The sequence below is a fragment of the Aquarana catesbeiana genome, linkage group LG08, assembly GCF_042186555.1.
Source record: "Aquarana catesbeiana isolate 2022-GZ linkage group LG08, ASM4218655v1, whole genome shotgun sequence".
NCBI lineage: Eukaryota > Metazoa > Chordata > Amphibia > Anura > Ranidae > Aquarana > Aquarana catesbeiana.
The window spans coordinates 174,484,116-174,556,204 of record NC_133331.1 but is presented as its reverse complement, the minus strand read 5'-3'; positions in this window follow the sequence as shown (position 1 = coordinate 174,556,204).

Below are 72,089 nucleotides of genomic sequence, written 5' to 3'. Positions count from 1 at the left end.
GAATGAGGAATCCTTGGAAGAAAATAGTCTGCGGGAGGAAAGCAGAGGAGGAGCAACAGTCTGCATGGAGATGCATGAGGAGATTTATATTTAATGTTCATGCACATCTAATCTTCTGGCTCTAACATTGTGCTTTTGTGCTTAAATTATAAATATGATGGCAATCATAAATCCTATGGGCATCCCATATTCCAATCTCTATCCAAACAACAAAAACAAAACTCGCAAAAGAATGTTCATTGTTTCTAGAAGTGATGTATGAAGTCTGGCAGTGGGGTGATTTGGCGGATTGTTTGTTAATAGCTGCAACACCATGGCTACAGCAGTATATCTTATTTTATAGATTAAACATTCATGAGTTATATTATGAAGTGCTTTAGCAAAATCTAGGCAACCTACACTATATTGTCAAAAGTATTAGGGTGCCTGCCTTTACACGCACATGAAATTTAATGGCATCCCATTCTTAGTTCATATGGTTCAATACTGAGTTGGCCCACCCTTTGCAGCTATAACAGCTTCAACTCTTCTGGGAGGGCTGTCCACAAGGTTTAGGAGTGTGTCTGTGGGAATGTTTGACCATTCTTCCAGAAGCACATGGTGCGCAGTCATGTTGGAACAGGAAGGAGCCATCCCTAAATTGTTCCCACAAAGTTGGAAGCATGAGATCATCCAAAATGTCTTGGTATGCTGACATCTTAAGAGTTCCCTTCATTGGAACTAAGGGGCCAAGCCCAACCCCTGAAAAACAACCCCACACCATAATACCCCCCTCCACCAAATGGTTTGGACCAGTTCACAAAGCAAGGGCCATAAAGACATGGATGAGTGAGTTTGGGGTGAAGGAACTTGACTGGCCTGCACAGAATCCTGACCTGAACCTGATAGAACACCTTTGGGATGAATTAGAGCAGAGACTGTGAGCCAGGCCTTCTCGTCCAACATTAGTGCCTGACCTCAATGTGCATCTGAAAGCATGGTCAAACATTTACATGGACATACTCCTAAACCTTGTGAACCACATTCCCAGAAGAGTTGAAACTGTTATAGCTGCAAAGGGTGGGCCAACTTAACATTGAGACTGGAATACCATTAAAGTTTATGTAAGTGCAAAGGCAGCTGTCCCAATACTTTTGGCAATATAATGTATGTCCACTGGACTTAGACCATCCATTTTTTTTATTTACTTCCTTATAGAATTATAACAGGTCAGTCTGACAAGAACAGTCTTCATAAATCCATGCTGGTTGTCTGCTTTTTTTTTTTTTAACTATACATTTTTATTGCAGTTATAAAAAAGAAATATACAAATTCAGCACATGAGCAAAAATGTATACAGTGAATGTTGGTTGTCTGCTTTTATTGCAGGCAAATCTATTCTCTGTGTAGTGTTCTTTACTGTTCCCTCAAATACCTTGCATGCATTTAAATTTGGTCTGACTGGTTTGTAGTTTTATGGTATACCTTTCGATCCATTTTTGTAAGTTGGTACCACATTCACTCTACACCAATCAGTAGGTACCATTCCAGTTAGTAAAGTGTCTTTAAAAATAGGAATAACAGCTTGGCTTTGACTTACCTAAGTTCCCCTAAGATCTCACAGGTGTATGCCACTTGGGCCTGGTGATTTGTTTACATTAAGTTTCTCTAGCCTTTTATACCAGATTTTCAGCCAACCACAGAGGTACCTTCAGTGAAATATCATTAATAATACTGTTTAGACTAATGCCCTGTACACACGGTCAGATTTTCAGACGGGACAATGTGTGATAGGACCTTGTTGTCGGAAATTCCGACCGTGTGTGGGCTCCATCGCACATTTTCCATCGGAATTTCCGACACACAAAGTTTGAGAGCTTGCTATGAAATTTTCCGACAACAAAATCCGTTGTCGGAAATTCCGATCGTGTGTACACAAATCCAATGCACAAAGTGCCATGCATGCTCAGAATAAATTAAGAGACGAAAGCTATTGGCTACTGCCCTGTTTATAGTCCCGACGTACGTGTTTACGTCACCGCGTTTTCCGACAACTTTGTGTGACCGTGTGTATGCAAGACAAGTTTGAGCCAACATCCGTTGGAAAAAATCCATGGATTTTGTTGTCGGAATGTCCGATCAATGTCCGACCGTGTGTACAGGGCATAACAGGTTCATCTTTTTTATTTGTTAAAACTGAAGAGAGAAAAAAAAAACATGGTTCAATACATTTGCCTTGTCAGATATGACCAGTGTCCCATATTCTTATGATATGGTGACTATTTGTTCTCCCATAACCTTTTACTACGGATATATTTGAAAAAATAAATTATGTTTTTTGTTGTATTTGCTGTATTAATGTCTTTTTTATATTCTATTTTAGCCACCCTTATTGATTCCTTGCATTTTTTCTTGCATTCCTTGTAAATCTGGAATGCTGGGGGTAGTCCTTCTACTTTGTATTTGTTTTTTTCTCATGTACTGTTTTTTTTGCACTAGAAAATATCCACATAGGTTTTAATTTTGCTCTTTCACATATGCCAGAAAAAAAAACTTCCTCTATAGTAGAAGCACAGTTCTCCCATTCTACTGACAACACAATGATAGCATAGTAGTAGATTGATGGGTCATCATTCTGCTTTCTCCTACTGTCCACATGTTCATTGTCTGCACATGTTCACTGCTGCAGACAAAGGCCGACTTGCACTTAATGCACTTACAGAATGTTCCTTTACAGGAGATAACGGAAGGGTGATAGAAAGCCAAATTAATTTACTTACACCAGTTGCACCGTTGCATCTTCTTACTATGTAAGTACCTCATACGATCAATATATTTGCCAGTTTCCTTATTGTAAGTTAAGAAAAAGTTCAGATTTGGTGCCAGAATTCTTTATTATTTTGAAAGAAAAAAATAAAGAAAGGACAAGAAGTTGTAGGCTTTAATCACTGGAGCTCATAAGATTAGGGTAGTGGATTTGTTCATTAGAGCTTGGAAGATTAAGTGCATGCCTTTTTGAAGCACCATGATTATTGACTACATTAGCCTTGAAAATGTAGCTCCTTTTCCTTGGGTACATTCATAGTGCATCAGAAGCCCTATCATGTACAGATTATTTGGTCTCCAATAAGATAACTAAAATAAATGTCCCATATAAGTGTCCAATCAAGTAATGTAGAGATGCACTGCTCCAGGTTGGCCAAACCTTTTCAGCTCTAAATCCACATATGAATGCTGGTCCAGCTTGTGACTGCATACACAACAGGGCTTAGCTCAATGTGCATGCAGTCATGAGCTTGACCTGCTCCTATATAATTGTATCTAAATTATTATTATTATAATAGAGGATTCATGTAGCGCCAACAGTTTACGCAGCACTTTACAATAAAAAGGGGAACAGTACAATTACAATACAGTTCAATACAGAAGGAATAGGAGGGCCCTGCTTGTGGAGCTTACAATCTAAAGGAGGTGGAGGTGGTATAAAAGGTAATTGATGCAGGGGATGATCTGAGGGAGGTACAGTTCTGAGGTGGAGGTGAGGGTAGGCTTCTCTGAATAAGTGAGTTTTCAAGAATCGCCTAAAGGTGGACAGGGTAGGAGCTGACAGACATACTAGGGCAGGGGGTTCCAGAGGATGGGAGAGGCTCTGGAGAAGTCCTGTAGGCGAGCAGGAGGTAACAAGGGAGCTAGAGAACAGGAGGTCCTGGTGGGTGTGAAGAGGACGATTTGTGTGATATCTGCAGATGAGATTGGTGATGTAGCTGGGGGGCGATGTTATGGATGGCCTTGTATGTTTTGGTTAGTATTTTGAATTTTATACAGTGGGGTAGGGGAAGCCAGTGGAGAGATTGGCAGAGAGGGGAAGCAGTCACAGATCAGTTAGTAGAAGGGGGGATAACCTGTGTAAAGGTAGGCCAGTGAGGAGGGAGTTGCAGTAATCAAGATGGGAAATAACCAAGGAGTGAATAAGTTGTTTTGTGGTGTCGTTGGTTAGGAAGGGGCTGTGTGAGGATGTTGTGAAGATGTTGTGGAGGTTAAGGTGGCAAGATTTAGCCAGTTATTGGATGTGGGGCTGAAGGAGAGTTCAGAGTCTAGGTTTACACCCAGCACCCTGGCATGTGTGGAGGGACCAATAGTTGTGCCGTTGATCTTAATGGTAAAGTCATAGGGAGAGGATCAGGGAGGAGGAAATATTACAAGCTCAGTTTTAGAAATATTGAGCTTGAGGAAGTGGTGTGACATCTATACTGATATGTCTCTCAGTAAGTTTGTGATGTGTGAGGAGATGGAGGTGCTGAGTTGAGGAGTCGAGAGATAGATCTGGGTGTTGTCAGCATAGAGGTGGTATTTGAAGCCATGGGAAGTTCAACTAGTCCAGGGAAGAGGTATAGCCAGAAAAAAGGAGGGGCCAAGGACAGAGCCTTGGGGTACCCCAACATAAAGAGAGAGAGGAGTGAAGATGTTGTTGTATGTGACACTGAAAGTGCGCTGAGATTGGTAGGAGGAGAACCGGCAAAGAGCAGAGTCATGGAGGTCAAGGGAGTGAAGTTTATTGAGGAGTGAGTGGTCAACTGTGTCAAAGGTACCAGAAAGGTTATGAGTATGGCTTACTGGCCATTGGTTTTAGCAGTTAGAAGGTTGTTGAGTTTTAGTAGGGCAGTTTCAGTGGAATGTTGTGAAGCCGGACTGTAGGGGATCAAGAAGTTTGTTGTCAATGAATTAGCAACTCATACAGTTGTGGACAAGGCATTCAAGAAGCTTGGAGGCAAACAGGAGCAGGGAAATGGGTCTTAAGTTATTTAAGCAGTTTAGGTCCAGCGAGGGTTTTTTAAGTATGGGGGTAACCAATGCATGTTTGAGCGGAGAGGGAAAGGTGTCGGAACAGAGGGAAAGGTTGAAGATGTAAGTTAGAGAGTTTGGAATAGAGCAGGAAGGTGGTTGCGAGGGGACAGGTGGTGAGGTGGGCTGTGGAAAGGAGTTTGGCAACTTTATCAGAGCTAACAGGATTGAAAGAGGAAAGTGTTGAGTGTGGTGTTTGACTTGGTGTGTTGGTTGGTGGAGAAAGCTGGATGCTGGATATCTCATCACGAATTGTGTCAATTTTGTTTTTGAAGTGAACTTATAACTTAAAATTTTAGGTTATCACCAGAGCATGAATAGAGGGGAAATCTTTCAATGAGTACACGTGTTGCTGTGATAACTGTCTGAAAGGATATCTCTCAATTTTACAGATTTCTTCTAAGGTCCTGTTATGTTGTTGAGACAAACATTGAAGAGTTATTTTCCCAGTGGGGAACAGATGGCAACAAAAAACAAAATGGTTTTTACACTCCCCTGTTCTTTTCAAAACATAAAACGATTTTGACTTTTAATAAACATTAAAGCGGAGCTCCACTCAAAAGAGGAAGCTCCGCTTGTTCACACCCTCCCCCCCATCCACTGTCACATTTGGCACTTTTCTTGGGGGGTGGGTACCTGGGTTTGACCGGTACCCACTCCCACTTCCGGGTAAGATTGCTGATCTGTGATCTACAACATTTCCAGCCCCTCCTCCTTCCCTCCGTTGCCTTCTGGGATGCACACAAGTCCCAAAGGATAGTGGGACCATTCAGAAAGCACAGCGAGACCCACGCATGCGCAGTAGGAAAAAGGCTTTGAAGCCTGAAGGCTTCACTGCAGGTTTACCTTACTTACAATGCTGGCACCTGCACCCAAAGCCAATTGAGGAATTGGCTCGGGGTGCTGACATCACGGGATCCCTGGACAGGTAAGTGTCCTTATATTAGAAGTCAGAAGCTACGGTATTTGTAGCTGAAGACTTTTAATTTGTATTTTTTTACAGACTGGAGCTCCTCTTTAATATCAAATTCAAGTAGTGTGGGTGGGGGGAAAAAATGTAAGAAATCCAGGGAACATGGGTCAAATTGTACTTGCAACCCCTGTGATCCTTGTTTCATTGGCACTGACCCATCTCTGTCCTTTGTACAGTATGTTACTTTCAGCCATTCCAAACTATTAGTTTACAATAAAAACTGTGATTCTATTTACAGTTTTCATTATTTCCAGCATCTTTCTATTTTATTAAAAACTATACATAAAAAAATCTGATGGCATCTCCACAAATAAAAAACAAAAGAAAAATAAAGTTACAAAAACAAATCAAAAACAAAAGAAAAAAAAAATGCGTATGAATTAGTAACACTAAAAAAAAGCCAGAAAAATATTGTCAATTCTATGGAAATCTACATTTTAATAAGGAAGCCAAAAAAGCCATTAACCCAGAGAAAACATCTAGTCCTATAAACATCTTGTTTGGCCAAGAGAGTAAAAAAAAAATGTAATGTTATGCTTTACTTGAATAATTTTATGTCTTTGTTTTAACACAGCAACATAGCATTTCTTCCAGACATAAATGGCATTACATTTGTAGTAATGAAATAATGTACTGTAAATGGAATTGTTGAAGACAGTAGATAACATATTGGTCCCTTGAAGGACTCTTCTATCTTTTCACTTGACTGCTTTTATCATGGTCCTGAAAAGGTTGAACACTGAAATGTATATTAATAAATGCGTTATTTATAGATTTCGCACATTCAGACAGTCTGTGCTAACACATAGCTGTGCTTTGATCCAGAATTTGTACTCTATTCTTTTACTAGATGTTGTATTGTTAAAAATGTCTAAACGTATTGAATTTAATTCTCCTAAAATAAATGAATGTGAAAAGTTAATTATCTAACCATATGTGTGTCTTTTATATTTTCTTAAAATATTTTTGTTGCTGCAGGATCTATCAATCGACATATTATTGAAATCTGTGTGTAGAAACGTAATTTCTTGGAAAATAGGCAGACAATTATCTTATGCTTGTTTGATACAACATTTTTTCATTACACTGCAGCATAGTACGTAGGAAAATTGATTACAGTGGTTTCAAGTCTGACCAGACCTATGTTTATAAGAGTTCAAAGAATGAAACCTAAAATTGTTGGGATTTGAAGTCATGACAGATGTTTTGTACTTCCAGTATAATAAATCCACTTTTAGTTTTGAATAGAGTAAAAAATAAAAAATATGCTGTGTTATTTTACCCCTGCTTCCCCCCCTGTCTTGTAATATACCCCCCACCCCCTGACCAAACAGAAGATTTCATGGATAATGTTGCAGGAAAAAAATTCCAATGCCATACTAGACACATCAGAGAAATTTAAACTCACATGGGAACCCTGGGCTAAATACATAGGAATTTCTCTACTTCCCTAAGGCACAGATGCCTCCCTAAGTCCATTCGAGATTTGTGACTGGACAGTCCCCTCTCCCCTCTGCAAAGGTTCCCCTCTCCTCTTTTTTCCTTTCCCACTCCTCCTCCTTCATTCTCACTCTCTATCCCCTACTCTTCCTCTTTCTGTAACTTTGTCCTTTCTTCTTCCTGATCAGCCTTAGGCTGAATCAATCTACTACATATTCTGAACTAAGCAAATACCCCAGAATGGTTTTCCAGTTAAAAGTACTGACCCATTTGAGAATAGGGGGGACTCTGTCATACCCTCCTTGATAATCTCCATATGATCATCTTTTATCACTATTGTTACCACCAGGTTTTCTTTATGGATATGGCTCCCATGGGGTTTTATGTCTCGGTTAAGAGGGCGGCCTAGCCCTCTCCCTATAGTCTCTGGTCTCACACCCAGTTTCCCCTCGCACAGCAGGCTCCCATGGGGCGCATGGGGCGAAATGGGGTGGTTCATAAACAGAGTCTTTCAGAACTGTATTTACTATAACCCCCTGCCCATTCCTCTGTTTTGATTATTCTATGCATCTGTTAGAGATTACCTGTATTTTGTACAAACTTATCACATGTTTTTTCATCTATTTTTGTACAATTGTTATATTTTTTTGAATAAACTTTTCAAAACACAAGAAAAAAAAAAAAGCTTCCCCCAATGCAGCAAAATCCCAGCTGTGCAGCCTCCTCGGCACCGTTCACCGCCTTATCAGAAACATTTCCACTATGCCCTCTTTGCACGCCACAATCTCTGTTCAGTCCTATGGAGAGTTTGTTGTCTCACAGGCAGCTGTGCAGTTTCAAGAAGGGCGGAGAATGTAAAAGCTGAGATTAGGAACAGGTGTACACATGATGGGGAAATGTCATATTTCCTTAGTGTTATTGGCTCACAATATCGAAAAATGAATTCTAAGCCTGGTTATCTTAGCTGACTTCATACAAAAGGAAAGTCATTACAAATTGACCAAGTCCTTAATAGGTAATGTTGCTTTCAAGGGGGGTTGGTGATTTCTTTACACACTAGTCCTATATACCACAGCCAAAACTTGTAATAGTTGAGTCTCGTACAAGGGCGAGCATGCTCCTGGGTCTGATTATCTGTGCCACGCCATATTAGAGGGGGACTCCGTGGTGAAAAAAGCATCTATAGCTAAGTAGCATCATTTTTGTGATATTTTCTAATATTACATTTCTTATCTGTATTTGTCATTATTCAATTAAATGTTATACCTACAAGTGTTTATGTGAGCTCTCTGCACATCTCAGATAAAAATAAAACACAAACTATCACGTAATCGTAATTAAGCAACCCATAAAGATTTTCCCTCTATTCCCAGTGAAAACGGTAAATGACGGGGTTTCCTTTAATTTTTGTCCCAGTGACATTTATCACCCGTGGGGGCACAGAAAGTTGCATTGAGTGCTGGGGAATTTTTATATTAATCAGTTTATTTCCCTTCAGATTTGTACCTATTTTTTGCTAGTTATAATTGGCACTTTTTTAAATTTAGTGCATATGCACACTGGGATCTTTAACTGCCTTGAGTGATTTTGCGTTTCTAGTATGTTGTTGTACCTTTGAGGAGTGAGCTGCCTCCATGTAAGCCTGCTCACAATTTAGGCATTGCTTTATGCAGTATATGTTCTAATTTGGGAAAGTTACAAACCACATCTCACAGAGGTGTCAGATATACATGCATTTGCAAATTTATGCAACAAAAATTCTGTTCTTTACCTAAATGCTAAGGTAGTTTAACTGCTTGCCGATCGCTTAACTTACATATACGGCAGCAAGGCGGCTCTGCTGTGCAGGATCACGTACCTAGTATGTGATCCTGCACATCCACATGCGCACCACCTGCGATCCGCTTCAGCTGTGATTATACACAGTGGGAGCAAATCTGCGGGTAGTAGTAAAAAAAATAAAAAACAATTCCATTAAAAAATCCCATAGTTTGTAGACGCAATAACTTTTGTGCAAACCAATATATGGTTATTGTCATTTTTTTACCAAAAATATGTAGCAGAATACATATTGATGAAGAAATTTGATTTTTTTTTAATTTATTAGATATGTTTTATAGCAGAAAGTAAAACAATTTTAAAAAAGCTTTTTTTTTTCAAAACTGTCGGCCTTTTTTTGTTTATAGCGAAAAAAAGAAAAGAATGCAGAGGTGATCAAATAACACCTAAATAAAGCTCTAATTATGGGAAAGAGCGCTCAACAATAGCTGGTAATACTCAGAGCGGTAGTGTCATCCATAGGCTTTAATGTTCCCTCCGTTGTCAGTGCGCCCTTTTCTCCCCTGCAGCTGACACTGGCTGAGAACAAGGAAGCCGATCAAGTGATCGGACTGGAGTGGCGTAAAAATAGGTAAGTATATTCATCTGTCTTATACAGATTAGTAAGATTAGGAGTCAGGGGAATTCCTTTTAAGATTAGTTTTATCTCAAAATTCTACTTTAAAGCTGAACTCCAGGCAGATATTTAAAAAAAAACATATCTAAATGTATGTAATCAATAACATATAATTTGGTATCCATTTCCTGCAGTCCTTGTATAGCAGATCTGGAGTGTGGGAGAAGTAGTAGTACAAGGAGACAGAAAGTTCATGTGCTGACAACAAGCAAACTGATTGAAGAGAAAGCAACAGTAAGATAAGCTCATCACTGGGCTGCTTCTCCTTTTGTAGTCCAGTCACGGGCTGGGTTGGATCTGGGATAACCTAGGCTCAGAGGACGTAAATTGAATTATGCTAGCCATCAGACTGAAGGCATCCAAAGGCAAAAAAAAGTATTGTGAAAAAATATTTCTGGGTTGAAGTTGAATATCGCAGCAACATTTTTTTTGTATTTTATATTTGATTTGTTTTACATTACATTTTATTAATTTACAGAAATAAACATCAGAATATAACATTGCCATATGTATACAAGGTTGTAGCCAGCATTCAAAAACTCCTCCAGCAGTAATAATGTTTGGCATATTATGCCAAAATTCCTCTACAGATTCAACATGTACATATAGCAATAGCCAGTATAACCACATCAAAGGTACCACCTGCCAACCCACATGAGGGGTTGCCAGGTCTCATGAAGAAATTTGACTCATAGAAATACAGTGAAACAAGAAAAAAATAAAAAAAAAAAAAAACAAAGAAAAACAAAAAAAAGAAAGGAAAGAAACTGAAAAACTAACACCTACTGTGCAGCTATGCATTTGTATATCTGCTGCAAAAATGTGAATGGAAAGAGGTTAAGTCAAATTATACCATTTCAGATATGCAGAAGCTTTTGGATGAGTTAAACATGTTTGCTATTGCTTAAAGAATTTATCAGCTTAGAGCTCTTTGTCATCTAGCATAATTTCATATTGGCATTGGATATTCAAACAGACAATGGCCGTAGACAATTTGGGTGCCTCAGGGGATTTTCAACAATTAGTTATAATCATAAGTCTAGCTGCAAACAACATGTGGGCCACCACCACTCTGTATTGTAAAGGGTGTATATCTATCCCCAAACTCAAAATTGCCATAGCAGGTGATATTCATTCCCCGTGAGTGAGGATAAAAACGCTGAGATCAATTTCCAAAAGGTATAAACAATTTTTACAGCCCCATAGAACACAGCATAAATTACCAATCTGGTTACAATTCCTCCAACACATGGGGGAGGTTGATGGAACCACCTTAGAAAATCTGTAGGGGGTCACATACTATCTATGAAAGACTTTCTGAGAATTGACCCAATGTTCCACACAGGCTGAAGCCTTGTTGTAAACAGAGATAGCTCAATGCCATTTTTAATTTTTGCATAGCTACAGTTTTCCTATGTATAGATCCGGGCGACAGCACATTGTAGATAAAAGGATATACCCTTCACTGTTGACTTGGATGTAATAATTAACGATCACCACACAGACCCAGGGATTTAAATTGCAATGTTGGGGTTAGAGGAATGAAAATACATGATCTGGTGCATCTTAAATCTTCCCACCATAATCCTGCCTTCCTGTAGCTGATCTCTGAAAGTGTATCCTGTACATTCCACCCCTCCACTGATAAGTTTGGAATTAAATACTCATAAGCCCTCAGGGGTATGCTAACCATACATGTTTCCAGGAGGCTGTACACTGCCCGACATAGATCTCCACTCCTCCAATGAGGCAACAATAGAGGGGTATCTTGGAATGTGGGCCCTAGATGATAATAGTGTGGCTTATGCAAGAGCAACAAGATCATGGCCACAGGAGACTGAACCCATAGAAACCCATAATTTATCACTTGGAGTAGAGAACCAAGACTGTACCTGATCCAACAATGAAGCCTTGTAGTAGATTTGGATATCTGGGAGTCCCATACCTCCCTGGGCTCTCGTTGCTAGTAAGAAAGCAAACACAACTCTAGGTCTTTTACCTCGTAAAATGTACTATCGTATCACAACATTTAACTGGGAAACATTTTTTGAGGGGATTGGGATAGGGTCCTGAATTGATACAAAAGCTTAGGGAGAATTTGCATTTTAAATGCAGCAATCCTACTCATCCAAGAGAGTTGGATTTACTAATTAGTTTCAGGTCTTTGGCAATCTGGTCTAGCAATTTAGAAAAGTTAGTTATATATAACTCCCAGATACTTAATGTGGTAATTAATACAGAACCTGCATTCACTATATCTGGTCTCCCACAATACACAGAACATGCTAATGCAATTATTTTAGTAAATATAAACTGATAAATACCTTTTCTCATCAGCAGTATATAGCAGTCTTGTGACTTGTGTCAGTTCCTAGTAAAGCTTGTAGGAGGAGTTTTCATTCTCCCCTGATCCTCTGTCTGGACAGTGTTGATTGGACCTGTGCTGATCACATGCACACTCCCAAGAAAAAAAAACTCTCTAGCAATACACACCAAACTGAGCATGTGTAGCCCATCCCCTGGCTCTGTAAATATCAGGTTATTTTTTGGAGACAGTGAAAGAAGAGGAGAATCAGAGAGACAGGATCATACAGCCTTTATACACAATGCAAAGGATTAACCCCTTAGGTTCCACAGTGAGTATAACAAGCATGCTTTACTGAAAATACAGACTGATTTTACTGTTGTGGGTTTAGTAACACTTTTTAATGTATAGAGCATCCCAATTACATGGAAGTTCACTACATAACATTTTAAGTGCAGAGTCAGGAATCCCCTTGGGCAACACAAAACATTCATTGGTATTAACTTTATAGAATGAGACCTTACCAAATAAATCTATAAGGTCTTGGACATTACATAAAGAGAGAAGGGGATTAGACAAGTATATTGTAATTTCATTAGCAAACAGGCCAATTTTGTGCTCATATCCTCCAATCCGTATCTCTTTAACGGCTGGATTATATATAATAAAGATATTGGCAATATCCTGTGGATTATACTGCATATTACTTTGCAGTTGTGCTGCAGGCTAGACAGTTAGGTTGTAGGCTGACGTTGATGCAAATGTGAGGCTAATAATTTCCCTGCACTATTACCTTGTGAGTAAAAGGATAACTTAAGCCCCTTCATATATTTATCATGGTAAACCACTAAATTCACTTTCAGTTCCTCTCTACAAGCTTTAAGCTGAACCAGGTTAGAGTTGAAGGGATTACGCTTATGGTCAATCTGCAGCCTAGCTACAGTTAATCACGCAATAAGATAAAGATGCACTGCATCCTCCTATTTTTATCCCAAGTAGCAAGTGGTATCAACACTTCTCTATTATATGCCTTATGGACGCACCATAGGTTTGCCACATCTACTGACCCATCATCATCAATAAGGAAGAATTCTTTTAACATTTTCCTAACACCTCCCCGTCCAGCCTATAGCAAAATGATGGCCGGGCGGGACTTGTGGTAATGATACCATTCATCAACAAATTATTGGATATGGTTCCTTATCATTCCTTCCAATAGTTTAATTTCAGAAAAGTATTGAGGATGAAATTGAATATAAATATTATTCCTCCATAATTAAACATTATAGCATGGTTGTCCAACCATAATATCTAGTGTAATGGGTGTGTGGTTCGACCACAAGATATTACGGATATGGGCACCAACCACATGTTGCAAGAGTCTTTTACCTGTATTAAAAAAATCAATACTTGAATAGACATGTGCAGGATGAAAAAAAAATGTTTTGTTTCCTTTCGATTTGTTATTTAACTAAATTAGTTTAGTTAAATTTGTTGCATTCATTATATTCATTTTTAGGATTCGTTTAGTTTCCCAATTTGAAAAATTTGACCGCATTCGAAAAAAATCTACCGCATTTGAAAAAAAATCTACCGAATTAGAAAAAAACATCAAATTTGAAATAATTCTACCGCATTCTAAAAATTTGACCGAATTTGAAAAAGTAAACTATATATAACCATTTTCCGAAATTCGTATAGAATGAAATCAAATTTCAATAGAAAAGATTAGAATAAAATCGAAAGTACTAGAAAAGAATAGCATAGAAAAACAATAGAACAGAATAGAAAAAAATATAATATATTCTGTTCTAATCTTTTCTATTAGAATTCAATTTCATTCTATATATAAATATATATACAAGCCATTCCAATAATAAAGAGGAACGTGTTTAAAAGATAAAAAAAAAAAAAAAAAAGAAAAGTCAGCAGCTCCGATACCCTGCAGGTTCACAGCTGGTTCCCCACCTAACATACGTAAACAGCACTGTACTTTCTGAATGGACCCACAGCCTCCTGGGACCTGTGATATGTCCCAGGAGGTTTGCGGACTTCGAGAGTGGGGGCAAAATTCCGCTTGGATTCAATACACGTACAGGAGGTAATGAGGAGGACAATCTGTCAAATGTCCTGTAGTAAGTGATGTTCCTATCTAAGGGACTATAAAGCAGCAAAATAGTTTTCTAGGAATTCATTACAAAAGACTTGAAATTGTGAAATTATGGCAGCTGAGAATTGGATATTTCTGTGTATGGTTAGGGATTTTGTGGAAGAACAGGGGACAGACCTCAAATCATCATATTTCCTCAAGTAATATTGATGTGAATAGTGAAATCTAAACATTCTTTGTATGCAGAGTGCTTTTGTACACAATTTATTTGAAGCGTACATCAAAGGAAGCGTTAATATATTACACACTTTCTATTTTGAATCCATATAGCATCCAGGATCATCAGTTGTTTCATTTAAATATATTGATTTAGAAAGGCAAATATGAAATGCACCCCTTATAAATGATGCCTTTGTATTTGCTAAAAGCTTGCTTGTTTACTGTCAGAGCCCCGTAGAACTAAAGTATTCATACTCATTTTAAAAAGGGCATTTGCATTAAAACAGGTACTTCATTCGATTTAATTTTGCATCGATTCCCCAGCTTTTATGGTTTATCCAAAGCCAATTCTATCATATAGAAAGGTAAAAAAGAATACATTTTTCTTTGATAAACTCCTATTGCTTTCACCCTACCATAGGGCAACTCATCCCTAAATATATGATTGTGTACAAACACAGAATGGGACTTTGTATAAGTACTAAACAAACATAATCGAAAAATTCTTAATAAAAGATTGCAATTAATTATATCAATGTGTTTCAACTAATACAGAGTCTTCATCAGGAAGTAAAAGATATGTTCTGGAATACAACCATGAATAAATACCCACAATTTCCACAACAATATCAGCAGGGAACATGTTGTAAATCAACAGGTGTGTTGGGTCCAAGTTGAGACCATGTGGTGATCTCACTTGTTCCTTGAAATGTTTATTTTCATCTGAATCAGGTAGATGGCTTGTCCTTGAATATTTATATATTATACACTTCGATTTTTTTTTTATGTTTTTGTTTTCAAAGGTTAATTACCTCACCAGCCCTACCATGCCTCCCCTTTTTATCTTGCACCAGGTAAACTCATTGGTAAATGAATAATCCCTTATGATTTATTTATACTTTGACCTTATATTTATATAGTCATATATGTTGCCATTGATGTAATTGATTGCAATCTTTTAAGTTGTGTCACAATTTTTTTTTTTTCATTCAAAGTTTTATTGAAATAGGTACAAGAAAAATAAAAATAAAACATAGTGCACATTGCTTCCATCGCAGATGCAACTGCGTGTATTGTTTTTCACACATAACATTTACGCATAAGGTAGCTAACATTTACGAAATATTTAGTTCTGGTTTAGGAACTGAATTCGCAAAACATTTCAAGTATGGTTAAACTTTTCAGTTGAATCAAATATTACTGTAGTGAGCTGTAGTGTAACACACTTGGTCATTTCGCAGGAACAATTCTAATCTGAAACATTGGTTGAAAATTATTAATAGCTTCAAATTCAGCTTGAGCTAGCAAAAACATATGTCTTCTTAATTAAAATGAAGGATGTGCTCAGTGTAGGTAGGTTAAAGAAAGTAAAGATTTAGAGAAGAAAAGCCAGGTTAAGTAATAGGAGGTATCATACAAGTGGTATCATAGTGAATCACTTAAATCATATTAGGATCTTTCAAAGGTCAATTCCAGGTATCAACTCCAGATGTATCATCCCAGTGTGGGTCAGCACTTTATGCATATTTGAAAATCAGCCATGGTTGCCAGGTTTTGTGAAACCTTTCAATGTTGCCTTTATCTTGTGCCAGGGTGTCTTCCATCTCATAGATTTTGCCTATTTTTTTCACGAATTCGTCAATAGATGGAGCTCGGGTAGAGTTCCAATGTAAGGGGATCAGTGATTTGGCTGCGTTTAGAAGGTGCTTTGTTAGGGAGTGTTTATAGCGTTTAAGGGAGAATTTGGTTATATGTAGCAAACAACAAGCTGCATTCAGTTCTATCTTTGTTTCAGTGATTGTTTTGATTAGTCTACATACTTCATTCCAGAAGGGCTCAATCTTGGGACAATGCCACCAGATGTGTGCCAGAGACCCCCTTTCCGATAGGCATCTCCAGCACAAATCGGATTTCTGTTTATCCCATTTGTGTAATTTGTCGGGTGTGTTAGACCAGCGTGTCAGCAATTTATAACTTGTTTCTTGAAGTTTTGTGCTGATAGAACATTTGTGTGTTAGTATACAAGCATACCTCCATTGTTGATCCGTTATTTCTTCTTTCAGTTCCTCCGACCATCTCCTCCTGTGTCCACTCCCTCCCGCAGCTCCCGCATATCTCAGCCAAGAATATGCTACCGAAGTAGCTCTGTCGAGTGGCTTCCCTTCTTTGCAAACCGATTCTAGAGTAGTCAGGGGTCTACATAGTTGTTGGTCATTTTTAAATTTACCTAAATAGCTTCTTATTTGAAAGTAGGTCCATTGTCTCATATGGGGTAGATTTTTTTCTGATTTAAGAAGTGACCAATCTCTAAATTTATTGTCTGTGTAGCAGTCACCAGCCAGCAGAGGAACGTTCTGCATCGGCGTTTGGAGTGTCGGGTTGTGCATACCTGGCAAAAAGTCAGGATTGTCTAACAGCGGTGTCAGGGGACTTGGTAGTGTAGTAAGCTCTTTTTGTTTTGCTATTGTATTAATGATTCGCAAAGTCATGCCAGTGATTGGGTGTTTGCGCAGGATATGTGGGTAACTATTCAGGGCAACCCATGGCGAATATTTCAGTGAGCATGTGGATAACTCCGCTTCTAAGGCAACCCAATCTTTCGTGTGGTCATGGCAGTGCCAGTCGATGACTCTCGCTATGTGTGATGCATAATAGTAGTGCTGAAAGTTTGGTAGGTTAATGCCTCCTAGATCTTTAGGTTTTGTTAGTGTGGTTAGTTTAACTCTTGGTTTTTTGTGGTGCCATAGGAACTTCGAGATTAAAGAGTTTAGGGCTCTAAAAAATTTTTGGGGAATCTCGATCGGTAGCTTGCGTGTTAGGTAAAGAAATTTGGGCAGTATCACCATTTTCACTATCGCTGCTCGGCCAAACCATGAGAAGAACCCCTCGTTCCACCTCACGAGATCTGTCCTGTATCCCTGAAGGAGGGGTATGAAATTTCTCTCAAAAATGGAGCTTAGCTGTGGCGTGAGCCAAGTCCCTAAGTATTTCAATTTATTCGGATCCCATTGAAATTGGGAGTTGGTCTTGGTCTGTGTAAGCAGTCTTTCTGCAAGGGAAATGTTTAAAGCTTCAGATTTTGTGTAATTTATTTTTAAGTTGGATATATACCCATAATTAGCAAATTCTTGTAAGAGATTGGGGAGGGTTATTGTCGGGTTGGTGAGGAAGAATAAGAGGTCGTCAGCATAGGCTGCCACCTTATACTCTCTGTCTTTGATCTGAAATCCATGAATTGCTGTGTTGTGTTGGACTGATCTAATGAAGGGTTCCAGGGATAGGATAAATAATAGGGGCGAAAGGGGACATCCTTGTCTGGTCCCGTTAGTAATGTGGACCTTTTTAGAGAGAATGCCATTTATTTTCAGCTCCGTTGAAGGGTTTTGATAAAGTGCGGAGATCCAAGCCATCATATGTGGACCCAAACCAACTCGTCTACATACAGTCAGCATGAAATCCCACGCTACTCGATCGAAGGCCTTCTCCGCGTCAGTTGATAGGAGAAAACCTTCGATCTTTCGCAGTTTCACTGCATGAGTGAGCAGAAGCGCCTTGGTTACATTATCCTTGGCCTCTCTGCCCAGCATGAAACCAACTTGTTCCATACCTATCAGATTTGGCAATAGTGGGCCCATCCTCAAAGCAAGCACCTTGGCAAACAATTTGACATCCAGATTCAATAGAGAGATGGGTCAGTAGCTAGCGCAGTCTCTGGGGTCTTTGCCCATTTTTGGTATAACCGTGATGTGAGCTGCTAATAAATCTGGGGTTACTGCTCTCGGGTTAGAAAGTGTGTTCAATGCGTGTTTTAAAGGATTAGTGAGAATGTCTATAAAGGTCTTATAATAGGTGGCTGAGAACCCATCTGGACCCGGACTTTTACCTGATTTGAGTTGTTTAATGGCTTGTTTGATTTCAAGTGAAGAGATTGGGGTTTCTAGTAAGTCTATGTCTGATTTTGCTAGGGTTGGGAGTCCACTGTTGGTTATGTAGCCCTGCATGATTTGTGTCCGGTCTCCTGTCATATGAGGCTGCCTATGCTGTGGAGGTAGGTTGTATAATTTTGTGTAGAAGTCATGGAAGTGATTGGCTATAGCCTCTGATGCAATATCTAGTTTCCCCTCCTTGTTTCTAATGCCCGCAATATTGTTGGTAGAATTTTGTTCTCTTAGAGCAATCGCCAGGAACCTACCGGCCTTGTCTCCTGACTCATAATAGATTCGTTTTTTGAAAAATAGCATCCGTTTGGCTCTAGAATCAAGCATCTGTTGTAGCTCTTTCCTGGCTTCTAATAGGTTCCCGGCTGAAGCCACAGAGAGGGATTGTTTGTGTAATAGTTCTAAAGTTCCGATTTGGGCAATCAGTTTCTTTATTTTGGCGTCTCTTTCTTTTTTGCGTCTGGAACCCAGTTCTATTAGAGTTCCACGTATTGTACATTTGTGTGCTTCCCATACCATCAGTGGGTCTGCCTCAGGTGTAACGTTGTGAGTGAAGAATTCTGTCAAGTTTTTAGTGATCGTGGGAAGGAGCGTTTGGTCCGTCAGTAATGAGGCATTTAGTCTCCAAGTCGGTTGCTTTTGTGTGGTGATTTGTAAGTCCATGGAGATGGAAATCGGGGAGTGGTCTGAAATCGTCTGTATACCTATGCGGGCATCAGTTAGTTTCGAAAGATCCCTTTGTGAGATGAATAAATAGTCTAGTCGTGCGTATCTATTATGTGGGATTGAGAAGTGGGTATATTCTCTTCCTTCTGGGTTAAGAAAGCGCCAGGAGTCCACCAGTTGTAGCGTCTGTAAGAGTGACTTGAGTTTTTTAAGTATTTTGGAGCTTTCCCACTATGTGTTGACAGAATGTGATGTGGGCTTTGTTCGGAAAATAAACGTTAGCCAAAGTTATGGGAGTGCCTCTGTACGAGCCCTTTAGGAATACAAATCTTCCTTCCGGATCACACAATTGTTCAGTTAGTTCAAAGGGTACATCTCTACCAATAAGGATAGATACACCCTTGGACTTAGAATCAGCATTAGTGGCATGGAAAGCTCTTGGGAAGTGTAAATTTGTGAGTCTTGGTACCTGGTGTGTCTTAACGTGGGTCTCTTGCAAAAAAACGAATTGTGGCTTACCTTTTTTAAGTTCCCTCATGAGAGTGGAGCGGCGTTCGGGAATGTTTAGGCCTCTGATGTTGTGTGATACTAGCAGAGGGCGTGTGCCCATGGATGAGTAGACCATGGTTGAGCGGTAGGAGGAGACGGTCGGAGGTCCTCACTGGGGATACAAAACTGTTTTATGGAGGTTAATACCCACGACCCTTGTCAAAAACAATACTCTTATGGTAAACTTTTCTGGTACCTTCTATATATTAAAAAAACAAAATAAGTAGGGGGAAGAGGAAAAGGACAGGTCGAGAGAAGGGAAGAGAGGGAAAGACAGAGGAAAGGAAACACTTGTTTAAAGTATTGGGAGAGTATTACTATGGTAGTCCTCTCTTCCGAGGGATCACCCACTCCCCCAGAGTAGAGGTACCACCTGTTGTATTGTAGCTATTCCCCTCGCTCAACCAGGAGGTCGGGGAAGCTTTGTGGGATTGCTGGGAGGCGACAACAATCAGAGGACAGTTTACCCGTCAATCCGCAAAAATGTAGATTGATCAGAGAACTGTAAATGGGGCTAGCCTCAGTGAGGCACACACGGCCAGTTCAGTTATAGTTTAAGGTAGAAAATTATCATTTATTTATTTACACCCGATCATGGTGTAGTGTATTTTAGTAAATGGGCAGTTTTTTTTTTTTTTTTTTAAAGTATAACACCTAAGACCTAATTGGCACAGAGTATCGTTATAAGTAACATAACATGTATCCGCCATCATAACTATTAAGTGAGAACCGTCTCAACTGATGATGACTAATACGTATAGGTAGCGTTATTTCTAACTTTGCTAGTTAACAGGACTTAGGGTGGCAGATAGATGTGGGAGGGAGTATACGGTGTGTAATAGTAGCGTCGTTACTCCTCTTCTCTCCCTATGCGTAAGTCCTCTTCCCCTTCTGCAGTTATCGGTCCGATCGCCTCAACGTTATCAAATTTGATCAGAGCGAGGAACAGTAATTGCATGTAATGACCTTTTTACAGACAGTGAGCCATGTCCTGGGCAAAATAGTGTGTGGATCCTGTTTGGGCATTGTAAAATCCGCTATTATTCTTATGGTCAGTCTGTGCTCGCAGTTAATATGAACCTAGGTCTCATTTTTCTGTCCTTGGACCAGGATATGGAGAGAAAGTGTTGCTAGGGTGATTCTGTGTGGGTTTAAGGTAGAACTCACCAGAGAGTGTTACTGTGAGATGATGATGTCATCTGGATTGGGCTGTAGCGAAGGAGGAAGTTCATACAAATTCTTTACCTGTCTGTCTGGGGTTGTGTCGGAATTCAAAATGAAAAATTGAAACAGGAGAGTTCTATAATGGCATTTCAATCCTCTTCCTGTTCTCTGAAGGTGCTAGCCAAACTTCTTGGGGTGTCTGTTACAGAGTTGCCTCCCCGATTTTGTTTACGTTTTTTCAGCTGTCTCTTGTCTGGAGACGAGAAGGGCGAGGTAGGTGGGCTCCTCCTCACCGGAGGTTGTAGGAATTCAGCGTACCATTCCGGAAGGTCCAGTTGATCTATGTCCAACATCTCGCAAAATTCTGGGAGATCTGCTGGGGTGCGCATTATGCATTGGTGCCCCCTATGTGATACTGTGAGGGCGAACAGGAATCGCCATGTGTATTTTAAGTCTCTCGCTCTCAATTTCTCCAGCAGGGGGCGTAAGGCGCGACGGTTCCACAGAGTGATCTGTGATAGATCCTGAAAGAGCATGATTGTAGCTCCATTAAAGATGATCTGGTCATTTCGCCTAGCTTTGCGCATAATATCTTCCTTTATACCGAAATTTTGTAGGCAGCTCTGTGTCCTCCTGTCTCTCCAATAGTGTGTTAAAGACTCTCCTGAGGGCTGGGACAATCTGTTCTTGTTCCACCGATTCAGGGATCCCTCTCACCCTGATGTTGCATCTTCTGCCCCTGTTATCAAGATCTTCGATATGTCGGTTCATGTCTATGAGGTGCTGCACATGTGCTGATGTAGTCATCTCTAGTTTGTGTATCGCCTTATCTCTGTGTCTGCCAGCGTTTTCAGCAGCAGCCATCTTCTCATTAATCACCAGCATGCTCGTTTTTAAGTCTGTGATGGCTGCTGAAAAGGTCGCTTTGATGTCTGCAGCAAACACTGACATGTCAGCAAACGTTAGGGGATGGTCCGGCCTGGACTTACCCCTGCATGTGTCTTCCGCGGCTGAGAGAGAGTCCTCACTGCCCTCTTCCTCATGAGACGGCGGCGCCATCTTAGGCCTCGTTGTTCCGCTGCGGGCCGCCGACTTGCTTCTGAAGATGTCAGCGATGGTATTGTTAGCTGACGGTACCGAATTGCGGCGCGATCTTGTGCGGGGAGTCAAGTGGAGCTTTCTGCCCGGCATCTGGAGGCAGCTGATCGGGTTAAAAGCTGTGAACTGCCGTGGTGTCACAATTTTTAATCTTTAATTGTTAACTAATAAAGAGTTATGTATATTTTTTATTAAGAATCGTTCTATGTTTGTTTGGTACCTATACAAACTCCCATGTTTGTACATGAGAATACATTTTTCTTTGGTTTAACTTAGACAGGGGTAAAGATGTATTGAATCAAGCTTGTCATTATTTATCCAAAGCTGGTATCTTTGGACTTTTGGCAATTTGCATACAAAACAGGGTACACTTATAATTTTAGGGTAACATTAAGCCGGTTACCCAATGCGAGATTAAATGTATGTACATTATATTTCCACGCAGCAAAAAGAACTTCAACTAAAACAGTGCTTGCCTGCACAACTGTGTGTCTCACACCTTACCATAAAATCTCACAAAAGAAAAATTCCAGACATAAAGTGCAGCACTCCACCACACCAATTAGTCATTATAAACTACTTATTTATAAGTGAAACTTATTTATTATGAATAAGCGCTGACATGTGAAATGTGTTTACTTGCTGTCCTGGAACTGTGTGTTTTTTGGCTTTTTATCTGGATATGTTCAATAAAAAAGTTTATTTTTCCCCTTTGGAGAGGCGCCATCTTCATCCTTCATCCATTGCAGCTATGGACTGGGCTGGCACCCAGGTGGTCTTAGTGTGTGGATCCTATTGCGGGTTGTTTTGGAGCGGTGTGTACCCTGTGTGCCTTTCCAAGTGAAACTTATTCAATATACATACAGTAAAATTGATTGCATGTAAGATACTAAAAATAAATATTTTTACTTGAGTAAGTAACCCAATGGGAGGGCAGGATCAAACACATGTGGATGAATGTGCAGTGGATGCCTGCTGCTTTCAAATGTGCTTGTGGCTATGCTTTAGAAATAGCAAGTTGTTGGCCCTTGTTTGTGTGCCGCAGGAGGGCGACGCGGGAAGGCGCAGCCTGCACATCATGTCCGGCTTTCCTAGCCAGTATCCTGGACGTTAGTCGCTCCTGCCCGGGCTCTCTTCCATCCCCATTGGCCAGTTTGCTTGGAGGTGCCATTCACATGCCGCCGTCAACTCGGGGGATGCCCAACAGGCCCCGCCCCTTTGTGTGTGTGTTTGATTGGCCTTCGGCAATCAATCACACACATAAAATGTGTGTTCATTCCAGCCAGTTTTTCATGCTGCTCTGGCGGAATGACTGAGGACCTTTCTAGCTCCTGTTTTACCACATACCAGGTAAACCAGCTATTGTTCTGATCCAGTCTTTGAGGCTGTTTTTTTTCCCAGTATCTAGATACTCTTTAGGGGACATTAGTGTTATTGGAACCTTCTTCCTTTTTCCCCACTTGACTGTGGACTGCAGACTCCAGGGTCTGAATATCATAATCAAATGCTCCCTTTTTTTAATCTCAATTCAGTTATATAGCCCTATTCAGTATCCTTACTCAGATCTTTTCTGTTTTTATACGAGATTGCAGGCCGTCTGTTCGGCCATCTGCTTGCTTTTTCAAGTTCCTTGGTATACATTGCGGTTCATGCAGCATAATTAGGTCCTCCTCCTCCCTGCCTCAGTAGCGTGTGTTTTGGCTGGTCAGGTACATGCACAATTTTTATCATGTATATACAGATATACTTATATAGTGTCATACATATGTCACATATGCCCATGTTACCTTATATAATACATTCACGATAGTATACACGTCCCTGTCATTCTCTCTATTATGCCTTCATACAAGTTTGACTTTTTTGAGCTTTTCTTATCTGTCATATATAAGTCTGGTTCACATATCAGTTCAATAGTTATCCTCCTTTTTTTGCTTTTAGCCACTACAGTCGCTTAAGGAAACACAGAGGGGAACTTTCCAGTGGGCTATGCCAGGGCATCCTCTGTGAGGGAAAAATTCCCCCTTTCTGGGCCCATGTGCGCTCTGGACATTCTCATCTTGCCAAACCGGAGATGAATGGGTCAACAGCCACAGCATGTTTTTAATATTTTTTTAATTTGGATGCAAGATACTCTGAACAGTTACACAGTTTGCACGGTCAGTGTGTTCATAAATGATGATATTGAATAAGAAATGGTGTGATAATATGGACGTTTGTTATGATGCTGTATTATATCCACTGTGTACTTACCTATATACATTTTTTTTAATCAATTGCAGAAGTTTATACATCCTGGCGTAATCGCATACACCCCTGAAGAAGAGAAAGTATTCATTACAGTCTTGAAACGCGTCGGGTACTTCTGTTGTATCTACTTTCATTTCAACAGATCTAGTGTGGTTACTGTTTGTGATATCCAACTGTATTTTGTGTGTATTAGCATCCAGATTTTTCTTATGTCCTGTATATTCATGTGTCTATCTTTTTAATTCAAACTATTAAAAGATTTATATTTTTCTAATACTCGTGTGATACCTTAGCTGCTATCTGTCCTGTTTGAAAGTCCCATCTATAATCTTTCAATTATGCTTTAGAAATATAGGCACAATTTTATTTGTGTAATAAATAGCAATATGTTCAGAAAGGTCTAGATCATCCTTTTGTCTCTTTCTGAGTAACGACTGATCATCTTAGAAGAAAATTAATAAAGAGGTGGAAGAGCGCTGACCAAAGAGAAAGGACTGTTGGCATTATCCTCTATGGTGGCTCCATTACCAGTGAATGACACTATCCACACCAGGCTGTATATGATCTCCTGTAATTTAAGGGGTGCATTAATGAGGGTAGGGGTCCAACTGTGTATACACAGGTGAGGTGAAGGTGAAGGTGGAGGACACAACAAGGTAGTGATCTCTTGAGAAGAGGTTAGGTTAACCACTGTTTTTATTAAATACATTTTGATGAGACTTTTTTTTATAGTGGGAGGATTCTTTACAGTAAAGACATTTTTTTTCATTTTTGGCACAGATAAGTATGAGGTAAGTAAGTCTACACAAAATTTGTGTGCCTATGGCTGCTCATCTGTTCCATGGTATTTGTCAGTGATTGTAAACAATCACCTTGTCAAACGACCCATTTAGTTTAAAAAAAGAAATGAAAGGCAAAACATTTTTGTATAGATGTAAAAAAAAATTATAAATACTTTTTTCCCTTTTTTGTAAGTGATCATACCCTCTGTTCTCAGCTTCATAAGAGCTGGGGGGAAGAGAAGCAGCAGCACACTGAGCTTTCCAGTGAATGGCCATGCAAAGGAGGCATGTCAGGACAAGTCTGATCATTGGAGGAGAGCACACTGTGTTCCGAGCATTGCTAGAGAACTGGCCATGGTGTGCTCTCCTGCTTAGTGTGGTCACTTTTCTTAGTGTGGTCAAGCAGAGGAACTGGCAGGAACACAAGGGATTTTACATAAAAGAAGCAATACAAAGAGAAGAGGATACTTTCTCATACAAGTACATGGTACAGTAGACACAAATCACAAATATGAATGCTTTATTTTTTCAGGCTGATCAGTAATGACTGATCCCAAACACCTGTGGAACCCACCAGAGATTTACACTCATTTTTGTTGGTGTACAGCCCAAAGTATCCATGGAGAGTGGTCTTATAAGCTCATTTTTTCCCAGGCTTATGGAGAAGGCTAAATTGAGACATTATCAAGCTATTGTGTACAATGGGTTTACAGTGGTTTTCACTGCGCAAACATGGTTCTGCACATGAAAGCTCTACAATCCCCATGCATTTTTGATTCACTGTGTTTATAGTCTCCATCTGTGCCAACACTGGCAAAAGTTGCAAAGCCACAAGCAACAGTAGAAGTTGCTATGACTTATTGGCTTACTAACAATATTTAGCAATGCATTTAACAACATTTTTCCACTATAATAAGTCCTTATACAATATTTTGTAGAAAGAAAAGATCATAACATTACAAGTTCATAGATCTCTCCAGAACTCAAATATAAAGACATGTATAGTAGGCAGTATGCCTTTAAGAGCATATATGGTACACATCAGCATTAGTAGTATTTATTACATGGTAACAGTTGTACATGATTCCCAAGCCCAAGCCCTCCTCACAGGTAAGTCTTTCAACCCCTGGGCCAAGAGAAGTGGCAACTGCAGTTAGATTTCCAGAGGTTGTTCGCTGGTTTTGCTGTGTTCCTTCTGTTGATACCAATTTTTCTTCCTAATGCCACTCATTCTACTTTTTACATCTGAGAATTTCAATGTGGGGAATTTCCATGTTACAACATTTTGTAGCCAGGAAGTTGCAGATATGGTTTCAGGTTAAAAAGAAAAAAAGAAAAAAAAGGGGTGGGTGCCACGTAGAAGCTTAACAGAAGACATTTTTGCTTTACTTCTCTATTTATATATATATATATATATATATATATATATATATATATATATATATATATATATATATATATATATATATATATATATATTATCAAAACCTGTAGTTTGATAATTAATGAATTGTAGTGAATATTCATCGTGAATCATGCACATAGCAGATTCTGCTGCTGAATCTTAACAGTTTTTGTAATTTAGCAGATGAAATGCATAACTTACTGTGATGTTGTATCTCACAGCAATAAAGCAGTGAGTTTTATATCTTTTTTTTTTAAATGTTTTTATTAATAGATTTCACAGATACAGATACAAGTATGGAATAGTCAACATTGTCACAGGTGTGTCAGAGTATACAGAGAGCAACAACGGATAATACACTGATATCTGTGCTTTCTATCAGCCAGCCATCTCATCGCCCCTGGCACCCCATATGGGATCAGACTGTGCCATGAGCAGCCAGACCGCTCTGCCTCGAGTTGCTGAATACTTCAGCGTATTCTCACAAGAAGAATCCAACATAACACTAATGAACTGCTAGATCAATTGCCCTGTGCTATGTTTGACAAGTGTAGTAAAATCTTCTAGAAACTGAACAGTTAAATGGGAATGCTCAACTCGTTCTGTATACAAACAAATGTATGTATGATAGGAAAGATTTCGTCTCCAACAGTACCTAGTTAATGCCAGCAGAGGCTGATAGGAGTATTGGGTGCAGGAATAGACAGGAGAAGTTAAAGATAAAGAGAATTTGAAGCAAAGGAAGGGGGAAGGAAGAAGAGGCAGGGTATGGGGATGAGGGTGCAGGCTGCAAGGAAAGCTGGGAGATGTTGGAAGGCTTAACGGAGGGTGGACTACAGGTGAGAAGGAATGGCCCTGGGGCTATAAAGAGACTCCAATATGTTAGGCCCAGGGCTCCCAGATATGTTTGAGTTTCTCAAATTTGTCAAGGATGGTGTTAGAATTCTTTTCTTGATACATGATCCAGGAGATTTTTTGTTTGGTTAAGAGGAAAGAAACCGATGGGGACTTCCAAGCCTGTGCTATTGTCAGCTTAGCCCCTAGGAGTATAAAATGAATTCGAGTTTGGGTGTATTTTGGAATTTTGGGGATCTTTTGGTTGAGAAGGGCTATTGCTGAGTCTTGGTTGACCGCTGTCCCAATAGTCTTGCGGATTAAATTAAAAATTTAGTTCCAGTAGCCTCTGATTTTAGGGCATTGCCACATAGTATGGATGAGAGAGCCCAAGTGACCGCAACCTCTGAAGCAGGGGGTGATGACTGCGGATAGTATTTAGCTAGACGTGTTGGAACCAGGTATCAGTGGGACATTACCTTGAGGTTAGCTTCTATCAAGAAGATGTTTAGAATCCCCTTGAAAGCCTCTAGTGAAGTGAGAATGCAAAGTGTCTAGGTCCCACGCTATGTCAAGGTCACGTTCCCAGCTCAGCATGTATGACACTTTCAACGGTTCAACTAGGGCTGAGTAGATCAGGGAAAGTCCCCCCTCATATCCGTGGCTGTGAAGCACCATTGCTCATATGGGGTAACTGTTAGGGGGTGTGTGTTTTGGGACGAAATTAAGTGTAGAAAGTGGGATATTTGGTGGAAGCGGAATTTTTCCGAGGAAGGCATTTCTAGTTTTGTAGTGCAATAACTTAGTTTAAGGGGCCCATTTGGGTTAAAGTAGTGCCCTATCCGATGGTGGCTTTATCTAGCCACCATTGAAAACCCTTGCTATCCATCCCTTGAGGGAATTGGGGGTTGTGGAAAATGTGGGCCAAGTGTTGCCACCCAGATGTTATGGAGTTTATGTAGGGAGTCGCATAAGACTACCAAGTGGGATAATGTAGGGAATAGAATAGGGGGCCTACTTCTAGGGGGGCGCCAGATTAGGAAATATATTGTGAAATTTGGGATCGCTTGTTTTTCCATCCCTATCCAATAAGGTTTTGGGCTCCTGGAGTATATGGTTGATATTTGACTTAGTTGTGCCATCTGGTAATACCACCAGAGGTTAGGCAGTCCTAATCCCCCCCTTCCATCTGGGTCTAAAGAGGATTTTTTTTAGAAAGGACTCGTTTTACCCCAGATAAAGTGGATTATTGCCAACTGAAGGTTGTTAATATGGAGTTTGGAAACTGGTATGGGAAGAGAGCAGAAGAGGTAGAGGATTCTTGGTAAAAGAGTAATTTTGATTGCATTAACTCCTCCTAGCCAGGACATCCTATACATTGACCATCGGTCAAGATCTGCTGTGAGTTTTTTGTACTTGGGTGGGCAGTTGTGTTTGTATAGCTCTATAGAGGCCGTCAGATGGACGCCTAGGTATGGAATGGAGGTATTGCTCCAGGAGAAGGGGAAATGATTCCTCAGTCTGTCTACTAGGGATATGGGGGTCAATACGTTGAGGGCAACAGATTTGGACATGTTAATTCACAGGCCTGAGGCCTGTCCAAATTTGTTTAAAAGCTGTAAAACATTAGGGCTTGAGGTGAGAGGGGAAGTAATAAAAAGCAGGACATCATCCCCGAAAAGTGTACATTTGTGTGTCGATTGGCCACATTTGACTCAGTGAATGTCAGGGTGTCCTCTGATAGCAACAGTTAACGTTTCTATTGCTTTTGCGAAGAGGAGGGAGGATAGGGGGCATCCCTGCCATGTTCCTTTTGTGATAGGGAAAGGGTCTGAGAGGTGTCCATGGAGTCTAACCTGTGCCTTGGGAAGGGAGTAAAGGGCCTCTAATAAGTTGAGAAAGTTAGTGCTGAATCCCCACCTTTCCAGTGTAGCGAACAGGTAGGGCTAGGTGAAGGTGTCAAAGGATGTTTGGAGGTCTATGGACAAGAGGAAGCCCTCTTTTAGAGGACCACCATCCCAGCCTGACTTCAGGAGGGATATAATGTCTACTGCCCTCCTTATCTGGTCCGGACCCTGTCTCCCTGGAATGAAACCCGCCTGGTCCTTATAAACATAAGACCCTATGAAGAATGCTAATCTGTTGGATAGGATTTTCGTCATAATCTTTAGGTCATTGTTGATTAATGAGATTGATCTGTAGTTGCTTACTTGGCTTGGGTCCTTACCAGGTTTGGGGATGACAGAGATGTATGCTAATTTCACTGCAGAGTCTAATGGCGATCCCTTACCAAGGGAGTTAAAAAAATCGGACCAGATAAGAAGAGAGGACATCTATAAAAGTTGTATAATATTGTGTTGAAAAGCCATCTGGGCCTGGGGCTGAACCCTTTTTGAGATCTTTAATGACCACTCGGACTTCACTTTCAGTAATAGGGGAGTCCATTATGGAGCAATGTGGATCGGCGGTATTAGGGAGGGGAATGTCATCTAAGAAGGTGCTAAGTTTATGTGGTGAGCTGGGGCTAGTCTTGGAATAGAGTTTAGAGTAGAATGAGTGGAAGGCTTCTAGAATCTGTTTGGGGTTCTGGGTCAAAGAGCCAGATAATGATTTAATTTTGGGCAGGGAGTGGATCCTATGCTTAGGGGATAGCTTTGCCACTAGTTGGGGGCCAAATTTATCAGAGTGGAGGTAAAACCGGCCACTCACCCACCTTAGGTGTTTTTCAGCACTGGAGGTAAGGGCCATATATAGGGCTATTTAGCAGCATCTAGTTTAGCTAGAGATTTGGGAGTAGGTTTGTGTTTGTTTATCTTGCTCAGGGACTGGAATTGCTTTTCTAGGTTAACTACATCCATTCACTTTTCCCATTTCAGGCGTGCGGCTAACTGGATACGTTTTCCCCTCATAACCGCTTTGTGAGCCCCCCATAGAAAGCTTGGGAAGATGTCAGCTGTGTCATTAATGTGAAAGAATTCCTGCAGTTCCTTCTCTAGCATGGTGCGGTGCACTGGGTTGGTGAGGAGGGTTTCATTAAAGTGCCATTGGCGAGGACCTGCATGAGTTAAAGAACCTGTGATTTTGAGGGTCACTAATGAGTGATCTGACCAGGGTACTGCATAGATAGAGGCATGAGATGCCAAGTGAATCTCTGAGGTATGTAGGAAGATTTGATCTATTCTGGCATATGTCCTATGTGGTGCAGAGAAGTATGTGTAATCTTTTACTGAAGGATTTAATTCTCTCCATGTATCTATCAGGCCTAGGGAGTGAAAGAGCCGGGCTATATGGAGGCTTTGTTTGGGGGGTCTTTTCAGGTGGGGTATGCCTTGTGCCAATTTGTCCAGAAGGTAATCAAAGGCAATATTTGAATCACCACCCATTATCACCTTGCCATTAAAATGTGGGGACAGGGAGGTGAGCATAGAGGAGAAGAATGATGCTTGGCCTTTGTTGAGGGCATAATAGGAAATAAGGGTGTACAGAGCACCACTGATATGACCTTTGACTAGAATATACCGGCCTTCCCTGTCCCTAATGGTTTGGAAGTGTGTAAATGGGGTTCATTTGGATATGAGGATAGCAACACCTCTTTTCTTAACATCTGCATTGGTGAGAAAAAAGGCGGGATAATTATGGTGCAGGAAGGTGGGAGTAAAGCTTTTGAGGAAGTAGGTGTCCTGGAGTAGGAGTATTTCTATGCCCCTAGAATGGTAGTTGTGGAAATCCTTACGTCTTTTGATCAGGGAGTTCAGGCCTTGTGTGTTGTGGGAAGCTATCTTGAGGTTCGCTTATTGTGGATGGGGTCAGCCATGGATATGAGGGGGTGGCTACGAGTACATGTGCATGGTACATACCTGGTCCATTGGTGTGGAAGTTCCAATCCAAAGGTATCTGTGCGGGACTAGAGCCCAGGCAGACGGGGTTTGAAGAGCTCTCCTTGAAGGCACCTGGAAGGGGGATGAGGAGAAGGCAGGTGAAGTAAAGGAAGACATGAAGCAGAAAAGGGGAGAGAAGAGAAAGAGAAAGAGAGATATAAGGTCCAGGATAGTAAATATCCTGAACTTCTTAGGTGCAGGGCTGACCAGCCAAGTCCTGCTCCGAAGCCCTTGTTAGGTACCTGGTAGTTGAGCCCGACTGGTAGAAGAAGACCTCTCTTAAGCACTGGTTCAGAAGCCACTGGAGTGGGGACAGTGGTCTACTGAGCACAGTGGGTAGGAGTGCCTGATGTGGTTTCTTGCGACGACCAGCGCAGGAACTGATGAGACTTCCTTCAGGGAGGCTGTAATGCGGATGCAGGTAAGCAGAAGCGGATCCGTTAGCAGGCAGGAGAAGGATATTGCAGCAGCAGAACCTGGAGCTGGAAGAGCAGGTGGTGAGCAGCGTCACAGGACACAAGCAAAGCAGAGTCAAACAGTCCGTATCGGCAGGAGATCAGGCAGGTATATGGCAGAAGGGATGATCACAGAATAGTCAGGCAGGCAGGTATTCGGCAACAGGTAACAGGATAACAGCAAGGTCAGGCAGGCCGGGTCGGTTAGGAGATAGTAGAATAGTCAGACGGAGCCGGGTCAATAATAATAGTAACAACAAGCAGGATACAGGAACTCAGGTGCAGAGCTGCAGACAAACAGCACCTAATGGGAGTAACTGACACCTATTTAAAGGGACTTTGGCGCCAAACAGCGCCAACGCGAATGGGCGCGCACGGGAACGGGCGCGCGCGGAAGCGCGCCAGCGCCCCCCAGTGGGGAATTCGGCTGAATTGCTCTGGAAAAGCCTCTCATGCACCTGCGTGCACGTATGTTAGCCCGATGACCACCAACACGTCCCTGACATTGCCCCCTCCCAACGGGCAGCCTCCGGATGCCCAGATAACTCCTCTTCTCAGGATGAGCAGAGAAATAGGCCTGGATCAAACGTTCAGCGTGAATATTGTTATTGGGTTCCCATGAATTATCCTCCGGACCATACCCCTTCCATTTGACCAAGAACTGTACCTGCCCCAGTCTCTTTCTGCAATCGAGGCCCGATGACCACCAACACGTCCCTGACATTGCCCCCTCCCAACGGGCAGCCTCCGGATGCCCAGATAACTCCTCTTCTCAGGATGAGCAGAGAAATAGGCCTGGATCAAACGTTCAGCGTGAATATTGTTATTGGGTTCCCATGAATTATCCTCCGGACCATACCCCTTCCATTTGACCAAGAACTGTACCTGCCCCAGTCTCTTTCTGCAATCGAGGATAGCCTCCACCTCATATTCCTTGTTTCCGTCCACCAAGACAGGTTCGGAGACCCTGGTGCCCCTATTAGGAAAGGGATCGGTTACAGCAGGCTTCAATAATGACACATGGAACACAGGATGGATTTTAAGTGAGTCAGGTAAACACAGTTCATAAGACACTTCGTTAACCTTCTTTTTCACCGGAAAAGGCCCAATAAACTTAGGAGCAAGCTTCTTGGAAGGACAAGCTAGTTTAATATTATTGGTAGACAGCCATACCTTATCACCAATCTGCAGATTTAGATCTCCTCTTCTCTTTTGGTCGAAGATCCTCTTACTGTCTGCTTGTGCCTTGGATATCGCTTCCTGTAGCATCCGGTTGTTGTGACTGAGGAACTGTACTGTATCCTGGACCGCTGGAACTGGGGATTCTGGAAGAAAATCTGGTAAGAAAGACACATGAAAACCATAATTGGCAAAAAACGGGGACTGACCCGTGGCAGAGTGGCTAGCATTATTGTAAGCGAATTCCGCTAGAGGTAGTAGGGACACCCAGTCGTCTTGTACAAATGAGGTAAAGCATCTAATGTACTGCTCTAGCGTTTGATTTGTTCGTTCGGTTTGCCCATTTGTTTGGGGGTGGTATGCTGAAGACAGGGCTAATTCAATTTTCAGTATTTCACATAGGGCCTTCCAGAAACGTGATGTAAACTGCACCCCCCTATCGGATACTATATTTGCAGGAACTCCGTGCAGCCTGACGATCTCCTTGATGAATACACGGGCAGTCTCTACAGCAGAAGGTGTCCCCTTTAAAGGCAGAAAGTGGGCCATTTTAGACAGACGATCGACGACTACGAAGATCGCCGAACATCCTTCTGAGCATGGTAATTCAACAATAAAGTCCATTGCTATCATCCTCCAGGGCCTATCTTGTATGGGCAACGGCCTCAACAGTCCCCAAGCTCGGTTCCTGGAGGTTTTATTTTGAATGCAAACAGGACAGGAGCTAACGTACTTTCTGCAAAATTCTTTCATGTTAGGCCACCAGAACGTGCGTTGCACGAGTTCAAGGGTCTTACGGACCCCAAAATGTCCTGCAAGTGGATGATCATGCAACAAGCTCAGCACTTTGACTCGGATGTCTTCTGGCAAGAATATTTGACTTCCTTTCCATAGTAACCCATCTCGAGATACTACAGCAAGTCCTTGAAGACTTGAAGGTTCTGGTGATGCTTGTCTGATCAAAGACAGGATGTCCGTCTGAAGGAGTAGGAAATTATTTGCTGGCAGGATGATGTCAGGTACAGAAGGTTCCTTGGGATGATCAAACATGCGTGACAGCGCATCTGGTTTTACGTTCTTGGTACCTGGCCGGTAGGTAATATGAAAACAGAAACGTGTGAAAAACAGGGCCCACCGGGCTTGTCGAGGTTTCAGTCTCTTAGCAGATCTTAGATATTCGAGGTTCTTGTGATCCGTATATATTAGAACCGGATGGACTGCACCCTCCAACAAATACCTCCACTCTTCTAGTGCTGCCTTGATGGCCAGTAACTCTTGATCACCCACATCATAATTTCGCTCAGCCGGCGAGAGTTTCCTGGAGAAAAACCCCACAGGGTGCATCAGATCCTTGTTACCCTGTCGCTGAGAGATGACTGCACCCACGGCCACTTCAGAAGCGTCCACCTCCAGAATAAAAGGTAGGGATGGGTCAGGATGGCTGAGAATTGGAGCTGAGGTGAACCGTCTCTTTAATTCTTCAAAGGCCTTCTGAGCCTCAGAGCTCCAAACAAAGTGACAGTTCTGCTTGGTTAGGTGCGTGATAGGTGAAATAATGGCAGAGAATCCTTTAATAAATTTTCTATAGAAATTTGCGAATCCGATAAAGCGCTGCACGCCCTTCTTGTCCAGGGGAGCTGGCCAATCTAGCACAGCGGACACTTTTTGTGGATTCATTTTAATGCCGCTAGGGGAGATCACTAGCCCCAAAAACTGAATGTCCCTTTGTTCGAATTCGCATTTTTCTGCTTTGGCATACAGTCCGTGTAGACGAAGACGGCTCAAGACTTTGCGAACATGTTCCCGATGTTGGTTAAGGGAATTAGAGAAGATCAAAATATCATCCAAGTAAACTATCACAAAGATGTCCAGGAAATCTCTGAATACATCATTGACCAGATGGTGAAAAGTGGCAGGGGCATTGCATAGGCCGAAGGGCATGACCAAGTACTCATAGTGCCCGAAACGGGTCCGGAAAGCCGTCTTCCATTCATCTCCGGCCCGAATACGGACCAGGTTGTAGGCCCCTCTTAGATCCAACTTAGTGAAGATAACGGCAGACCTCAACTTCTGAAATAGTTCAGGTATCAGGGGTAATGGGTAGCGGTTTTTGACTGTGATCTTATTTAAGTCCCGATAGTCCACACATGGACGAAGAGTCTGATCTTTCTTGGCAACAAAGAATATACCGGCCCCAGCTGGGGAGGTAGAAGGTCGAATAAAGCCCTTTTCGAGGTTTTCATTAATATATAGTTTAAGTGCCTCTTGTTCCTTTTCAGATAGTGGAAAGATGCACCCGAAGGGAATCTCAGCTCCAGGAAGCAACTCAATTGGGCAATCATAAGGGCGATGGGGTGGTAGGGAGTCCGCTCCCTTCTTGCTGAAAACATCTGCAAATTCATGGTAAACCTCTGGTATGGTTTGGAGGTGATCTGGATCTACATCCATGCAGAGTAAGGTGGCAGCTGGTTTGGAGGGTTCAGGTAAACAATGTCTCTGACAATAGGAAGATAGAAACTTGATTTCACCGGTAGACCAATTAACGTGGGGATTATGGACCTGAAGCCAGGGCATGCCCAAAATTATCAGAAACAGAGGAGAGGAGATGACGTCCAGAATCAGGATTTCTTTATGCTGAGATGAACAGGTGACCAAAAGTGAAAGGGTCTCTTGAGAGACTTGTCCTGATTTTATGTGGGACCCATCGGCCAGAAAAACGGAAAGTCTGTGTGTTTTGTCTTTCAGAGGAAGATTTTGTTGAGCAGCAAAGGCAGAGTCAATAAAGCAACTGCAAGCCCCAGAATCAATGATGGCATTGATCCGGATTGTTCTTCCCTGGAGCTGTAACGAGAGAGGGAGAGCAAGTTGAGTGGCATTGGCGGTTAATGCTGAAAGACTGGCCGGAGTAGAGGAAACACACTTACGGGTCTTGACCGGACAGTTGTTCACATAGTGGCCTGTCCCACCACAGTAGAGGCAGAGGTTTAGCTGGCGTCTGCGTGCCCGCTCTTCTGGAGATAGAGTAGAACGTAGTAGCCCCAACTGCATCTGTTCAGGAACATCAGGTGTTTGGGTGGCCGGGTTGGAGCAGGTAGAAGGTAGGTATCGAGAGGAAGGCATTGGAACTTTTGCAGTCATCCACATGGGGCGCGTTTGCTGGGAGGAGCGTTCAGACCGGCGTTCACGAAGGCGCCGGTCGATCTGGATGGTTAACGCAATAAGTTCTTCAAGGGTATCCGGCATTCCTACCCGTGCGAGCTCATCCTTGAGGCTCTCTGATAACCCCATGCGGAATTGATGGCGTAATGCTGCATTATTCCATTGTGTGTCCACGCTCCAGCGTCGAAAGTCCGTGACATAGTCCTCGGCCGGTCTGCGGCCTTGCTGGAGCGCGAACAAAGCTGACTCAGTGGTGGCAGTCCGCTGAGGATCATCATACAATTGGGCCATGGCTTCAAAGAAAGAGGACAGGGACTGGATCTGCACTGAATTGTTTTCAAGCAGGCGATGAGCCCAGGTTTGCGGCTCTCCTTGCAGAAGGGATATCACAAATCCTACTTTAGTAGCCTCCAAAGAAAAAGTCCGTGGCTGTAAGGCAAAATATAACTGACAGGCACTGCGGAAGGCCAGGAACTTTGTGCGGTCCCCAGAGAACCTCTCAGGGATGGGAACCCTCGGTTCGGGTGGAAGCATAACCACAGAGGGAGGTACAGTGGCTTGTACTGGAGCTGCTGCTGGAGCAGGAGATGCGCCTCCTGGGCCACTGAGGTTCAGGACTTGACCTTCCAGTCTGGTATAACTGTCTTGCAAAGTCTTTACGGCTTGCGTGAGTGCTGCTAAGTGCGTACAGATCTCCTTGATAGGAGAGGCCTCTCCTGCGGGCTCAGACATGGCTGTTCGTACTGTTAGGTACCTGGTAGTTGAGCCCGACTGGTAGAAGAAGACCTCTCTTACGCACTGGTTCATAAGCCACTGGAGTGGGGACAGTGGTCTACTGAGCACAGTGGGTAGGAGTGCCTGATGCGGTTTCTTGCGACGACCAGCGCAGGAACTGATGAGACTTCCTTCAGGGAGGCTGTAATGCGGATGCAGGTAAGCAGAAGCGGATCCGTTAGCAGGCAGGAGAAGGATATTGCAGCAGCAGAACCTGGAGCTGGAAGAGCAGGTGGTGAGCAGCGTCACAGGACACAAGCAAAGCAGAGTCAAACAGTCCGTATCGGCAGGAGATCAGGCAGGTATATGGCAGAAGGGATGATCACAGAATAGTCAGGCAGGCAGGTATTCGGCAACAGGTAACAGGATAACAGCAAGGTCAGGCAGGCCGGGTCGGTTAGGAGATAGTAGAATAGTCAGACGGAGCCGGGTCAATAATAATAGTAACAACAAGCAGGATTCAGGAACTCAGGTGCAGAGCTGCAGACGAACAGCACCTAATGGGAGTAACTGACACCTATTTAAAGGGACTTTGGCGCCAAACAGCGCTATCGCGAACGGGCGCGCGCGGAAGCGCGCGAACGCGCGAACGGGCGCGCGCGCGGAAGCGTGCCAGCGCCCCGCCAGTGGGGAATTCGGCTGAATTGCTCTGGAAAAGCCTCTCATGCACCTGCGTGTTAGCCCGATGACCACCAACACGTCCCTGACAGCCCTATGAGGTGTAGGGATCGGTGTAATGGCAACCCTGCATTTGCTTGCTTTCCTGGTGTCACCAAGGGAGGGTAGCTCCTCTAGGTCACAACAGAAGGAGTGGCAAGCAGTCCCACTCTGGCCGCTAGGCCCCCTGTAGATAAAAGGTAATGAAGGACCCTAGAATGCGTAACAGGGAAAATATGAATGAAAGAAAAAGGTGCAGTAAATAGCCAAGGTTCAAAGACGAGACAGATAAGAGAACAAATTTCTCTATCTTTATCTGGATTGTAATATTGGATATACCCATGATACGGGTGAATGATGAATTATGAAAATTTAAATGAATAACAAATATTCTTGCAAATTCTCAAAAATTCTCTGCAAATTCTCAAACAGGGGCATGCTATTCCAAAAATATAGGGAACCCACATATATGAAAACCATCCAGTAATACATGGGGAAACAGATCCTTAAAAGGATCCAGCCATATTAGTGGCTCCTACAGCCAAAGGTAGCCCGTATAAATATATAAAATATCATATAGGAACGTGCCCCTGGGAGACAACGACCGCACTGCACACCTAGGTCTCTGAGACACCTAGGTCTCACTAATATGGCTGGATCCTTTTAAGGATCTGTTTCCCCATGTATTATTGGATGGTTTTTAGCCCTGCGGGTTCCCTATATATTTGGAACGGCATGCCCCTGTTTGAGAATGTGCAAGAATATTTGTTTTTCATTTAAATGTTCATAATTCATCGTTCACCCGTATTGTGGGTATATCCAATATTACAATCCAGATAAAGATAGAGAAACTTGTTCTCTTATTTGTCTCATCTTTGAACCTGGGTCCTGTCCTGAAGAAACCTAATGGCGAAATGCGTAGACGCACAAGGGCTCACTGCACTGGAAACACAGATGCATATGTGCTACGATTCTTTTACCCCTTTCTGATGTTAATGTTTATAGTGTATATTATTTTTCAATAAAATTATTTGTTTGTACTGTTCTCCTTCTCCATTGTTTCCTGGCCTTTAAAGTCCGTCATGTTTAGGTATTACCCTAGTAGTACCCTCCCTCCTTTTTTGTTCCCTTAACAGGGAAAATCTGAACTAACAAAATGTTATCAACGTTCCTGAGTAATGGGTAAAAACATGGACTCCAACTTGAAGACAACGGTAACGGAAAAGGTAATATGACCTGGGGGGGTGAGGGGGAGGGAGGGAAGGGGGGAAGGGGGGATGGGGGGGAGGGGATGGGAGGGAGAAGGAGCTTGTATTTTAGGTGGGAGACTATACCAAACCTTTTGATCAGAATCCCTGGTTTGCATTATGCCAGCCTGTGGGTTTGATCAAATTGTAGAGGTTAATGGACCTTTAGTAATTCATAATAAAAGTAATGGGGTATAGATTAAGTGGGATAACCAGTCCAACGAGTTAAGAAAAGGACCAAGTGGGTGTAGAAGTGTCCACTACACCACAGGAGGATCCGACCATCCGAAGAAGGGAAGAAGACAGTCCCTGATGGGTCGATCAGCCGTGGGGATCATCTCGGTGGGATGGTGTCTCTGTGCCTCTTTGTTTGCTGTTTGACCCACAACAGAGTAAGGGGACGGTTCGGTGGAGGCCTCTTGGAGGAGTTTGGACGGTTCGCTGTCTGGCGGGGAGGTAGTTCCTGCGAGATGAACCCGAGCTGTAGGAGTAATCATTCGCCATCCTGGAAGCTTGTGAAGCTGTACGATTTATCTTTGTACTGGAACTGCAGGTGGAAATTGGAGATTCTGGATTGTGGCAGGGGAAATGTCCACGAATATTTGGATTGTATTTCCTTATATGGAGAGGTTGTCCAGATTACGAGATTTTCTCATGATTTTCTCTTTCACCATGTAGAAGTGGGGTTTAACCACAATATCCCTAGGGAGCCCGACCTGGCAGGGGGGTTGTAGTGCTCTGTGAGCTCTGTCCAGTTCAAGCCTGTGGCTTGGGATATCTGGTATGATATCTTTTATGAACGATTTGACAGTGCCCTGTACATCAATGACCGACTCAGGGATACCTCTAATGCGGAAGTTGTATCATCTGCTCCTATTCTCCAAATCATCTAATTTGGAGAGAGCCATTTCAAGTTGGTCTTGCAGTGTTTGGATGCATGTGGTATTCTGATTAGTGCATACTGCAGAGTCATCTACAGCTTCTTTAATGGCGTCCATGCGGGCTCAAAGGCTTTGTAAGTCTGCTTTGATGGAGGATGTGATCTGCATTGCATTTTGTGCCAGACCCGCAGTCAACATTCCAGAAAAGCTGTTTAGAAGTTGGGCCATTTCATGGGGATGGTTGTGAAGCATAGGTGAGGCCTGCAGGGAACCAGCGTGGCTGATAGGAGTGTTCAATAGGGGAGTATGGATAAGGCCTGCCATTGTTCTGCTCAGGAGTGACTCAGTGGAGGCATGGGGATACAATGTGATCATGTATATTACTCACTGGAGTATTTGCAGGCAGGGAAGCAGAAGGTGGGTCTGCTATTGTGTCCTGGTCTCCTGTGTCACTGCATGGAGGAGCTGCGGCCGCCATCTTCGAAGGCTCAGGGGTTGATAGGCCGAAGTTCAGCTGGCAATTAACCTCGTTCTTTTGATGGGCCCCCGACATGTGGGCGGGTGCTCCGTGATGTCTGGTTATGGGGGGGGTCGTATTGAGGGGTTCTGCTCCTTATTGCTGGTGTGGGGCTGCTGAAGGACCGGAGTGGTGCAGAGCTCCCGGATAGTGCTTTGTTCCGGAAGTCCCGCACATGCGCAATCCGAATTTTATATCTCTGTAGGAAATTGCATACTGTAAGGGCTGGTTCCAAGGCTGTGGATGGCAAAAAATGTACCTTGTGTTTTCTTACAACATTGTTTGCTTACCAACATATATTAAAATATTTGTTAAAACATTTTAGTCCTGTTACTTATGTGCTGTTGAAAAAGAACATGCTTTTTATTTTTAAAGAATTTGCTGCATACAGAAGGTAAAGCATATCTATATACCATATTTTTTTTTTAAAGTCTGAGTCCCCACTGAGCAGATCTATATACATATCTATATCTATATAGTGATATGCATTCACTATGTTTGTTTTGGTAAACATTGTCATCCGAGTAGAAAGTGACAGGAAATTGAAATTGTTATTTTTTAACCAGAAGCGGAGGTGATGAGAAAATGAGAAACAAGATTTTCTGCTGACAATTTTCAGCCCTTTAGAAGGGTTTCCAGTAGTGTCCTGTTTTTCCAGGATGAGAAGTAAGCAGAAATCAACATAGGACAGAGACAACAAAAAAAAAATTGAAAATGGGCAAATTAAAGGATAAGTTCACATTTGGGAACATGTTGCACGTTCCACCCCTTTTTAGGGTGCAACGTGCAACATGTTCCTAATGCTGCAGCCGCTGCCTGATTCTCGCACCCCCTGTGACAGCAGTATAGGGAGAAGTTCCACGTACTAGCTGTTACTTTTTTAAATCAGCGTGGCTCCACCCACACGGCTGCATCATTCATACACACAGCTCTGTGTGTGAATGACAAACAAAAATGAGATTGCCTGTAACTTACGATCATGTGAAAGCTATGATTCTGGTTACAGAGATAAACACAGCGATCCTCTAATTGCTGACTCACCAATCAGGGTGTAATCCAGGTAATAAGGGCAAAATACTGGAGAAAAAAGTGAGAATAGACCCCACCTTTAAGTGATTTCCACTGACTAAGAAGCTTGTTAGAGGATCTTTAATGCATAATTTAGTATGTACAAAAAAATTGATTTAAAACAAACCACCACCAACACCCAGGCAGATAGAGTTAAAAACAGACAATGGGGTTGATTTACTAAGGGCAAATTCCAGGGGAGTAAAATAGGTACCATTTGTCCCGAAATTGCCTTACCGATCAAGGAAGTCTAATAACTCAAATGTAAGCAAAAGGCTTACCTCAGCCGGCTGATTATCAGAAATTCCCGATTCGTCTCAAACCCCTCCTGGCTGGCTCACCACTTGACCAGGACATTTTGATGATAGGCAACTTCTATCCTCATATTGATTCGTGGTTCCAAATTAATAATAACTACTGCAGTAGGGAACAGACACAAAAGATACGCTCAACATCTTTCCAAATAACTGTTCTGCTTTATTATCACGCAATTGAAGGTTTTTATACACATGATAACGTAGGTATCACATTAATATTACAATTGTACGTTTATAGCAACAAGGGGCATTACATAGGCAGGCTAATTCTATTCAGGACTCGAAAGAATGTAAACATGTACTGAAAACATTATTAGTGCTGTGTGCACAGTGAGGGCAGTGTGCAATACATACAAAATAGAATACAATTTTATATACAGAACTTACAAATTTCCATTACAGTCTCCTCTCTTTTGATCAATATTTTGATCACTAACCATACCTGCTATCACCTTTAACCTGGAACCTCCACACGCTTAGGTGGAGGTAATCCTGGCCAAAGAGGCAAAAACTCCATTGTGGAGAAAATAATAGATGAGCAGTTTTTTCATTACAAAATGACTTTTCATTGTGAAAAACAAATGATTGATAAGACGTATTTACAGAATACTGGTTGTACACTCCTGCGCCATAATGGCCTTCTAGCTGAATTGTTGGCATGCTGACTTATCAGCATATGTAAACACAGACAATTCTACATAAAATGGAAGACGTACAAAAGACAAATATTACTTACGGTAAATATGGCTAAACTACATTTCAAATATATATATCTCTTACAATTAAAGTAATTGAATCAAAAAGTACCCTAGACTGTGATTGCAAGAGGGAAACAAATCAAACACATAGATTTCTTTAATTTAGTCATTTTTGCAGTGTCTGGTGTGGATCCAGGTGACTTTTCCTTCAAGTTTTGCACAACTTGTACATAAAATAGATGCTATATTGAGTCTCCAAACATTTCCTTATATATAAATGTCTCTTAACAATCCACAAGTCACCTGGCTTTAGTTTTAGATCCTTCCAAACTTTTAGGATCTGGAATTGGGGAGAAAACACATAAACAAATTTGTCAAAAACCTTAAAAGATCAGCAACATTCTCTGTGAGATCTGAATGGAGGACTTCAGCTGCTGAGACAAAATATAGGCAAGTAAGTAACACACTCCCAAACCAAATCCCATATGGAGAGAGTCCAACATCCCCTTAGGGCAGGGGTGTCCAAACTACGGCCCTCCAACTGTTGCAGAACTACACTTCCCATGAGGCATTGTAAAACTCTGACATTCACAGACATGACTAGGCATGATGGGAGTTGTAGTTCCTTAACAACTGGAGGGCCATAGTTTGGACACCACTGCCGTAGGGGCTTGATAAAATATAAGAAAACATTCAGGCAACAGTTTTCTAGTTTCTTACTTTACTTTGTCCGCTACATTGTAGACAGTAGGGGGTGTAAAAATAAAACCTCAAAACTTCTAGTAAGGGCTCTCCTATAAAAATGATTTTCTCTGTTACTCTCTGTACTTTCTGGCACTCTGTACTTACAAACTACTTCTGATAACACTTTTTACTGTGGCCTTTGCAGTAACATTTGCCACTGGACATCCAGAAAACATTTCCATACAGACAAATGCATACTCGTAAGATCCTGACTTGGGCATCTGGATATATCTTTCTGTAATCTCTGGAAGAGATGTTCAGCTTTTGGTAACACCTTTGGTAACAGGTAAAACAAGAAGTGGTATGTTATAAAAACAACTGTGGTGAACCCTGGCTCTATCCCATGCTCATTTACTAAGGCAGCCATAACTGCTTGTGACTGATGACACGGTCCATGTGTCAAGCTGGAGGGAAAAGAGTGGCTGGCAGACATAAATGATTACCTTTTCCAAAGTCCTGTTTCATAAGAAGTTGCCCCCTGTGGACCACTTGTTTTTCCCGTTCTGGGGTCCTTAAAGTTGAATTGTTAATCCAAGCTATACTGGGCCAGAACTAGGGTGGATACTGTGAGTTGCACAGACCCATCAAATGTCCGGGGCTGTAAATGCAGCATCCTTAGTCGCCAGGTCTGCTTCCATGTGTGAGTTTTAATGTTAGTATGGCTACCTCAGCAAGAACCTGGAAGGCTGAAAACAGCCGATCAAATTAACTTAGCATGCTTGATTGGTTTACCTGCTGAAATAAAAACAAACTTCTGGCCCTTCAAATGGAACCAAAAGCTCTCTATATCTCGACTATCTATATAAATATTTTTTATAGCTCCCAGGCTTTTCTAAAACATGGAGCTCTGCTTCTGGAGCTGGGGGAAAGGATCCAATAACTCTGAATACAGAGTGATCAACTGCATCCTCAGTATAAAACTGGGAATAAATCTACAAAAAATGAAATATCTGGGTCTTCAGGGAGTGTGTCCTGCACTGGGCTCACAGCAGCTGATTCCTACATCATCAGTTTAACACATGTGGTTTTTCCTTTGTCTCCAGCCTCCTTCAATAGAGGCAATAAGGTGGCTGGATTCAAATGTATGCATTTTTCATTGTTAGATTTGTACATAAACAAACTCATATGTTGAACCTTTCATTAGACAAACATTTAGTTAGCTGTATATTTGCTGTGCAGAATGTGGGACCATTAAAAATTAAATATTTGACCAAAATAATGTCTGTAACTTTGTCTAGCACCTTTGCATAAAGCTACAGATCTGATATATCGGGGTGAACCCTTCATTAGTGGGTCCAGCTTGCATAAGTATATTACAATGGCTTGTTTTCTATCATGCTGTTTGTGTAAGAACTTTTCCCTGCAATATTATAATAAATGATAACAATACCCTTCGGCCATGCAGAGATGTCCATAAATCCAAAATATTCTTCTGCTTATACCACTGCACTTACAAGGAAAAGGGGCACATCATTTCACAATCCACGCATTCTGCTTTGGATTCCAAAAATAAAAATAAATAAAAACAAAAGGATCAACAATCTGTATGATGGACCAGAAAGCACTCAGCCACATCAAAAACTATAAAACAACTGGCTGCAGGTGGCATCTATCCTAACAGGGTGTGTGGACTTGATGTGATGGGTCTGTTATATTTAAATTGTATTTGTTATTACTCTCACATCATGGTCCACACATCAAGTTATTATCAGACCTTAAGATTTAATTTTTGTAGGAAAACTTTTTATGTATCCCATCCATCTTGGCTTTGTTAAACATTATGGCAGCTGTATTTCAATAAACAACCTCAACTTAATCTTTTTTTTTCCACTCAATAAATGTAAAATTACAAAATTGTTATCTTAATCTAAACTAATCCCATTTTTACAAATTTCCCCATAAACCTGGACTTCATTTCCAACCAAAGGTTGTCTAAACCAGTTTCAATATATCTATATTATTAATAAAATTATTAAACTCATACTAGAAATTAATACTCACATGATAATTTCAATATCACACACTAATATATATCCACAGATAAATTTCCTTAAAGGGGGACATATTACTTAATTTTACTTAATTTACCTTTTTTAAATGCACTGTTTCCACTATCAAAGGATATTCAATTTGTGTAAAACACAATTAAATGTAACCTTAATTTTACCATGTTTGGAAAACAGATTAAAAAATAATTGTGATCACATTGTTTATTATTAGATTAATTAACCCGGCACATTTTATTATAAATTTTTTGTCTAAAAAACTGAAATTGGCGTGGTGTTCTTCCAGCCTATCACTGATCTCTCATCCCAGCCACATTCTTTCATGAGAGCGCAAAGGAGGGGGTCACATCTGCATACATGACATACAGAAGCGATAGAACTAAAGGTTCCAGCATTCATACACATACATGAAACGTACATGAATATCTCTCTAAAATTGCTTACATTTTTCCCATTCGTACACAACACATGCATATCATTCTCTCAATTTCTTTTAACTCTTTTAATATTTCCTTGCTTAAGTTCTGCTTTCCTTATTTTGTTCTGATATCCTTTGCATCCAATGTATTGTAATACCATACTTCACATACTCTAGCTTCTATGATCAGACAGGTAGCCATAGTACTCATCCCATCTTCCCTCTCTGTCAACATATAAAGTATTCTGTTTTAACTCTCATTACCCTATTTTTGGCTTTACTAGTTGTAGTGCCTGACCCCAAATTCATCCCACAACTTAACATGAAAATGTCCCTTTCTGTCTAGTGCTAATTGTCACCCTTGATCCATCCTGCTCACATAGATAGCTGTTTCTCTAGCTGTTTACTCTGCATGATTCTTAGTCCCTGTGGACTTTGGTAACCCAGTTACCAATTGTGAATCCCTGTCCACTTTAACCATTAATCTAGGGGCTCAGTGTAGGCGGAACCGCAACTTCGGTTCATATATAGCGCTCATCATGCGCTGGACATTTTTGAGGGTCTCTTACCCTTCATTCCCTTACTTAATTTAATGCCCATAATGACTGACCAGTCTTCTCTACTTGTGCCTTTACCCTCTTGCCTCTAAACTACTTTATCTAGCAGATATACTACATATACCTGTGAACAGAACTATTCTTCCCTTTCTTATCTATAACACTCCGATGGACAGTAGACAGTGACAACATAACATATAACCACCAATCAATACAGTTTGATTAAGGGGAGTAAAATAGGTACCCTTTGTACCAAAATTGCCTTACCGATCAAGGAAGTCTGATAACTCAAATGTAAGCAAAAGGCTTACCTCAGCCGGCTGATTATCAGAAATTCCCGATTCATCTCAAACCCCTCCTGGCTGGCTCGCCACTTGACCGGGACATTTTGATAATAGGCAACTCCTATCTTCATATTGATTAGTGGTTCCAAATTAATTATAACTACTGCAGTAGGGAACAGACACAAAAGATATGCTCAGCATTAGGAATGAGCCGAACACCCCCATGTTCGGTTCGCACCAGAACATGCGAACAGGAAAAAAGTTTGTTCGAACATGCGAACACCATTAAAGTCTATGGGACACGAACATGAATAATCAAAAGTGCTAATTTTAAAGGCTTATATGCAAGTTATTGTCATAAAAAGTGTTTGGGGACCTGGGTCCTGCCCCAGGGGACATGGATCAATGCAAAAAAAAGTTTTAAAAACGGCCGTTTTTTCAGGAGCAGTGATTTTAATAATGCTTAAAGTCAAACAATAAAAGTGTAATATCCCTTTAAATTTCGTACCTGGGGGGTGTCTATAGTATGCCTGTAAAGGGGCGCATGTTTCCTGTGTTTAGAACAGTCTGACAGCAAAATGACATTTTGAAGGAAAAAACTCATTTAAAACTACCCGCGGCTATTGCATTGCCGACAATACACATAGAAGTTCATTGATAAAAACGGCATGGGAATTCCCCAAAGGGGAACCCCGAACCAAAATTAAAAAAAAAATATGACGTGGGAGTCCTCCTAAATTCCATACCAGGCCCTTCAGGTCTGGTATGGATATTAAGGGAACCCCGGCCAAAATTAAAAAAAAAAATGACGTGGGGTTCCCCCTAAATTCCATACCAGACCCTTCAGGTCTGGTATGGATTTTAAGGGGAACCCCGCGCCAAAAAAAAAAAAAAAAACGGCGTGGGGTCCCCCCAAAAATCCATACCAGACCCTTATCCGAGCACGCAACCTGGCAGGCCGCAGGAAAAGAGGGGGGGACGAGAGTGCGGCCCCCCCTCCCTCCTGAACCGTACCAGGCCACATGCCCTCAACATTGGGAGGGTGCTTTGGGGTAGCCCCCCAAAACACCTTGTCCCCATGTTGATGAGGACAAGGGCCTCATCCCCACAACCCTGGCCGGTGGTTGTGGGGGTCTGCGGGCGGGGGGCTTATCGGAATCTGGAAGCCCCCTTTAACAAGGTGACCCCCAGATCCCTGCCCCCCCCTGTGTGAAATGGTAAGGGGGTACACAAGTACCCCTACCATTTCACGAAAAAAGTGTCAAAAATGTTAAAAATGACAAGAGACAGTTTTTGACAATTCCTTTATTTAAATGCTTCTTCTTTCTTCTATCTTCCTTCATCTTCTGGTTCTTCTGGTTCTTCTGGTTCTTCTGGCTCTTCTGGTTCTTCCTCCGGCGTTCTCGTCCAGCATCTCCTCCGCGGCGTCTTCTATCTTCTTCTCCTCGGGCCGCTCCGCACCCATGGCATAGGGGGGAGGCTCCCGCTCTTCTCTTCTTCTTTTCTTCTCTTCTGTTCTTCTTCATTTTCTTCTCCGGGCCGCTCCGCAATCCATGCTGGCATGGAGGGCGGCTCCCGCTGTGTGACGGCGCTCCTCGTCTGACAGTTCTTAAATAACCGGGTGGGCGGGGCCACCCGGTGAACCCCGCCCCCCTCTGACGCACGGTGACTTGACGGGACTTCCCTGTGACGCCCCGCCCCCCGTTATTTAAGAACTGTCAGACGAGGAGCGCCGTCACACAGCGGGAGCCTCCCTCCATGCCAGCATGGATTGCGGACCGGCCCGGAGAAGAAAATGAAGAAGAACAGAAGAGAAGAAAAGAAGAAGAGAAGAGCGGGAGCCTCCCCCCTATGCCATGGGTGCGGAGCGGCCCGAGGAGAAGAAGATAGAAGACGCCGCGGAGGAGATGCTGGACGAGAACGCCGGAGGAAGAACCACAAGAGCCAGAAGAACCAGAAGAACCAGAAGAACCAGAAGATGAAGGAAGATAGAAGAAAGAAGAAGCATTTAAATAAAGGAATTGTCAAAAACTGTCTCTTGTCATTTTTAACATTTTTGACACTTTTTTCGTGAAATGGTAGGGGTACTTATGTACCCCCTTACCATTTCACACAGGGGGGGGGCCGGGATCTGGGGGTCACCTTGTTAAAGGGGGCTTCCAGATTCCGATAAGCCCCCCGCCCGCAGACCCCCACAACCACCGGCCAGGGTTGTGGGGATGAGGCCCTTGTCCTCATCAACATGGGGACAAGGTGTTTTGGGGGGCTACCCCAAAGCACCCTCCCAATGTTGAGGGCATGTGGCCTGGTACGGTTCAGGAGGGAGGGGGGGCTGCACTCTCGTCCCCCCCTCTTTTCCTGCGGCCTGCCAGGTTGCGTGCTCGGATAAGGGTCTGGTATGGATTTTTGAGGGGACCCCACGCCGTTTTCTTTTTTTTTTTTGGCGCGGGGTTCCCCTTAAAATCCATACCAGACCTGAAGGGTCTGGTATGGAATTTAGGGGGAACCCCACGTCATTTTTTTTTTTTAATTTTGGCCGGGGTTCCCCTTAATATCCATACCAGACCTGAAGGGCCTGGTATGGAATTTAGGGGGACTCCCACATCATTTTTTTTTTTTAATTTTGGTTCGGGGTTCCCCTTTGGGGAATTCCCATGCCGTTTTTATCAATGAACTTCTATGTGTATTGTCGGCAATGCAATAGCCGCGGGTAGTTTTAAATGAGTTTTTTCCTTCAAAATGTCATTTTGCTGTCAGACTGTTCTAAACACAGGAAACATGCGCCCCTTTACAGACACACTATAGACACCCCCCAGGTACGAAATTTAAAGGGATATTACACTTTTATTGATTGACTTTAAGCATTATTAAAATCACTGCTCCTGAAAAAACGGCCGTTTTTAAAACTTTTTTTTGCATTGATCCATGTCCCCTGGGGCAGGACCCAGGTCCCCAAACACTTTTTATGACAATAACTTGCATATTAGCCTTTAAAATTAGCACTTTTGATTTCTCCCATAGACTTTTAAAGGGTGTTCCGCGGCATTCGAATTTGCCGCGAACACCCCAAATTGTTCGCTGTTCGGTGAACTTGCGAACAGCCAATGTTCGAGTCGAACATGAGTTCGACTCGAACTCGAAGCTCATCCCTACTCAGCATCTTTCCAAATAACTGTTCTGCTTTATTATGACGCAATTGAAGGTTTTTATACACATGATTACGTAGGTATCACATTAATATTATAATTGTACATTTATGGTAACAAGGGGTGTTACATAGGCAGGCTAATTCTAATCAGGACTCGAAAGAATGTAAACATGTACTGAAAACATTATTAGTGCCCTGTGCACAGTGAGGGCAGTGTGCAATACATACAAAATAGAATGCAATTATATACAGAACTTACAAATTTCCATTACACACTACAAGTGCACTTGCTGTAGATCTGAGGGGAAGCTCTGAAATGAGGTAAAGCTCTGCTGATTTTATTATCTAATCATGTGCAAGTAAAAATTATGTTTTTTATTTTCCTTGCATGTCCCCCTCAGATCTACAACTACTGTACTTCCAAGTGCACTTACGGTGCACTTGTAGTGCAAGGTGGATTTGCCTTTAGTAAATAACCCACCATGCTGTCTACAGTGACAGCAGCTGCTACAATTATACCGCTCACTCATGCATCACTCACATATGAGCCCGTATTCTAATGGTGGCCTGGAGTAAGCTGTATGGGTCACTCATCAGGTGGTTGCAAAGTTCAGAAAAAAACAACCAATACAGGTTATGTGGCATCGGACAGATCACATATAGATGTGGGTTCTACTAGGTATGCATGACTCCAGAAGTTCAAGATCGATCAAAAAATGTAAAAAATTACATTATTATAGCAAATACCAATGTTTTACATGTCTCACACAGCAACACTGGCAATTGTGTTATTAACACCTGAAGGGCAAATTGCTTATTCTCTCACTCTGTGTTTGCCATCCTATTGAGATTCCATTCAGCGGACCTGACTGTGGATATAACAATGTCATTTTTGACATTTTTTGATCGATCTCTGACACATCCTGGATTGTTTCCTTAATGGGACTTCTGGAGTCATGCATATCTACTAGAACTCACATCTATATGTAATCTGGCCGATGCCACATAACCTGTATTGGTTGTTTTTTCAACCACCTGATGAGTGACCTATACAGCTTACTCCAGGCCACCATTAGAATACGGGCTCATATGTGAGTGGTATGATTGTAGCAAAAAATTTGAAAATGTAAAAGGTTGCAACTATTGATAAATAAAGAGTTCAATAAACAAGTGTCCATGTGTATCAAAACTTATTCCATTAGTATTCCACCAACTGGATGTGCGATCCATCGTTCCCAGTGACAATAAAGTATACCAATCCAAGTGGGAATTAAATTGGCCTCTTACCAACTTCCGATCTCTATATTATAAGAGATCATCTAATGCATGAGTTAAGAAAATGCCCGTTGCCTGGCCACATCCTCTGTGTGTCTCCCAACCTCTAAGATGGATGGGTGGATCCGACAACTCCAGGCTCAGTGTTCCAACACCTCTAAGCCTGGGTTCACACTAGCACGATCTCAGAGATCGCATGTGATTCACACCCACACTGCAGGTTCCGATCACATGCGATCTCTGAGCAATGCAAGCTCAGCCATACAGTTGTATGGCTGAACTCGCATTGGATTCGCACAGAAAATAGTGCAGGGACTTGTTTTTCCTCACACTGGAATCGAAACGCATGGGTGTCCTCACCTATGTGATCCGATTCCTGTGCAAGTTCACAGTTCGCACTGCAATCTGTGAAAGAAACTGGAGGTGTCATTAACTTTGGTAATGACACCCGCAACAGTTCACACAAGGCAGTGTGAACTTCCTGCAGGAGAGGAGGGATGGGGGAGCCAGCGATCTAATCACACTGGTTCCTGCATGACATCAGTGTGAACCAGGGTCACTCTGGCTCCACACTGAAGCCGGGTCCACACTAGTGCGACAAACGCTCTGACATTGGGAGCTCATGTCGCATGACGTGTGAAAATCATTGTTTCCCTATGGGAACCATCCTAACTGTTCCGACACAAGTCGGTCCGACTTTGCAAATGTACTACTTTGGTCCGACTTTGATCCTACTTCAGCCCATTGACTATCATTGAAGTCGGATCAAAGTTGGATCACCGTCTCCCATGATCCGACTTTGGCATGCGACTTGTGCTTAGATAATCTTGAGGAGGAACTCTGCGCCAAATTCTAAATAAAAAACCGACATGGGTTCCCCCTCCAAGAGCATACCAGGCCCTTGGGTCTGGTATGGATTTTAAGGGGAACCCCCTAGACAAAAAAAACAGCGTGGGGGTCCCCCCAAATCCATACCAGACCCTTATCTGAGCATGCAGCCCGGCCGGTCAGGAAAAGGGGTGGGGATGAGTGAGCGCCCCCCCTCCTGAACCAGACCAGGCCGCATGCCCTCAACATGGGGGGGTGGGTGCTTTGGGGCAGGGGGGAATCCGGGACTCCCTTTAATAAGGGGGCCCCCAGATCCCGGCCCCCCAACCTATGTGAATGAGTATGGGGTACATCGTACCCCTACCCATTCACCTAGGAAAAAAAAGTGTCAATAAAAAAACACACTAGACACACACAATTAAGGGAGCGTGGCCTGCTGTGAACCAGGATGGCTGCCTGAAATCCGAGCTCCGTTCCACGGCCTGGATAACAGCAACCCACAGCTACTTTCCTCCCCACAGCTCATACCACCAGAGCAGGGGAGTGGGGACACTCCAGGGCATGTCAAGGCGGCAATACAACCTGCTTAATCCTCGCCGTTTAACCAACTACTACCCGCCAGCCGCCATGCAGAGAATCCAAGATGGCGCTGGCTCCGGCGTCAACGATACTTCTAACACTGACTCTAAAAGCTCACCTGCCAGCTCTGCAACGCTGCCTCTTCAAGGAGAACCAGCCACCGCTTCCATGAGAGACATTATGGACACTATCCCCCCTCCAGAGGACTCCCCAGGAGGACTTCAAAAGACAGAGGTAAGAGACTGGCTACCTCCCCTGCACATTCTCCAAACAAGGAGCCACATGCAAAGAAGCAGATATGGTCCCATGTTGTTGCAGGGACACATGGATCCCAAAATTCTCCCTCCCTGGCTGTTATCCCTGTCACTGACAACACTGTCTCAGAAGCAATGCTAAAATCTATGCTTCTCACACTACATCAAGATTTACACAGGGAGCTTCAGATATCAATATCCCAGATACATGCTAGAATAGACTGTATAGAAGAACGTACAGATGCTCTGGAGGATTACTCTAAAGCGCATAACGAATTGTTAGATGTGCATGAACATCACACGGAAGAAATCCATCACATCAAAATGAAATTAGCTGATTTAGAAGACCGCTCTAGGTGGAACAATATCAAATTTAGAGGCATCCCAGTATCTGTCAAACTGAACAAAATAACACCATACTTGCAACAACTCATATCAAACTTACTCCCACGCCTCAACGCTCGTGACACACTGATCGACCGGGCCCACAGAATTGCTAAACCGCCACACCTCCCAGACGACATCCCCAGAGATGTTTTGGCCCGCATACATTTCTTCCATGTTAAGGAGCAAATTCTCTCCCCTGCCAGATCCTCAAAACCCTTGCCGGCCCCATACGCTAATATTAAACTGTTCACTGATCTTCTCCTGCCACAATGGAAATAGACAGAGCTTTCGCCCCAGTTACTTCTATTCTTCAACAGAAAAAAATAGTGTATCGATGGGGCTTCCCAACGAAATTGCTGGTTTCTAACCAACAAAAGAACATCCCTATCCTCACTCCAAAATATGGCTACAAGAAGCTTACCAACTGGGGTCTCCTCCCCATTGCTCCTGGAGAAGTGGAACAAAACACTGCCTCCTACAAGCCATCTGATTCCAAGAATGCGACAAATAAAGCATTCAAAAAAATATGACCTTGGTCTAAGCCCATGTCCTCAGCCTACTTAAATCCAGCCTGGGCGATACACCTTTCCTTTTTCTTCACCACCCCTCAGGTTAAAACTGTGCTAGGCACACATTTCTGTGACTTTTGTTATCAGTACAAATTATTCAACCACTGTTTTATTACTTTTTCATAAGTTCAATTGGTTTGTGTATTAGTAGCTAATCAGTTTCTTTTCATTTATCTGTTGCAAATATGGCACTGATATACCTGTCTTTATATTTCATAAGTATCAGTGGTAGGTGAAGCCTCTCTCCCTCTGTCCATGCCTTTAAATCCACCTTGCCATCATGACTCTCTCGATCAACTCCCTCAATGTCGAAGGCCTAAACTCACCTTTTAAACGCAACCTTCTTTGGAAAGAAGCATTACAGCAGCATGCAGACGTAATCTGTGTTCAAGAGACACACTTTTCTAAACTTAAACAACCCCAATGTAATCACAAAAAATACCCCCACTGCTTCTTTGCGAATTCCCCCCCAAAAAAAGAGAGGTGTAATGATTGCCATAAACTCGGCAGTAAATTTCAAACTACACCACTGTGAATATGACGAGAATGGCAGATTCTTAATCCTGTCAGCCACGTTTGATAACCGCCCTCTCACCTTAGTCAATATTTATGCCCCCAACACAGCCCAAAAAAATTCTATGCCACCCTCTTCGCCAAACTGACTCCTTATAGATCCTTACCCTTGATAATCTGTGGAGACTTCAATGAAGTAATTGACCCCACACTAGATACCTCCAATGCTTCAAGATGTAGGCCTTCAGCACTATCCACCATTCTTAAGCGAGAGGATCTATATCCTCCTGGAGGTGCATGCACGATATGGAGAGAGACTACACCTATTTCTCCCCACCACACCAGTCTTACTCTCGGATTGATCTATTCATAACAGATAAACACCCACTCCAATCTATCACTGCTTCCCACATAGGAACAATATTCTGGTCTGACCACGCTCCGGTCACAATCAAGCTAGCCTCCCCATCCCAAACTACCAGGAATACGATTTGGAGATTAAACACCTCCCTCCTCAACAACCCCACCTTTGAGACTCAAATACAGTCCGAGATTGAAAATTACTTCCAACAAAATGTAAACTCTGTAACCGATCATGCTATTATATGGAATGCTATTATAAGGCTTGCCTATGAGGTCTTTTCATAAAACTTTGGGTCCGCTCCAAAAAAAAAAACCCTCCTACATCACTGAGTCCCTGCTAAAACAAATTCAATCCCTAGAAATCACAAACAAAAGATCCCCTTCTATCACTATCTCGTCAGAACTTAAAAACCTTAGACTCCAGCTCAGTGACCACCTCCGCAAAAATTTTGACTATTATATCAAGAGACTACAACGACAAACCTACTCAGCAGCCAATAAACCAGGGGCATTCATGGTCAAACAATTTAAGAAGCAACTTTCCAACAAAAAAATCGCACATCTTACTAATTCTCAAGGTAAGCACTTGACTAATCCGCTGGATATTGCCAATGAATTCAGCAACTTTTACGCAAAACTCTACAATCTTACAGAAACAGATCCCCAACCCACACGTACTCAGGCAGACATATCAAGTTTTTTATCGTCTATCTCCCTCCCCTCTATCTCCCCAGAACAACTTGACCTCTTAGCAGCCCCTTTCTCATAGGCTGAAATTCAAAAGTTGATCAAAAACTTACCACTACATAAAGCACCAGGCCCTGATGGACTGCCCAATGAATATTATAAATGATTTGCCCAACCCTTAGTCCCCCATCTCTGTAACATGTATAACCAATTTGCTACTACGGGCACAATCCCTAAGGAATCCCTCAATGCCTTAGTGGTCACCATTCCTAAACCGGGAAAGGCTCCAGACAACCCCGCCAATTATCGTCCAATCTCACTCCTTAATACGGATACAAAACTCTATGCCAAACTCCTTGCACAATGCCTCTCCACTGTCATCCCCCAGATTATTCACCCTGACCAAGTTGGATTTGTGCCCGGCAGGCAGGCCTCAGATGGAACCAGATGTTTTATTGACCTTATCCAGTGGACAGGGCGCACTCGAACGCCTTTCTCTCTTCCTATCTTTTGGTGCAGAGAAGGCGTTTGATCTATTGGCCATATATGGAAGCAATGCTCCGTAACTTTGGATTGTCGGGCACCTTTCTTACTGCCATACTAGGTTTGTACACTCATCCAACTGCACGCATCTGGACCTCGGGCGTCGTCTCCAACCCCTTCCAAATTACTAACGGCACCAGACACCCTCTAATATTTGCCATGGTAATGGAACCTTTAGCACAATTAATAAGGTCTGATCCATCGATCTCGGGTATAAAAATTGGAGCTGTTGACCATAAAATTGGCCTTTACGCGGACAACGTGATTATAGCCCTAACTAATCCTTTATTGTCCCTACCAGCAGTCCAACGAGTCCTAGAAATGTTCGGTGCTGTATCCATGTACAAGCTGAACCACAGTAAATCCCTTATGCTTAATCTCGGCCTAGACCCTCAAACTTCAAAAGCCATCTCCTCTAGCTCCCCTTTTACTTGGGCTCCCAATTCTTTTCTTCCATATTTGGGAATCCATTTAACATTCCCAAGTCAGATATTACTGAGAACCAACCTAGAAGACCTCATGGGCAGGCTCGCATAGCTAGCCCTCTTGGGCTGGAAGGGTGGCTCAGGCAAAAATGTATCTACTCCCACATGTCTTATATTTTTTTCGTACAATACCTCTACCTCTAGCACAAAACCAGATCAAAAAACTCCAGGGAGTCATTAACAGTTTATCTGGCAACAGAAACACCCTAGAGTGAAAAAAGCCATACTCGTCACTCCAGTTCAACAGGGCGGCTTAGGCACACCAGACATCCAAGTGTATCACCGAGCAACTATCTTAGACCAACTGAAAGCCTGGTGGTCAGACAAACATCACGCAACCTGGAAAAAAATAGAAGCCACCATATTACTCACAAACCCTAAACTTTTCCTAGCTGCCACATGACTTAACCTCAACCCTAAGCGCTACCCTCTAGATACCATCACGACCTCCACAAGAGTCTGGGCTTCAATATTGCAACTTGCAGGAGGGATTTCAATGGACACACTAACTACAATACCCATTGAATTGTTGCACCTTATCTCCCCAGATTTATTCCTTTCGGAATGGATTAAAGCCGGCATTACCAACATAAGTATGCTTTTCTCGCCATCAGGGCTACATACCTTCGACCATCTAGCGCATCAGTTTGGCCTATTCAATCACGCGTTTTTTTGCGGATCAGATCCAGTCTATCAAAAATGCGCTGGTCAAACTCAGACTCTATTTCGCTCCCTCTAATAAAGTTCTACAACCTTGATGCGTCCTAGAGCAAAGGAATCTCTTTAGTGTACAAGCTGCTCACCAAGCCATCTACTGGCCTACTATCTTCCTCCACACAATATTGGTCCTCTTTGCTGGACCACTGACCTCCAGCTGCACAGTAGCAGAAAGCCCTCACAATGCCCCTAATCTCATTGCATTACACATTGGGAATCATTGCAGAAGCTTTTCCACAAATGGTACTTTACCCCAGAAAGGACAGCGAAGATATACCCGAATACCTCACCCAAATGTTGGAGAGGCTGTGATAACACTGGATCGCTTTCACACATTTGGTGGGAGTGCCACCTCATCAGGAGATTTTGGAGAAAAGTGAAGAATCTGATTATTTCTCTGTATGGTATTTCCCTCCCCATGTCCCCACTTTATCTGCTCCTAGGGCTCTCTACTCCCACATGGCCCAAACACTTGCAAACTTTGGTGACACACGTCCTAATAGCAGCAAGACTGACGATTGTGAAACAATGGAAATCAACACACCCTCCTTCACTGAAGGATACCATCCGACTACTTAACCTGCACTTTCTGATGGAGTTTTCTTTTGCCAGGCAAGGCAACATGTCCACAAACCGATTTAACAAAGTCTGGGAACTTTGGATCTCTGACTCTAGACGTACACCATTGGGTTCGTTGTCCTACCTTTCCTGGAGTAGGTCCTCTACCACCCTGCCCTCCCACTCCACAGATCTGCAAACACCTTGTTATGTTACTCAAAACAGTTCCTATTGTTTACGCCGTTACTATTGCTACTCTCTGGAGTTCTCTTCCACAGTATTCCAACCGCTCGCTACAGTGATATTGTATGCCTATATACATCTCTGTTTTAGAATCGTTTGTCTAATACTAATCTATTTAATCTTGATGTAGCTTAGTAGAAGCTACATGTTAGTATTTGTTCACATTTGCCATTTATATACGCAAATTAACGCCAGGGTATGCCCAATTGGCGATGTTTTTGTATTCCTTTTCTTGTGAAACACAATAAACATTTAAAATTAAAAAAAAAAACACACTAGACAGGTTTTTAAAGTAATTTATTAGGCAGCTCCGGGGGTCTTCTTCTGACTTCAGAGGTCTCTTTCTTCTTCTCCGTGGTCTCTTTCTTCTTCTCCGCGCTCTCCGGTTCTTCTCCCGCTCACCGGTATCTTCTGCCGGGCTCCTCCACTATCTTCTGCTCTTTTGCCTGCTCTTTTACTAGCGGTGGCCCGGTCTTCTCTGCCATCTTCTTCCCTCTTCTCTACTTCCGATGTTAACACGATGCTCTCTCCCGCTGTAATGCCGTGTGCGCGGTCTGCAACGACTTATATAGGGATGAGGCGTGGTCACCAGATGATGTCACCCACCCCCCCATGTTGAGGGCATGCGGCCTAGTACAGTTCAGGAGGGGGGGCGCTCGCTTGTCCCCATCCCCATTCCTGACGGATAAGGATCTGGTATGGATTTAGGGGGGACCCCACACTGTTTTTTTTGGCGTAGGGGGTTCCCCTTAAAGGGCTCAAGGGCCTGGTATGCTCTTGGAGGGGGAACCCATGCCATTTTTTTATTTAAAATTTGGTGCAGAGTTCCCCCTCAAGATCAACTGAGCACAAGTCGCATGCCAAAGTCAGATCATGCGAGACGGCGATCCGGCTTTGATCCAACTTCAGTGATAGTCAATGGGCTGAAGTAGGATCAAAGTCGGACCAAAGTAGTACAGGGAGCATTTTCAAAGTCGGACCGACTTGTGTCGAACCAGTTAGGACAGCTCCCATAGGGAAACATTGATTTTCACACGACATGCGACATGAGCACCCAATGTCGGAGCATTTATCGCACTAGTGTGAACCTGGCCTGAAAGTGTATTCCACAGCTTGCTTCACTAAAGATGATTACCGTGCTTCACTCAGGTGTGTGTGCAGGATAAGTGAACACAGAAAGAGAGCTCATCGCATAGTCTGTAAAAAGAGGGGGTTTATTTAAGCTAAAATATGCACTTGCAACAGAGATAGTAATATTAGGCAGTAGAGAGAGGATGATCCAGCATGGAGATCACCAACAAATATGGATGCTCAGCATATCACCGTCTTCCTCCTAGCAGCTGCTGTCACTGTGGACAACGTCTGTTTTTAACTCTATCGGCCTGGGTGGTGGTTTGTTTTAAATCCAGTTTTTTGTACATACTACATTTGCATTGAAGATCCCCTAACAAGCTGCTTAGTCCGCGGTAATTACTTACAGGTGGGGTCTATCCCCACTTTTTTTTCTGTGTGTGTGAATGAACTACAAGCCCAGACATCCTTTGTGGCTGTCAGCTTGTAGTTCTCAATGAACTACTATGGCTCTGTGGAGCACTGTGTTAGTTCCTTGATTCTGCCTGTCAGATTGTATCTATCTGCCCGTACGGGATGTACAGGCACACTGACAGATCTGAAGGAGACCTGCATTGCATAATCGATCTACTGATATCTAGTGAAATGCTTTACAGGCTCCAAAAAAAAAATAAAAAATAAATGCACATTTTTTTTCCCTGTAAAAAAAAATGTGCATTTATTCTTTTTGTTCTAAAAAGTGAACTTTTCCTTTAAGTTAGTTTAAGTCATAATGCCTTTCGGACAATTTTTTTTTTTCTGGGAATGTCAATGTGAGGAATTTCCATGGGGTTGCAGGCTGCAATATTCCAATAAAAACAAAAAACACCAAAAGAAATAGAGTAAACATGGCCATAGCACTTTATTGATTTAAATATTTAACAAAATTAATTTATAAAATCTTTCAAGATATGCATTTGAAGCAATAAACCTGCTCAGTCCTCATGACTCAAGCATAAATTAATCAAAATTATTAAACAATAGTCCCCCTTAAAACAAGGTGACAATCCTCTTAAAGTGCCAGCAACGAAGGGTGGGAGGGAAGCTTGCTGAGAGAAAAACCCCTTTTATAGGGGATTTCAAGATTCTGGAAGGTCCTGGAAGAAACTAGAACTTGCTTAAAAGGGCAATAAAATAATATAGTACAACTGTGGCAGAAATTGTTGCCGCCTTAAGCATTAGAAGGCATACTTAAAGGGGCAATTTAAAATACACTGATGCTGAGGCAAAATGCTGTTGCCATTTTAAGCAATAGGAAAGCAGCAGCAAGCCCATGAAAAGTGGGCCCAAATGAATTTTTCCCATGATTCCATTACATTGTTAACCAGACACTCATCTAGATATGTAAATCCCTAAAAAGCAGCACTAGGTCAAGAATTGATATATAGTAAGCAGTCACTTAATCAACTCAGATACCAGCTGTAAACAATATACACTCTATTGTCAAAAGTATTGGGACACCTGCTTTTACACGCGCACAAACTTTAATTACATCCTGGTCTCAATCCGTAGGGGTCAATATCGAGTTGGCCCACCCTTTGCAGCTATGACAGCTTCAACTCTTCTGGGAAGACTGTCCACAAGGTTTAGGAGTGTGTCTATGGGAATGTTTGACCATTCTTTCAGAAGTGCATTTATGAGGTCAAGTGCTGATGTTGGATGAGAAGGCCTGGCTCGCAGTCTCTGCTCCAATTCATCCCAAAGGTGTTTTATTGGGTTGAGGTCAGGAATCTGTACAGGCCAGTCAAGTTTCTCCTCCCCCAAACTCACTCATGATGGTCAAACATTCCCAAAGACACACTCCTAAACTTTGTGGACAGCCTTCCCGGAAGAGTTGAAGCTGTTAAAGCTGCAAAGGGTGGGCCAACTCAATATTGAACCCTACAGACTAAGACTGGGAAGCCATTAAATTTCACATGCGTGTAAAGGCATGTGTCCCAATACTTTTGGCAATATAGTGTATATGCAAAGTAATAAGCAGTGCTAATAAAAACTTCAGCTCAATAAAAAAAAAAAAAAACATAAAGTGCAAAAATAGAAAATTCATATTGCGAAAATGTTAAATATACAAATTCATATATGTACACACATTCCAAAGTGCCAAAAGTGAAAAAACAACCAAGAACATTATTGATGTATATAAAGTGTATGTGAAAAGTCCTTCAAATGTGTGAAAGCAGCATAAAATATCTGGAAAGTGCAAAGGAGATTGAGTGATGAGATCCACCACCAGACATGGAAACTCAGCATACGCCCCTTACCAAATGTGATGGACCAAAAATTATACCTGTCATAAGCGCATGTGATACAACATAGGAAGCTAGCATCAGATGAAAATGATGGCCACTCAGTAACAACTCCAAATATATTGAGGAATAAAAGAACAAACCAACATAATGAAGATGATTTAAACTCTCCCTCTTTTTATTAAAGTAGTAAAAAGTACCTTAACCGCTTCAGCCCCGGAACATTTGATCCCCTTCCTGACCAGAGCACTTTTTGCGATTCGGCACTGCGTCGCTTTAACTGACAATTGCCCAGTCGTGCGGCGTTGCACCCAAACAAAATTGACATCCTTTTTTTCCCACAAATAGAGCTTTCTTTTGGTGGTATTTGATCACCTCTGCGTTTTTTATTTTTTGCGCTATAAACAAAAGAATAGCAACAATTTTGAAAAAAATAGCAATTTCCTGACAGACTCCATGGCAGACTACGTGTGGGTTAACCCCGCCTCCTTTCCAATGCTATAGGACCCCATACCCATAAGAGTAAGCTCACCTGCTCAGGACTGCGTTCCTTTTTTGTCCTCCTCCATGGACCATACATCTCGTGTTACTCCTGTGTGACGTCCAGTCAAGAACATTCCCTGGTACAATTGTGCGGTGCTTCCCAGGGCCCAGCCATGGGCAGGCGAGTGGTTTCATTGGGCTGGTGATACCCCTGTGGTTGAAGGGAGGTAGCCCTGTTTGTGTTTATATTTAAACCTTTTGTGTGTTATGGCATCTGGGGCGCTTCTGCGTTCCAGATCGCCGATTCTCTTCCTGGTCCCTGGCTGCCGTGTCCGTCTGCGCATGCGCGGAGCCTCGGTCACATCGAGGCCTGCGCGGAGCGGCCCGTGGCCGCACAGGCGCTGTTAGGCCGGTATCTTCGGCGCAGGCATGCTATGGAGGCCGGCGGTGACGTCATTCCGGCGGGGAAATTTAAACAGCTGTCAGCTTCTGCCAGGTGGGACACCTGTATGCAGCTAGTGGCAGCTTCCCCAGGCTCGGCACCACTTCAGGCAAGTTGAAGCCTTTTCCTTGGGACTTGCAGGATATCTTAAGGTCTTAAAGGGGAAGTTTTAAAAAAAAAAAGAAAAAAACACTTTTTTTTCTCTCTCTCGTTTGTGCCTCTTATTACTCAGGTATTGTCAAGTAGTGCATGAGTGCTTTTGACCCGGAACGTAGATTGTCCCGGAAATCATGGACAGGTCACTGCCTTCTTGTGGCCAGCCCTCTCGCACAAGGTATGTGCAGTTGAGGGAAAGGGGATTAGGCTCGGCTGAGTTTAAAGAGAAAAGCTGACCCCTCCCCCCTTTTTTTTTCTTTATGCAGCCCTGCAACTTCTGACCACCAATCAGCAGGTCAAGTCAACAAAGACCTTGCCAGGCCGCAACAACACTCATCATCTAGGTCCAGATGCGACTCTCCGTCTGGGACCCATCATCAGGGGAGATGTTCTCATTCCTCCCACAAACAGGGGAGATGTTCCCATTCCTCCTCCAGTCATCCCTCCCACCGCCACGAAAGCCGCTCTGATCGCAGAGCCTGCTGGGGGTGTGGGACCAGAGTCCCAGAGGACAAATCCCTGTGTGATCCCTGTTATACCCGGGCGGTCGGGGAAAGAGAGACGGAAAATCAACACATGGAGTCTCTTGTCAAGCGTGTGGTACAACAATCCCTGAAAGAATTGGGTACATCGCAAACGCAGAGTCAGTCAACCACCATATCTGGCTCCCTGACTGACGAGGCCCAGGAAGATCCCGGTCCATTCCAGACCTATAATTCCTCCCCTGATTCTTCGCACAGCAAGATGGAGAGAGATGAGTTTTCTGGAGGTTTCGACTATTCCCTAGTTTCCCCACTGGTCAAGACAATTAAGGAAGCCCTTAAGTGGGAAGATGCTTCTTCTCCCCCAGTAAAACAAAGGAAGTTTTTCAAGCAATTAGGGAAGGAACGTTCTAACTTCCCACTCCTTCCTGAATTAAAGGACATTTTTGATGAGGAATGGAGTAAAGTGGATAGGAAAGTATCCATGTCAAACAAAACCTGGACGGAAAATGTGGACTCTGAACTTAGGGGAGTTTCAGTTGATCTGGCCCAGGGCTCAGCAATTCAGGAGCTAAAGCTCGCAGTGGCCTTCCTGGGGGAGGCCTCGATTGACCTAATCCGCCTGTTGGCCGATCGAAGCTGTCCTCGGTTACAGCCAAACGGGCCTTATGGTTGTGCCCCTGGCTTGCCGACCCAGCATCCAAGCAAGCCTGGTGTAGGATCCCCTTTGAGGGGCCCTCATTATTTGGTAACAGGCTAGATAGCGCCATAACTCAGGCTACAGGGGGGAGGTCGGGTTTCCTGCCCCAGGACAGGCATCTGTCCGGTCAGAAGAGGCCCCAGCGAAGACACAGTACTGAGCGTTCAAGAGAAGCACGCTCCTACAAACCCAGACGGGATTTCAGGAGAAATTGGAATAGAGGGCAGTCTTCTTTCCAGAGATTCACAAAAAGACAGACGCCCGGTGGGCGTGAGCCAGCTAAGCCCTTTTGAGATTGGGCCCGCCCAGGCGGGTCGGATGGGGGCCAGTCTGCTTCTCTTCCGGCATGCCTGGGTGGCCTCAATCTCAGATTTCTGGACCATCAGGATGGTCTCTTCAGGCCACACATGGTCCTTCATCAGTATTCCTCCCTCCAGACCAATCTCAAACCCTTCTAACACGATCATAGGAAAAGAAGCAGGTGTTGCTATCCTATGTGAATTCGCTGGAATCTCAGGCAGCGGTGGTGCCTGTTCCGAAGGAAGAAGAATTCCAGGGTGTGTACTCCCCCCTTTTCCTTGTGCAAAAGAAAAATGGCTCATGGTGACCGGTGATAGACTTAACCTATCTAAACAAATTCATAAAGTACAAGAGATTCAAAATGGAGACCTTGTCTACCATTCAGCAAGCAGTACAACCAGGCGATTGGCTGATCTCAATCAACCTAAAGGATGCGTACTTTCACGTGCCTGTGGCAGAGGCTCTGCACAAATATCTGCGTTTCCAAGTCGAACAAAAGCACCTGCAGTTCATTTGCCTCCCATTCGGTCTGACAACCTCGCCTTGCGTGTTCTCCAAAGTCCTTCTGGCCGTAGTGGCTCTCATCAGAGTAAAAGGGGTACACCTATACCACTACCTCGACGATCTCCTGGTGTTATCCCAAGACAGAGGACAACTGTTAGTCCACAGAGAGTTGGTTATCTCTACTCTAACCAATTTCTGTTGGCTCATAAATCAAGAGAAGAGCCATCTAGATCCAGTCCAGCGTCTGGTATACTTGGGAGCCCAATTTGATACAGTGGAAGGCACCATCTCCCTTCCAGTAGAGAAGATTCCGGTCATTCGGGAAAAAATCTTGCGGGCCTTGGGCCCCTCACACCTGAAGGCATCACAATGCCTAAAAATTGTAGGAACGATGGTCTCTACGACCCCCATGGTCAAATGGGCACTATGGAGTTACGTTCCTTTCAATCGGGACTTCTCCAGCAATGGAGGTCAGGGGACGTCAATCAACTGATTTCTGTAACTCCATCGATGAGGAACAGTCTCTTCTGGTGGCTTCAACACAAAAATCTTCTCATCTGCCACTCCATTGCCCCCATCACATGGGTTACGGTCGCGTCCGATGCCAGCGGCACAGGCTGGGGAGCCCTTTGCGGGTCAGAACTTGCACAAGGCAGATGGGTTGCCCGCCTTCACAACATGGGCTCGAATGTCCTGGAACTTCGGGCCGCCTGGTGCGCTCTTTAATCCTTCACGCATCTCCTAGTAGGGGAATCGGTGTTACTGAAGATGGACAACACCACAGCAGTCTCCTATGTGAAGAGACAAGGGGGTACTCGGAGCTTCACTCTACTCCAGGAAGTCGAACCTATCATGTTGTGGGCCCAGAAAAATCTAGCAAATATTTTGGCAGTCTTTATCCCCGGGGCTCAGAACATCCAAGCAGATTTTTTATCCCGCAAACGATTGGACAACAACGAGTGGTCCCTCCATGCGCAAACATTCAAGTGGATCCTGTCCCTAGGAGTCAATCCCGAAGTGGATCTGTTTGCGTCCCCCTGCAACTTCAAATTAAAGAAGTACTTCACATGGGGCCGCTGCAGCCAGGCCTTCGGAATAGATGCCTTGACAGGCCAGTGGAACTTTAACAGGGCATATGCCTTTCCCCCTCTTCTGATCATCCTCAAGTTCTTGCAGAAGCTCCGAACAGAAGCAGTCGAGATGGTGACGATAGCGCCTTACTGGCGGAACAGGCCATGGTTTCCCCTCCTGACCCAGCTGAGCTTCCAGGATCCAGTGCCTCTTCCCCTCAGGCCGGACCTTCTGTCTTAAGGGACAGTTCTGCACCATTGTCCAGCAGTACTGAGACTGATGGTCTGGTTCTTGAGAGGGAGAGGTTGGGACTTCTCGGGTGCAAGTCAGGGGTAATTTCCACTCTCATGAGCACAAGAAAGATGAGCACAAACAAAGTCTATGGGAGAATATGGGCCAAGTTCATTGAATTTTCTTCTTCTACTGGCAGACCATGGAGAGACCCTGGAATCCAGGATATACTTAGTTTCCTTCAGTCCGGCCTAGATCTGTCTCTTTCCATCAGCTCCCTCAGAGTTCAAGTCTCAGCTCTGTCGGCCTTCTCTGGAACGTCATGGGCCGTACACCCTTTAATTCGACAGTTCTTTTGGGGGGGCAACAAGGCTTAGGCCTCAAAGAAAACCAAGGTTCCCCAAATGGGATCTCCCTTTTGCCCTGGACTCTCTGTCTACTCTCAGTACCACAGGTTCCACTCTGCCCTCTATCAAGGAACTGTCTGCCAAAGTTGCTTTCCTAGTTGCTATCACTTCGGGCAAAAGGTTCTCCGAGATTAGTTCTCTGGGTGGTCAAGAACCCTTTCTGACTTTGTTCCCTTACCCGGTGGTCCTCATTCCTATGCTTGGCTCAAACCCGAAAGTCACCTCGGTGTTTCATGAAAACCAAGAAATCGTCTTACCTACGTTCAGGTCCCCGGAGTCTACAGAGGCACATCCTCTAGATGTAGGCCAAATACTGAAGGAATACCTACAAGTTACCTCTTCTTTCAGACGTTCTGATCACCTGTTCGTTTTGCATTCTGGCATGAACAGAGGGAAGTGAGCTTCATCCAAAACAATTGCGGCCTGGATCGTCCAGGCCATTCAACAAGCTTACAGGGCTAAGGGCTTGGTGACGGCACATTCTACCAGGGTCATGGCGGCCTCTTGGGCAGCAGCTGGACATGTATCTCCTGATATCATCTGCAAAGCAGCCTCATGGGCCTCAATCAATACCTTTATGTCACATTATTGTATAGAGCCTGCTTCTCTTTCCTCTGTGAGGTTTGGTTTAAAAATCCTGTCAGTTGACAGGGCGAATGAATAATTAAACTTTTTTTTGTTCAGCATACCCTCCCGTGTGGTTTGTCTAGTTATTTCCCACACGTAGTCTGCCATGGAGTCTGTCAGGAAAACGGAAAATTTATTATCAAATACTTACCGTAATTTTCCTTTCCTGATGGACTCCATGGCAGACGGAGTTCCCACCCATAAAAAAAAAAAAAAAAAGAGAGAGTAAATGGGTCTAGAGTCGGCTAATTACGGAACGTAGTCCTGAGCAGGTGAGCTTACTCTTATGGGTATGGGGTCCTATAGCATTGGAGAGGAGGCGGGGTTAACCCACACATAGTCTGCCATGGAGTCCATCAGGAAAGGAAAATTACGGTAAGTATTTGATAATAAATTTTCCGTTATTTTTTACTTTTTGCTATAATAAATATCCCCAAAAAATATATAAAAAAACTAATTTTTTCCTCGGTTTTGGCCGATATGTATTCTTCTACATATTTTTGGTAAAAAAAAATTGCAATAAGCGTATATTGATTGGTTTGCGCAAAAGTTATAGCATCTACAAAATAGGGGATAGTTTTATGGCATTTTTATTATTATTTTTTTTTTATTAGTAATGGTGGAGATCTGTGATTTTTATTGTGACTGCGACATTATGGCGGATACATCGGACACTTTTGACACTATTTTGGGACCATTGTCATTTATACAGCGATCAGTGCTAAAAAAATGCGCTAATTACTTTATAAATGGCACTGGCAGGGAAGGGGTTAAACACTAGGGGGTGATCAAGGGGTTAACTGTGTCCTAGGGAGTGATTCACTGCACCCGATAACAGGGAGCAGTAGATCCCTGTCATGTCACTAGGCAGAACAGGGAAATGCCTTGTTTACATAGGCATCTCCCCGTTCTGCGGCTCCATGACACCATCATTGGGTCACCGGCAGACAGCGAGTTTGCGGGACCCTTGGGCATGGTCACTCTGTAGTCGGCGAATGCGCCCGCTAGCCCCGCCAATGAAAGGGGACGTACAGGTATTCCCATTTGACCACCGCTGCCATTGTGCTGATGTATATCGCCATGCAGCTGTCGGCAAGTGGTTAAGGCAATTTGTAATCATACAAAACAAAGGATTCTAGCAGACTGTTGGCTCATGAATAGACAAAGCCACAAGTAACAGCAATGGAATTCTTTGTTTTGTATGATTACAAATACTTACTGTATATAGCGTCATCAATTTACGCAAGCGCTTTACATGTATTGTATATTCACATCAGTCCCTGCCCTCAAGGAGCTTACAATCTAAGGTCCCTAACTCACACTCACACATACACATACTAGGGCCAAGTTAGACAGGATCCAATTAACCTATCGGCATGTCATTGGAGCATGGGAGGACACCGGAATACCCGGAGGAAATCCACGCAGGCACAGGGAGAACATGCAAACTCTCTGGTGTTTCCTTACAGAATCATCTCCTTAATAACATAAATGTTGAAATGTCTGTTTAAACATTTTAGCTTTGGTACTTATGTGTTCTTGAGCCTGGGTTTACACTTGTGCGGTGCGGGACACTGCATGAGATATGGATAGGAATCGCACAGCATTCCTATTCAAAACACATGCGATTCTTTGCAGTTCAATTTGAGCCCATTCCTTTTTGTATGGGCTAAATGCTCACTGTACCACACAAAAAATGTGCAGCCATCTTTTTTTGCAGCACTGGGATCAGATAGCATGGGTGTTCACACCCATGCAACACAATTCTTGCAATCGCACTGCATTTTGCGATCTGTTTCGGGATTTGCTGCATTCCCCGTACGGCATATATGTTAACCAGGGCTGAAAAATAACATTTTTAAAAAAAATTTAAGTGTTAAGTATATATAAGATAAAGTGCATCTATAGCCAATACTTATATGTTGAATAAAATGAGCAAGGGTTAGAATCAATGTAGGCTTTTTATTGCTGTCTGGGTCCCCACAGAGCACATTCATTCATTATGTTTGTTTGGTGACTATTGTTACTAGAATGAATAAAGGGGGCACAATATGTGCCCACTTTCTTGAGATTGTGGCCTCCCTATCCTGGGCTAAGTGAAGCAGGTATTAGGAGTGTAGCACTGACCCCCCGAAGGAGCTGCTGAAGTTTGATTGGGCCTGTATTCTGCTCTTACACCCCTTATAACTTGGCTCAATCCCCTTGACACAGCTGTGGTGCAATTTTAGTGTGAAGCTAATAGTAAAGGATAACCCCACAATGTGCAATACAACAATAATATACTTTTTTTATTACCTGGGTATCCGGTGTTCCACCTGCTGGAAAAGGAACAACACTCCACACCAATTGTACTTAACCAAGAAAGTATTTTTACTGGAACTGGTATAAAATGGTAATTACAGTATTTGCACTGTCACACAAATGTAATGCAACAGCCCAATAAGTATTCACAACAATCTGTACACATAGGGTTTTCTTAGATGACCCCTGGAAGTTCGTTTCCAAGTGGGACTAATGTTCAGAGCACAAACTCCTTAACTCTGGGCACCTTCCCACTTCCAGCATGCTCTGGTAACCACAAGAAGACAATGTTATTCAATAAAGCACGACACAATTCCTAGGGAGCTCCCCCTACTTATAAGGCAGTTCCTCTTATCAATAGGATGCAAAGCCTTGCAATTAGAGATGCAGTCTTTTCAGTCTTCTGTCTTCTGCTAGCTATCTGTGTTGTACCAATTGTAATCCGACAGTTGAACAAACAAAGGTCAAATGAAAAATGAATGTTAGAACTATTCTTGTAGTGCAGTACACCTGCAACTGCCTCTGGTGCAATTTGGCTTTGAATAACACAGTGTCAGTAGTGCAGTGAAGGGTAGGCTTGAGGTCTGTCTAAACTCAGTCCTTTTGAATAAGATCTTCTCTGTGGGACTACAGGTTCCAGAAACACTGTGTTAAATGTCTAAGTGTAAAAAGGTGTGGTACAAAGTTCCGGGCATCAGCCCTCTCACCACACTAGGTCCAGGCAGATGGATGCCTCCACTCCACAGGATCTCAGTCTACTTGCTGCGGCCACACCATCACGCTGTTCCATTTTCACAGACGACCGGGAGTCCTCGGTTACCTCCTTCAAGGGTCTCTGGAATGATCACACTGCTGCTCCAGCACGCTGTGATTTAAGGCAGGGTCAAAGGCTTCTGTTCCGCTCCGCACAAGATAGGCCGCAACTCTGTGGGACACACACACCCACAGAGCCCTGCTGGCAGGCCATGCGTCCCAGGAACAAGAGAAAGAAAATGGCCGCGCGGGCCCTTTTATAACCTACCCAGCAGGAAGTTCAGTCTCTTGGTGCTCATGGGAGGTCACTTGGCATTGTGGGTAGGTCAGTTCTTTGTACAATGTAAACAAACAGTCACTTCCTGTCACTTCATTCCTCCATGCACTTGAAACAGAAAATAAATGAAGTTCATTTCACGTTTTGGTCACTAGATGGTGCCAAATGCCAAAGAATGCATTGTCCATACTTTTAACATTACATTAGAAAGACAGGCAAAAATTGTCAGCTACAGGAGTTATTTAGGTTTTCTTTATTAAGGATGCTGCCCCTTTAAGGGAAAGTAAGTAGGGAGTCAGGAAGAGCAAAATAGGAGTTCCGGGAATATTCTGGAAAGGGCCTGATAGTTTATATAAGGACAGTAGGAGAGAGATTTTCCCCTGACCAGAGGGGGAAATTAGGAGCTCCCTCCCTCCCGCCCCAGTCGTGAGCACGCTTATGTGGTAGGGTCGCCCTGGATTTCTAGGGGGGACTGTTATTTATATTTAAATATGTGGATTGCTGCTTGAGTTCTTAAAACTGAGCAGTAAGTAAACTGTTTCATAAAAGTTATGATGTTATGTGATAATAATAAAAAGTGTTATCGATAATACATTGTTTAAGCCAATTTATTTGCCAAATGTACGTTTCATGCGTTTTCATTTGTTTGTGTCTGGGGTAGGTATTTGGCAGGGTGGGTGTGGCCTACAATCTCATAGTAATGGGAAATTCAAACTGCTCATTCAACTATTAGTTGTGACCAGAAGAGGAGGTGATGAGAAATCTTCCAAAGGGCATACCTTTTCCAGTGACAATTGTTTTTGCAGGACACGAAGTAAGGTTGAAATTGACACAGGACAAAGACAGCAAAAAAAAAAAAAAAAACACTGTGTTCTGATTTGCAACAAAAGTAATTTGCTAACATTTCAGAAATCTTAAAAAAAAAAAAAACATTTGCTATTACTAAGAAACATTCTTCCCCCTCTCAAAAACCACCCATCCAATCAAGTTGTTAGCATACAAATAACAGAAATTCACATGCAAGTGTTTTTTAAAAAGTTCTTCTTGAACCACTGTATCTACACTAGGAACCAACCTGATAACACCCAAACCAGAATATTTTGCCTTGACTTAACAATGTTACAAGCTGAAAGTTTGCTCTAAGTTTTCAACACTTTGTTATAATGCTGATAAATGCTCCTTACAAATGAAATAGAATTGACAGGTCTGAGAAGTGAGATGAGACATTTTGATTCATAGATTAAAAAAGAATTTTAAAAGCATGTTTTTTTTAAAGGAAGAAAGTAGGGTCCTTAAAATACCAAGCGGCTTAGCTGACCTACTTAAGAAAACCCTTGAGGAACAATTGTCTTCTAAACACAATGATCCCCTTGAGTTCTTCTCTACCCCATGGTAGTGTTGTATGTATTGGGAGGTCTGCCTCAGAAGTGCATTGTACAGGTATTAGCAAAGATTAAATTACAGGTTAAATGGAGGGTAATGGCACATTAACACAAGCATTCTAATAGCTCAGAGTGTCACTTAACTCTGTTAAAATAGTAAAACAACAGCAGGAATTTTCAGCGTCTTGGTGGAGCCAAGCAGCATGTTAAGAGTGGATTATCATTGAAGCTTTAACACTTGACAGGCTAACGTGTCCTTCAGAGAACATATACTGAAGGAGAAGGACAGTGCAATTTAAATATTTTACATTTGCGAAAAGCACTGTTTACATTAATGTGTTCATCACACGTGGGAGTTTTCTCCTTCCTAAAGATGACCAGTAACATCAGAGGGATTAAGATTATTGAAGGGCAGTTTATCACCTCATAAGCTTCAACACCCCCACCAAGAAAAATTATCTTGACATCAGTCGTTATGGTTTACATGAAAACTGAAATAGCAGGGTATGTCAAATTGTAAAGCAAGATTCATTTGCTAGTAATGACCAAGTAATGTTTTCCTGTATATTATTCACTAATCACTATGTGATGCAAGTCTTCAGACAGATGTAGCTTATTTAAAGCAAACCCATGTTTAGTCAAAAAGTTCAGCCCTTAGAAAAATTGATTTGGCTAAAACTGTCTGTTTCTTTTTATTTTTTCTTTTTCATTCAGCCAACAGATTCTTCTGTTCATGTAAATGTGGTAAATGGTGAAATGTGCAACCCTACCCCCAGAATACACTGATTGGTGGCTGCAGCTGATTGCCTGCAGCCACTGATCAAGGATAGTTTTACAACATCACCCTGCCACAGACGTTGATCAAAAGATTGATTACTGTGAAGTGTGGACTGCAGTGTGAAGTCCGTGTATGGCCAGCTTTACTTGGACTGATTTACTGACCTTTTTTCCACAAAGCTCCCCACTTTTTTGCTTGAGCTTGTTGAAGCTGAGTGCACAAATGCTTTTGTTTTGCAGGGAATGGCTAAAACCTCTGTCAGGTAATTTCCCTCCATGTCAGGTAATTTTCCCTCCATTTCCTGTCCTGAAGACACAACAGATAATGAAAGGAAATCTCTCCAAAGAGAAAATTACTTCCTTTGTCACTGGAACAGGTGTCTTCATTTAGCATTTTCTGGTCTTCCTGTTCTGCAGATAACAGTCACAACAAGCAGAAAGACCAACCAGACTCTGGTATTAAGTCTTCTCTTTTCTAGGCAAATCAAAACAAAGAAAACAGTTCTGACTTTGGATACACTAATTATAACCAGGCTGCAGAAACCATCAAAATCGAAGGCATCTTTTATTATTTTATAACAATCCTATTTGCTGCAGCAACTGTTAAACTACCCTGTGCTAGCATCATATTGGAGAGTCGGTCTGACACTAAAATGCTGCAAACAACAGTATGCAGTCCGATTAAATTATAGTAGTAACTGTCGGAGCTTCAAAGGAGCTGTCATGGTTATGCAATAGAGTTTTCTCTGTCAGCTTACCTGTCACCATGTGTTCATCTCTAAAGACCAGCTGCCTCACACCTGACTGGTTTTATAACCTCTCCTCTAAGCATGGCCCCACCCC